The sequence below is a fragment of the Pelophylax lessonae genome, assembly GCF_965119305.1.
Source record: "Pelophylax lessonae genome assembly, chromosome: 2".
Classification (NCBI taxonomy): domain Eukaryota; kingdom Metazoa; phylum Chordata; class Amphibia; order Anura; family Ranidae; genus Pelophylax; species Pelophylax lessonae.
In genome coordinates this window covers 609226533-609298621 of record NC_138769.1, presented here as the reverse complement: position 1 = coordinate 609298621, position 72089 = coordinate 609226533, and the positions used below count along the sequence as shown (strand labels likewise).

Here is a 72089-nt window from a genome sequence, read left to right as displayed (position 1 = left end):
GAAAATGTGCTGATGACAGGACACGAGTGGTTTGCACCCTGTGCAATCAGAGCTTGAAGCGAGGCATGAACCTTCTCAACCTGAGCACAACCTGCATGATCAGGCATCTAAGTGCAAAGCACGAGCTGCAGTGGAGTACACACCTTCAAAACCAAGAAACGTCTCTGGCTCATCCTGCTTCCTCTTCTGCTGCAGTCTCGGCCGCTCCAGCCACATCTGTAGTGATACCGGCACCTGCCACCCCGCAAACAGACGATCTGTCAGCAACACCACCACCTGGGTCACCAACAACCATCTCCACAATGTCCCGTGGAAGCGTTCAGCTTTCCATCTCCCAAACACTTGAGAGGAAGAGGAAGTACCCCCCTACCCACCCGCGATCCCTGGCCCTGAATGCCAGCATTTCAAAATTATTGGCCTTTGAAATGCTGTCATTCCGTCTGGTGGAGACGCACAGTTTTAAAAACCTTATGTCGGTGGCTGTCCCACAGTACGTCGTGCCCAGCCGCCACTACTTTTCCAGGCAAGCCATCCCTTCCCTGCACAACCAAGTGGGGGAAAATATCAGGTGTGCACTGCGCAACGCCATCTGTGCCAAGGTCCACCTAACTACGGATACGTGGACCAGTAAGCACGGTCAGGGGCGTTATATCTCCCTAACGGCACACTGGGTAAATGCAGTGGCGGATGGGCCTGAGGCGGATAGCAATTTGGCGCATGTCCTTCCACCACCGAGGATTGCAGGGCGCTTCAGTTTGCCTCCTGTTCGTAACTCCTCCTACTCCGCTTCCTCATCCTCTACCGCCTCCTCATCCGGACAGCGTAACACCTTCACCACCAACTTCAGCACGGCCAGGGGTAAACGACAGCAGGCAGTTTTACAACTTGCCTGTTTGGGGGACAAACCACACACCGCGCAGGAGTTGTGGAGGAGCATGGAACAGCAGACAAATGAGTGGTTGCTGCCAGCGAGCCTCAAGCCCGGCCTGGTGGTGTGTGATAACGGGCGAAATCTCATAGCAGCTCTGGGCCTAGCCGGTTTGACGCACATCCCTTGCCTGGCGCATGTGCTGAATTTGGTGGTGCAGAGGTTCCTTAAAAACTACCCCGATATGTCAGAGCTGCTGCAGAAAGTGCGGGCCGTTTGTGCGCACTTTCGGCGTTCTCACCCTGCTGCTGCTCGCCTGGCAGCGCTGCAGCGTAACTTCGGCCTTCCCGCTCACCGCCTCATATGTGACGTGCCCACAAGGTGGAACTCCACCTTGCACATGCTGGAAAGACTGTGCGAGCAGCAGCAGGCCATAGTGGAGTTTCAGCTGCAGCACGCACGCGTGAGTCGCTCTGCGGAACAGCACCACTTCACCACCAATAACTGGGCCTCCATGCGAGACCTGTGTGCCTTGTTGCGCTGTTTTGAGTACTCCACCAACATGGCCAGTGGCAATGACGCCGTTCTCAGCTTAACTATCCCACTTCTATGCCTCCTTGAAAAAACAATTCGGGCGATGATGGAAGAGGATGTGGCACAGGATGAGGAGGAGGAGGAGGATGAAGAGGTAACATTTCCAAGGCTTTCAGGGCAGTCATTCGCAAGGGGCTCCGAGGGTGGGTTCCTGCACACGCAAACGCCAGGGACGCAATTGTCCAGCAGGGGCACAGTTCTGGAGGATGAGGAGGATGAGGAGGAGGAGGAGCTGGAGGAGGAGATGGAACCATGTTCACAGCAGGGTGGCACCCAGGCCAGCTCATGGCCATCACTGGTGCGTGGCTGGGGGGATACAGAGGACACGGACGATACACCTCCCACAGAGGACAGCCTTTCGTCGCCTCTGGGCAGCCTGGCACACATGAGCGATTACATGCTGCAGTGTCTCCACAACGACCGCCGAGTTGCCCACATTCTAACTTGTGCTGATTACTGGGTGGCCACGCTGCTGGATCCCCGTTACAAGGACAACGTACCGTCCTTAATTCACTCACTGGAGCGCGATCGCAAGATGCGCGAGTACAAGCGCACGCTGGTAGACGCCATGCTGCTGGCATTCCCATCTGACAGCGGGGCCACAGTGGAAGCACAAGGCAGAGGAGGAGGAGGAGGAGGTCGCCAACGCAACCAGGGCACCGCCAGCACCTCAGAAGGCAGGGTTAGCATGGCCGAAATGTGGAAAAGCTTTGTCAGCACGCCACAACAAACAGCAGCACCAGCAGCTCAGATGGAACGTCTTAGCAGGAGGCAGCATTTTACCAACATGGTGGAGCAGTATGTGTGCACACGCCTACATGTAGTGAATGACGGGTCTGCCCCCTTCAACTTCTGGGTCTCCAAATTGGGCACATGGCCTGAGCTTGCCCTTTACGCCTTGGAGGTGCTGGCGTGCCCTGCAGCCAGTGTATTATCTGAACGGGTATTTAGCACGGCTGGGGGCGTTATAACAGACAAGCGCAGCCGCCTGTCCAGAGACAATGTGGACAAGCTCACGTTCATTAAAATGAACCAGGCATGGATCCCACGGGACTTTTCCGTACCTTATGCAGAATAGCAATGGATACCGACCTTACCCACCCATTGTTCCATTTTTGCTCTTTCTCACTCTTTTGGGGTGTACCCTCATTTAAAATTTTTGAAAAGAAGCAGTGTTGGCTGCCTCGTCCTCCTCCTCAGGGCCAGATTAATGTAGGGGCTATTGGAGCTGCAGCTCCAGGCCCCTACCTTTTATATAGGCCCCGGGTTGGCCATATTCACTGTTACCGCTCTTCTGTCACTTGTAAACACAGAAGTCTGGCTTCTATGCTCGCTTCCCCAGGCAGCACCCTCAGAACCTCCCCACACAGCGTGAAGGCCGGACAAGGAGGGACAGTTGGCGATGCATGGATGTGTTTATGGGCTTCAGAGACAGCATCCCATGTTGAATTAGGCATGCATGGCTGCACCCTTCCTCCTCTGGGTGCATGGCAAGGCACGGCCCTTAAGGCCCTTCAAAATCCTCAGCACCAAGCCCATGATGCTGTTAATCCGGCCCTGGTCCTCCTCCACCGCCGCTTCCACCTACACCGCCCATAGGTGTGCGCAGCCTATTGCATTAAGGTGTGCACCCCAAAGTTGAAATACACATGCATGTGTTTGCCAGCAGGGAGAGTAATGTATCGGGGCCATGTACCTGTAGGCAAGGAGAAATAGAGCAGAGCAGGTCCCAGGGAGATCTTTCCCATCTCCTCACTGGCAATGCTATGTGCCCTAGGTGATTAGGGTGTGCCCAGGCACACCCAGCACACCCTGTGCGCACGCCTATGTCACCGCCACATCCACCACCACCTCAACCTCCCTCCTACTCCATATGGGCCTCGTCCTTCAGAGATGAAGAAGAACATTGTTTTATTTTTCTGTTTTTTTTTTGTTGTTTTAAGTTATTTCCCTATCCACATTTGTTTGCAGAGCACTTGCCATGCTCTTAATTACGTTTTGCTGCCATTTGCAGCACTCTAGCCCTTTCCTTTGGTGTTTTAGAGCCATTTTAGTGCCTTAAAGTTCGGGTCCCCATTGACTTCAATGGGGTTCGGTGTCCGGGAAAAGTTCGGTAAAAGTCCGGGACACGGACCCGGACTTTTTTTTAAAGTTCGGCCGAACCCGTCGAACACGGACATCTAGGTGTTCGCTCAACCCTAGTTAAGAACACTTACATTTAGGTTGTGCAAAATGACAAATACCTTTTTCTCATAAAATAGACAATGCAGCAACCCCCAGCACCTTTTTTCTTAGTAAATGCAATCTCACTGTAAATGTTGTAAATAAAATTGTGTCTTTAAATGTGTAGTGAATTCCTTCAAAAAATTGTATTCAATAATAAACAATATAAGCACAAAATCAGAAATCACATAAGAATGTGACTATGTGCAGACATGTGCCTATCACCCAAATGATGGTGTATAAAAGTGCCAGTGCAACCCTAAATAAATCAATGGCTTCACAACTTAATAATTCTGTGCCATCCAAAATATCAATATAAATAATATACACTGTAATATATTGCACTGATTATGTAAACAATCATAGAAAAAATCATAAAGAAGAAGTGTCCATGTGCAAATTGCAAGAAAAGTATAAAATATATTGCACTGGTGGTAAATAAACTTTATAGCAAAATGGTGTCCATGTGCAAGGTGCAAAATAATCAATGAATCAAAAAGTGCTTCAAATGCATAAAACATGTGAATCTTCAATTTTCATAGGATGTATCACTATGTGAATGGATCTCAATAACCGTTATCCTATAATGAGTGTAATGGCCGCTCACCTCCAAAAACACTCAAAAGAGCGTTGTTATACAGCAGGCTTCTGTTTGTTTTCTGATATTGCTCCACTATTTGTCGCCGCAGCATTGGGGGAATTGGTGATCCTCTGCACATCTTGACTTCTAAAGGGATACTGCCACTCTGAGAGGCTCTTTTTATACCCAATCATGTTGCCAATTGACCAAATAAGTTGCAAATTGGTCCTCCAGCTGTTCCTTATATGTACATTTAACTTTTCCGGTCTCTTATTGCTATCTGTGCCAACTTTTTTGGAATGTGTAGCTCTCATGAAATCCAAAATGAGCCAATATTTGGCATGACATTTCAAAATGTCTCACTTTCAACATTTGATATGTTATCTATGTTATATTGTGAATACAAATATAAGTTTATTAGATTTGTAAATTAGTCAATTCCTTTTTTACTCACAATTTGTACAGTGTTTTTGGATTTGGGTTTGTACATGAGTTTCACTTTTTGAATTGAATTACTGAAAACAATTAACTTTTTTGATGAAATTCAAATTTTTTGAGATACACCTGTATATGATTTATATACATACAGTAGAGTATATGTGTGGCTCTGTTATTCTGGCAATTATATTTATTATACAGGATTTATATGGCACCAATAGTTTGAGCAGTGCTTTACACTGTAGAGGAGGGACAGTACAATTACAATATAGTTCAATACAGAAGGGACAGGAGGGCCCTGCCCGTTGAGCTTACAATCTAAAGGGAGGGGGGATGTTACAAAAGTTAATAGCTGTGGGGGGGGGGGGGTGATCTGATGGAGGTGGCTCAGGTACAGTTCCTAAGTGGATGTGGGGTAGGCTTGCCTAAATATGTGAGTTTCCAGGGATCACCTAAAGGTGGACATGGTAGGGGCTGACCGGAGGGCATACTGGGGCAGGGAGTTCCAGAGGATGGGAGAGGCTCTGGAGAAGTCCTGGAGGCGTGCATGGGAGGAGGTAATGAGGGAGCTAGAGAGCAGGAGGTCTTGGGAGGGGCAGAGAGGACAGTTTGTGTGATATCTGCAGATGAGGTTGGTGATGTACCTGGGGGCGAAGTTGTGGATGGCCTTGTATTTTGTAGTTAGTATTTTGAATTTTATACGGTGGGGTAGGGGAAGCCAGTGAAGGGATTGGGAGAGAGTTGCAGAAGTCATGGATCGGTTTGTAAGGTGTATTAGTCTAGCAGCTGCATGTAGCATGATAGCCTGTGTAAGGGTAGGCCAGTGAGGAGAGAGTTGCAGTAGTCGAGGCGGAGTGAATAAGTTGTTTTGTGGTGTCGTTGGTCAGAAAGGGGCGAATAAATAGTATATACAATATTTGTCTATAAGTTGACATTGCCTATGTAGCTATTTGAGCTATTGAACTATCCATAATTCCTGGATTGTTTGACAGCCTGCAATATGCATGAAGGTGACCACTCTCATCAATTGGCCTGAACAGACTATTTAATATGTGTTCACTCTTCTCCCCTCTGTGGCCATTCTCCTCATCTTCTTTACATGCTTACTCCTCTCTCTCTCTGGTCTATCTCTTTTACTCTCAGCCATGCCCACTCTCTCCTTGCTCTCTGATCTATTGCTACATGTTTGACTCAGGGGTTATTCTGAACCAAGCAAGTTTGGTTGTAAGATCCACAGAATTCCCTTGTCTCATTCTGCTTCTGAGTGTGCTATCAGGAACATTCTCAAATTATCATCTGATTAAAGGAGTGTAAAGTCAGAGGGTTTTTTATCTTATTGCATTCTAACACTTACCTGAGGTCCCTCTCTGTCCAGCGATGTCCACGGGTGTCTCAGCGATCCAAGATTCGTTTCTCTTTGTAGGGATTGGTATGGATCACTAGCTAATCCCCCACGTCTGTGTATGGACCAGGTAAAGTTAATGGTGCCACATCACTTCAAGGGACTCGTGGAAAACTTTCAAAATCCCCCTCATAGCAAGGACATAAATGGGGACAACCTCATGGTGTAGTATATAATAACTTTATTCAATAAAAAGATGTAGAGACTTACAGTAAGGTAAGGGTAAGCGAGTATGTACCGCAATAGCGGTAATTCCGATGCTTCCGGTCACAGCCGTAGACCGGAAGTGACGTCACCCGGCTCCTCCCGACACGTTGCCTCACTACATGTGACTTTATCAAGGGATAAGCTGCAGGGTGACGATCTCCGGGATAAATAGCAAGACGGTTGCCAAGGGAACCATCATTGCAGCGACAACATACATGGTTAAATGTTACATTGCTGGTACAATAGCTGAATCAAATGTGCTTAAATTAACCACATAGATAAAAACATATATATTGGGCAGCATTTTGTTATGGACTACTACAATGTTGAATAGTACACTAAATTGACAGCCTTAAGTTCCACTGGAATATTCTAATTTCGAATTATAAAAGTAAAGGACGTAGTTTAAAATACAGACATAAGCACAGGCATATATATCGGTATGACAAATGATAAGCTGAAAATGTGAATCATAAAAGAATCGGATAAGGCTAAAATGTCCAATGGAGTATAACTATGCCAAAGATATTTATGTCATGAGCACAAGCATATAAGTGATGTCTAAGTGAGATGCAAAACATTATAAATGAATCGGATACAGCATCCAAATCCAAATTAATATATCCAATTTTTTGTGCAAATTACATGAATAATAATGGACAGGCAAAATATATTAACAAGCTAATAGATCACTGGGAAAAATACATATAAAATAAATAAATATAAATCTTATAGCCATAACAAAAATATATATTTAAAAATATAAAATTACAAAGGTCATGTGTATGCCTCTAAATAATAGACACTAAAATCTAAAATAGAAATGTATATAAAAATGGGTATAAAAGTGTAGTAAAGATCTATTATCTACTATACCCATTTTATATCAGATAAAATGGGTGTATTAGATAATAGATAATGAGCTGGCATTACACTCATTATAGGATAAAGGTTATTGGCATCCATTCACATGGTGACACATCCTATGAAAATTAAAGATTCACGCGTTTTATGCATTTGAAGCACTTTTTGATTCATCTATTATTTTGCACCTTGCACATGGACACCATTTTGCTATAAAGTTTATTTACCACTAGTGCAATATATTTTATGCTTTTCTTGCACTTTGCTCATGTACACTTCTTCTTTATAATTTTTTTCTATGATTGTTTACATAATCAGTGCAATATATTACAGTGTATATTATTTATATTGATATTTTGGATGGCACAGAATTATTAATGGGTGGGTGTATAGATGCGCTAAACCCGAATAGTAAAAGCAGCACCTGAATTCCTGAACCTTTGGAATAAAAAATAAACTGATATGTGGAGGTGAGCTAATAAAAAAGTGATCAAATACATAAACTATATAGTGACACAAAAATTAATCATAGATTGCTAAAAAGCAAAAAAAAAAAAAAAAGTGATAAAAGAAATAAAGCGCTGAGTGAGGTGAAAAAAGTCCAAAGTGAAAAGCCTCTCGGAATGAGAAATCTTTAAGGTAAGTCCATAGGATTTCAGACTGCAATTAGGTTAAAGGTAATTCACTTATTTTATTTAACCCCGCAGACCGAGCAGTGTGACTCCCTTGGGCGGAGGGCTGTATCGTTGCGCTGCTCGGTCCGCACTGCAGGTGGCCGAGCAATCTATATAACAATCTGTCTGTCTAGCGAAGTTTTTATCATCCAAATGTAAGTGCAACCGTTTATGTTTTAAATAAATGTTTAAAACGTAATGCACTATTGGCTGCTCTGTTTCCTATTTGCATTCCATCTGGTTTTCCTGGTGCTATTGCGGAGAGTCGGTGGCTGACGCTGGAAACTACTGCTGGATCCCGGCGTGGTGCAGGAGTGGCATTTTTGTCCTCTGTTTGAAGCGATACTTGCTGTATTGATGAACATCCCACAATTTGGCTATCAAAGCTATGTTTCTATGAGCCCATTGATACTCTGTATCTGGTAAGCAGCTACCTTATTGTGTGCACACAGGGGATCTGCATGCAGCACTCGAGGGGTTAAATAAGTGAATTACCTTTACCCTGATTGCAGTCTGAAATCCTATGGACTTACCTGAAGATTTCTCATTCCAAGAGGCTTTTCACTTTGGACTTTTTTCACCTCACTCAGCACTAGGGATGATCGAACTTTTGAAAAGTTTGGTTCGACCAGAACACCCGAACTTCCCAAAAGTTCGGCCCGGATTTCAGAACCCCATTGAAATCAATGGTACCCGAACTTCGGTAATCAAAAAACACAATTTTGAAGCCCTAAAACCCAATAAATGCCCCTAAAAAGTGCCTAGGGTTCTGGGTCATGCCCCAGGGACTATTAATCACACAAAAAAAAGTTCTTAAAAATTGTCATTTTTGATAGAGAGACAATTATTGAAAAAAAAAAAAGAGATCTTTGGATTTAGTGTCTGGGGGGTCTAAAATGTGTACCTGTGAAGTTTCAGCTCAGTAGCATGTCCAGAACCATAAAAAAAAGATCATTTGTATTAGATCACTTATAGAACAGGGATGTGGCTTTGCTATTTTCACACCTTGCCGGTTTTGTAGCAAGCGTTTTTTTGGGCATTTTTTGGGGGTTATTGGAGGCAGGCATAACATAAGAACTTCTGTGTAGGGGCATATATACACACACACTTATATGTATATATATCCATACACATATATAGGTGTGAAAGTAGCAGAACACTATACTTGCCCTAATGAAATAATTAACACCAATATGGTTACGCTCCTATCACACCTATATATGTGTATGTGTAAAATACATATAAGTGTGTGTGTATATATATACCCCTATACAGAAGTTCAGATGTTTTGCCTGCCTCCAAAGAACCCAAAAAAAGGCCAAAAAAACGCCAGCGCCAAAAAAAACCCGCCAGGTGTGTTTTTGCAGCAGGCGTTTTTTTGGGCATTTTTTTGGGGTCTTTGGAGGCAGGCAAAACATCTGAACTTCTGTATAGGGGTATATATACACACACAGTTATATGTATTTTACACATACACATATATAGGTGTGATAGGAGCGTAACCATATTGGTGTTAATTATTTCATTAGCGCAAGTATAGTGTTCTGCTACTTTCACACCTATATATGTGTATGGGTATATATACATATAAGTGTGTGTGTATATATATACCCTTATACAGAAGTTCAGATGTTTTGCCTGCCTCCAAAAAAATGCCCAAAAAAACGCCTGCGCCAAAAAAAAAAAAAATGCCCAGGTGTGTTATTGCAGGGGTTTTTTTGGGCATTTTTTTGGGTTCTGCAAAAAGTTCTAAATTCGGCCGAACCTCGAACAGTCAATGTTCGGGTCAAACCGATGGTTGACACGAACCGTTCGTTCATCCCTACTCAGCACTTTATTTCTTTTATCACTCTGGTTTAAATGAAAATAAGTTGTTTTTACAACAATTTTCTCATATGTGCATATATCTTTTTTTTTTTTTTCTTTTTAGCAATCTATGATTAATTTTTGTGTCACTATATAGTTTATGTATTTGATCACTTTTTTTTTATTAGCGCACCTCCACATATCAGTTTACAGAATTATTAAGTTGTGGGTTGCACTAGCACTTTTATACACCAACTTTTGGGTGATTGTCTACACATTCTTATGTGATTTATGATTTTGTGCTTATATTGTTTATTATTGAATACAATTTTTTGAAGGAATTCACTACACATTTAAACACAATTTTATTTACAACATTTACAGTGAGATTTACTAAGAAAGTAGCGCCGATTTCCTTTTTGTTCTTATTATATCTAGTATGTGGTGACACTACAAAATTGGCTGCTCTTTCTGCATCTCATTAGTTTCCCACACTGCTTTACTTTGATATTTTTTATTTCATATATTTTCCAACACATCTTATACCTCATTTGATAGCGCATTGGCTCTCTTTGTATCTATATAACCCCCAAGACCTGCCCTTACTTCAAGAGCCCCTTTTCCTCTTGGTGCCTCTCTCATCTCAGGTTAGGTTAGGTCAGGTTATCCAGTTTATAGCATGGTAATGCCATACAGAAAATCCTGTCTTTTGCTTAATGCTGTTACTGCTTGTATAATTGCAGTGTGAGCTGGAATTTAGTTTCAACTTGTTAGTGTGTCTAAATCTGCTAGTACATCCTAGGGCTCATGAACACTGTAGCTAAAAAGAAATACCTTTACAGGCATTTGAGCTTTTATTTCAGCTTGAAGAAGCTTGTGCTTTTTGTGCTCCTTTGCACGTTTTTGTTGAGCTTCTTTGAGCATAACACACATTTCACAAACCTTCCCCTCTGCTGATTTTTCCTATTTTTTCATGCTTTTTTGCGCACATAGGCATCTTTTCTGCTCGAAAGTTCCTCTCAAAAATGTGAGTTTGGTGTGGGGGGGGGGGGGGTTCTGTCTGTAAGAGCATATGCCTGTAATATCCAGAAAAAAGCCTGGTACATGGACACATTGGCTAACACAGAGGGGAGTTTCCAGGCAAAGAAATGAGAGCTCAAAAAAGCTCAAAAGCCTTTAGGAGCAGCTTCTTGGAGCTTCTTTAAGATGCAGTGTGCATGAGACCCTACACTCATCCCAGATTAACTGTGCTCCTGTGCTCCTTCATCCAGAGTGGGGGCACACTAATAGAGGAGATAATTTACTGGCCAGATCATCAGGTGAAAACAGAGGTGGAAAAAAAAGCCTAAAAAAAGTAAACAAATGCAACCACCACATCTAAGGATTGGTAAGCTGCAATATATTACATATTTGGTTTGGGAATTAATACCACATTAAGGTGAGATTTTGCAAGAACCACTTTCACTTTTTTTCTATTCTTCCTTGTCCAAGAGGATATATGGGAGATTACATTTGTAAGAGTTTATAATACTGTCATGCTGAAGGCTTTGATTGGTACACATTGAGGCCCCTACGGTAGGTAAGCTGCTCTCTGGTATGTTTGACTGTGAGACTTCATTTATGCCTGTTCTTGGATGGGGACCTGGGTTGTAGAAGGGATATTTGGGGTTGTTTTTTTTTTTTTTTTCTTCTTCTGTCTTTCTCTGGCATGTTTCCCAACAGGGTTTCTATCGTGTAATCAGATAGAAAGTTATTTTGGTTGGAAGTATTTTCTATACAATGCATTATATATTTCCATAATTTATTTTTTTAGAGTGAAACATTATTCATACATATGCAGATAATGGCATAGATCTAGATCCTGAAGAAGCGAATACATTAACCACTCTACAACCGCTCACAGTAATAGTACTGCGGCAGAGTGGTTCGTTATCGTCCAGCGACGTAGTATTAACGTCGTTGGACACTCCCCCTTCTGGGCGGCGCTTGCGCGCCGCCGGAGGCTCGCTCCCGCTGTTTTCATTCACAGCGGGAGTCGGGCCAGGGGAGGAGCAGCGGCGATCGCCGCTGCTCTTACCCGATCGTCGGGGATCGAGTCTGGAGATCCGCCCGCTGTGTGTAAACACAGCGGGCGGATCTCCATAGTGACAGGGAGTGACAGATCGGACTGTTCAGCATAGCTGGACATCCGATCTGTCCATGACTCACACAGTCACCTCCCCCCCTACACGTCAGTAAGCACCAGGCATACATTAACCCCTCCCTCTCCAATAAAATTAACCCCTTCCCTGCCAGTGTCATTTTTACAGTAACAGTGCATATTTATAGCACTGATTACTGCAGTAATGTCACTGGTACCCCCAAAAGTGTCAAAAATGTCAGTCAAGGGTCCGATCTGTCCGCCGCAATGTCGCAGTCCCGCAAAAAAAATCGCAGATCGCCGCCATTACGCGTTAAAAAAAACACCAAAAATGACAGAAATCTTTCCCTTTGTTAGTAAACGCAATAACTTTTGCGCAAACCAATAAAAATATGCTTATTGCGATTTTTTTTACCAAACATATGTAGCATAAAACAAATTGGCCAAAAATTTTTAAAAAAATTGGTTTTTACATCTTTTTTGGGGGGAATTTCATATAAAAAAATGTTAAAAATATTGTTATTTTTTCAAAATAAACGCTATTTTTTGTTTATAGCGCAAAAAGTAAAAATCGCACAGGTGATCAAATACCACCAAAAGAAAGCTCTGTTTGTGGGAAAAAAAGGACGTAAATTTCGTTTGGGTACGGCGTCGCACGACCGCGCAATTGTCAGTTGAAGTCGCACAGCGCCGAATCGCAAAAAGTGGCCTGGACGGAAGACAGCAAAATCCTCCGGTGGTAAAGTGGTTAAGAAACACGTTGATCAAAGACACTGACAGCACACAAACTGTATACCCTGTGGGATGACTTGATTTATGATTTTTGGGTAAAAAAAACATATTGTTTGATTGTCACTTTATACCTGTGTGGACTTCATTTTAACATTTGTAAAAAATTGTTTTTTTTATTCTTTATACAAGTGTTATCTCTATTTGGTACAAATAGTTTAAAATAGTACAAAAGTCCATAAAATGTATCCCCACCATCACCTTTTTCTATGTGCTGGACCAAGGTGATATGTGGTTTAAATTTGAAAAAGAGATGATACCAATAGAGTACAAGATATATATTTGTGATCCCGCCCTTTACATTTTCGATAGAAGAAGTGTATGTACTAATCTAATTAAATGTTACCACAACAGGTGTAACATTTATATGGTTTTTCGTCAGTAGCATAGATATCTTCTAGGACTTCTATGTGTTTTATTTTACTCAATCAGTATAAACACATGTAGCCTTGCCTCTTCTTGTGCAGTCACTTAAGCTGTTGTGTCAGTAAGTACAACAAAATTGATGGGCGTTCACAATCATTTAATGATATGTAAATAGTTTATTTAGGACAATCTAGAAGAGCAGAGATAATTTTATTTACAATGCATAATAACAATATGGGTCACTAAGCAAGCATAACAGAGTAATACAATGGCAATACAGGGGAATTCTCAAGAGCCTGCAAATACAACAATAATTGCATTTTTATTGAAGTATATGTTTGCCATTGGTATCTAGACAGCAATCATAACAGTTACTTCAGCAATGGTGCCCATGGCTAGAGTGGTGCTTCATTTTGGAAGTATGGCTGACAGAGCTGAATCCTCCCTTGTGGTGGTGATGTTGATGATGTACACCATGGTGGCCTCCTGAGTGATGCTTTCCTCCAGTGCTGGAGTGCACAACAGCTTCAGAGAAATATGAACAGATAAATGGATATGCAGACAATAGTCATATAATGCAATTTTTATACCTTGGTTGACTTATATTGGAGAAATGATCTCCTAACCCAGACTTTGAGTGGGGCAGAATTCTGATACTACGTGAAAGGGTTTGATGCAGATTGCTTCAGGTATGACAGCGCTCCTCTATATAGGCCAATTAATGGCATTCTATAGCATGGATTTTAATTATTCACTTGCCTCTGATATGTCTTCAAGACCCTGATTAACTTTTTCAGTAGCAGTTTGTGTCTCTCACATAAGGCTATAAAGATTAGAGCTGCGATAAATATGGAAACTTCTAGCCCAGGTCCGCTTTGGATTTCAAAGACAACCAAACAGTTCACCCTTGAAACCACCAACATGGTTCATAGTGAGTTGCCCTGATTTATTCAGTGTGGTTGAAAGTGATTTAAATTGCCTGGAGATTGCCATTTGATGGCCAGCATTAGAATGTTTCAAAAAAAGCTGATGGAAACATACCAACATTTTTGTAAATATTGTGCACATTGTTTTTCTGGTTAGCTTTTACAAACTGAAGTCTTTGTAAATTAGGCCTTAGCTGGACTGATGTTTGCTGCTGGAGTACAAGTTTCTGTATACTGCCAACATCAAGTAGCCTTATTGTGGACAAAGTCAGTATGCAAAGAGACAGCCTACCTAAGGCCTGTGGCAGGGCTTCCATACCGCAAGCTCAACCTCCACAGTTAGGACTTAGAATAGGTGTTAAAGTGAAATGTCTAGCACCAATTCAGCAATCTATTCTTGTTTTCTAGGTGACAGTTTCAATCTTATTTGATGCTTTTAATGGGATTATCCCTTGGGGATGTCTCTAGCGGGACATTCCTCCCCCACTGTGGTTTTCAAGCATTTGGATTTTTGTGATTTCTGATATTACTTAAATGTTCTGCAATAAAGATTTTAAATACTACCTCACTTTATAGACATATCACAGATATTTACCATTTTCCGATACTACATCTGCTTATTGTCCACTCTTTAGAATGTATTGTTTGTTCTATAGCAGTTTAATCACTACTTGAAATAGTAATTTTGAGTGGAACTGGCACACACTGGCTTACAACATTAACATCATTGTAGAAACTACAGTAAAGGGCAATTAGTATATTTTACTTACATATATTCACATGGCCTTCACCAGTCAATCTGAAAAGAAAGCAAGAGTAATAACTGTTTTTTTTTTTTTTTTTTTTTTATTCAAGCTAATGATTTATTCACATCTGCTACCGTACTAGCAACTCTCTTCCACTCAACACATGTTTGCACAAATTACACTACTATAATTTTAGTTCCCTTGTACCTGGGGGAGCTTCTTTAAAAAGTAACTTGCTTTGCAGAGTCTAACTTCCCTTGCAAAGTGAACAACCTGTATGCTTTAGTAAATCACCCCCATTTTGTCTTGTTTAAAAAGTATTAAAGTACTCTTAGCCAATGTTTTATTGGTGCTAACAACTATCAAAGTATTTTCCTGGCTATTAGAATAATGGAGTCCTTGCACATTAAGGAAGCCCTTTGTTAATATTGAGTCTCCCCTTTAGGGTCTTAGGTGGGTGGGCCAGGTGGGGGGGTATTAAACTACCTGTTAGTGGGCGCACATGCTCTTTGGACTTCTGGCTCCTGCATGAGAAGATCACTGCACTAGCTACGTATGGACACATAGCAATTGTTTTCTATTTTAAGGCTAAAGGTTAAAGGAGGTGATACTGCTTGGCTTATTCTCCTTCTTTCTGACAATTCCTCCATGGCTGCTAATAATTCTTCTTGTTCCCTTAGGCATGATATTATGCCTGTAGAACCCTGCAGGTCCCATAGAACAAGACCGCCCACCTACCACGGTCTCAGTCACAGCCCTAGTCCTGAACACAGCAATCATGCACACAGAAGGCTTAGCACTCCTGGGATCCCCAGCACTCAGGCTCCTCCCTCCCTGGATATAGCTACTAATCCAAATCTTCCTACCTTCCTATTCACTCTGTCAGTGCATCTTCTCAGCCTCAGCATGTGTCTCACACTGTTCGTACCTGTCCACCTTTAACTTATGGATTTTTCTGAGAATGATCTATGTTGCTTGGGTAGATTGGAATCTTCCCATTATTTGTTGTATTTATGACCCCACCTTCTTTTTCAGTCATAGATTCTCAGCTGATTTTGACTTGGATCAATGGTCCTTATCCATTGGGCTGGTCAGCATGCTGGAAGTCACAATTATGGTAGGAACCTAAGTATTCCTTATGAGGTATCCGGGATATGCTGGCAGGGCATTAGGGGCATGCATTGGCATCAGATTTTTATCTGAATGTTTCCTATTACAGAGATATCTTTCCGGATTAGTTCTCCATGATGGTAGTAAGGACCTGGGACAGTTACGGGTTGTTGATTATATTAAAATGAAGAAGACTCAAAGAAGAACTAGACCAATATTTTCTAGTAAATGAAACCCTTGAGGTGTCCCTAGCCACAACTTGGGAGGCTCATAAAGCATATATAAGAGGCATATTTATCTCAGTATGCTTTAGGAATAAAAGAAAATAACTGCCCATATAAATAGATTAATAGCACAGATTCATGAGTTGGAGCAGAAACATATAGAGAACCTAGATGCCGAGACACAAAAAGTTCTAGTGTTAAAAAGAGATAAATTAAGAGAACTACTTGAAGAAGAAGACGACGCTAGACGATGCTTTAATAGGTTGGCAAAAAAAGATATAAGTGGGGAAATAAACCCAGAAAAATATCTCACAAGATTTTTAAAAAGTAAATAATCAAACAACTATATAGAAAAAATGAAGAATAGCAAACGAGAATGTGTGTATTCAGCTACAGAAATCGCTAGTGTATGTAAAAAATATTATAAAACTTTATATAATTCACTTCAAAAGGGAATACCTAAAGTGGAACAGCGTAGGGACAGCTATTCACATGTCTATGTAGTGTTCTTAGAGATTCTGCCTTATAAAAAAAGTAATAGAAAAACATATTTTCCTTTGTGTAGTCACAAACAAAACAGTCAAACACTCACCTATGCTCCTCTCCCTCCAGCATCTTCTTATACGTGGCAATCTCAATATCCAAAGCCAGTTTGACATTCATCAGTTCCTGGTATTCTCTTAGTTGGCGAGCCATGTCCTGCTTGACCTTCTGTAGGGCAGCCTCTAATTCAGCTAACTTATGTTTGGCATCTTTGATAGAGGCTTCACCTTGTTCCTCAACTCCATTAATGGCAGCTTCCAGTGTAGCTCGCTAATATTGTTATAAATATATTTCATTAATGTATTCTTATAATGTATTATTTTAATGCATACATATTGCCACTAACCTGCCGTCTAATAGCATCTAAACTGACAAGGTTTTCAAGATCTGGGTGTAGCCATTCCTACATAGCAAACCATAACTTAGCAGATCTGAATTATAAGAAAATGATTAAAACCCTGAACTACTACTATAAACCAAGTGGAATTTTCTTCCACTGCCTGTGTCAGAAATGATGGAACGCATGGGATTTTATTGACTCCTAAAAAAGACTAGGCCCAGGTAACAGCATTAAGCTAGGGGTCCTGTACAGCAAACTTTTTTACCTTGCATATTATCAGTTTTTGTAAAGGGGAAAATGAGTATTTATAGGATGTATGTATACAATTGTACCTGAGATTTAGCACACTCAATATCCCCTTTAAGCCTCTGAATTGTCTGAGTAAGCTCAGCGATCTCATTTCTACTGTTCTGTAGATCGTTTCCATTCCTTCCAGCTGCCAAGCGAAGCTCGTCAAACTACAGGATAATGGCAGAAGCAAAAACAAATCACATTGGTAAGGATACATGTCAATAAACAGACAGATACATCCAACTATAGCATAATGATACAGCCGAAAAAAAATGCATGGCATGCAAACAACTTACTTACTTCCAATAAAATATACACATGGATTTTCTATTGTACTGTAGGTCCCATCTACTCAGCAAACATATAATAAAACCGTAGAGATAAAGATACATAGCACGTTACATATGAAAGTTGTTCATCCAAACGAATGCATCAGGACAGATGACCCTTGACTGTCCGGTCAAAATTAAAGCTGAACTCCAACCTTACCTTAAGAATTTAGAATTGTTAGACACCTTAGAATTATGCAGTTTACAGGCTCTTCTCTTATCCTGAAATTGTTTATTCTGATTTCACTGCACACTTTGAGCTTGTTGCAGTGTGCATTAGAAATTGCAGCAAGTCATATAGAGCCTGCCTCGTTTCCTGAAGGACATTCAACATTATCTCGCCCATTCCTCACATGAATGTCACTTAGCACTTATATTGTGTGTTTTTTTTCACTCAAGGATTGTAGGGTGTTGGTCTTCAGGCCTATCCTAAAGTCTAGGAGGAGGATGTGTGGCCCTTGGGTTCTGTCCTTCCCTGCTTTGAGGGGGGTCTCTTTTTGGGAGCACCCCTCACCTAGTACTTGTTGTTCGGCTTCAGCTGATCACAAGAAGAGGGGTCCACTGGTCTTTTTGGCTAGGTGGATCTGAGTGTGTCTTGCCACACACCAGGAGTTTTGCACTCTGGGAGGTCAGGGAAGGGTCCTTCTTTTTTGATCATATGATGCACCCTAGTGCACTCTAATGTGTGTGTTCACATGCAGTTTTTTTGTATATTTTGGTGGGGTTTTTTGCGCATCGCTGTAAGGGCTCATAAAAAGAGATTCTTCCCCAGCCATACTATCCCTGGTCCAATCTTTTCATAGATTCGATTTGAGTTCCTTGAATCAAGGAGGCTCAGCATAATCAGTGGGCATTACTACAGGCTGTCTGCAAATGCAGCCTGCCTAGGAACACCCACTTCTCCAGAGTGGCATCTACCCATAAAAGTATTTTAATATTTGCATAACTCCCCCCACTGTTTGTAACAGGGTTGATGAGAGGAGAAGCGAGGAGGAGTATTGAGGCAAGCAGCTGTGATATTTTTTAGGAAGCTATATACAAGATCCTGGGAAAAGTGAGAAACCAAGGCAGATTATACTTCAGTTTTAAAGTGTACTATGTCATTGAAAGTTGTGCGAGTGTTACTGAGGGAACCTTTCAGTAGTAATAAACTTACCCTTGACTGGTACATGGCCTCAGCCTCAGCTCTGCTTCTGTTAGCAATCTCTTCATATTGAGCTCTGACCTCAGCAATGATACTATCCAGGTCAAGGTCTCGGCTGTTGTCCATTGACACAACCACTGAAGTGTCTGAGATCTGAGCTTGGAGCTGACTAATCTCCTGTAAAATAGCACACATATATAGGATTTATATAGCCAACAGTGCTTTACAAAATGGAGGGAGACATTGTAGTTACAATACAATTTAATACAAGAAGGAACAGAGAGACCTGCACTTAACAATGTACAAATACACATCTAGAGCACAGTTAAAAAACATTATTGACGGAATTGTTTTATACAAAGAATGGATTAATCATTTGTTGCTTTTGACAGGTATTCCTTGTACATTTGTTTTAAAAGGAAACCATCACTTTTTTAGTATAATCTTTAATTGGACAACAGTGCTCAAGTAGGGAATAGCTTCCTTAGCAAAAAAACACTTAAAAAATAGTGGAGGAACCTACCGCATCATACAGAGTCCTCAGGAAGTTGGTCTCATCAGTGAGGGAATCGACCTTTGCCTGCAGCTCAGCTTTATTCATAAATGCTGAATCTACATCCTAAAGTAAAGAAAATCTGCTAGTAGGGTATGGGCACACAGAAAGAAAAATATAATGATAACAGGCCCTATATTGATCATTTACTCCTCCATGTCTACAGTGTTGAAAGGCAAAAAACAGCAGGATAAAGACTACAATATGATTTTTTTTTAAATGACAAAGAACACCTAAATTGGACATTACAGCAACAATGCAATTTCTGCTTGCTATATTACCCCCCCCCCCCCCCTGTAATCACAAGATTTGGTTTAAGGGAAGAAAATGTAATGCTAATGTTCATGTATACATCCAAATATAAGAAAAACATTTTACTTCAGTTTCATTCTTGAAAAATATATTAAAGACCAAGCACAAGGCTAAATTTTAAGACACTCTTCTTCACATAACTCATGCTTGACATATAGAAGGAATGATGAACAATGCAGAAATCAATAGCAAACAATGCTAAATGACCTGACTAAAGGAAACTAAAATCTGATTGATTGCTGTAAGTGTCTGCATTTTTACTATTGGCGTTTTATATTCTAAAAGAAAATCAAATCTACTAGTTGCCACTAAGAAAATACAAGCTCAATGAGGATAAAACTTAGACTCCACCACTGCAAAGCGCCAATCCTAGCCCACAAACCACCAAAGCTGATGTTACATAGCAGTGCATTTGCAATTACAGACTACCACTTACTCTCTTCAGGGCAACAAACTCATTCTCTGCTGCTGTGCGCCTGTTAAGTTCTTCTTCATATCTGTGATAAAAAAAAAGAAAATATATGTATGTTATTCCTGATTGCAGCAAAAAAAAAAAAAAAAAAGACTAAACTTCCATGGTCCATCCAAGGTCACTTTATATAAGACAAATTGTTAAACAACAATGCCAGCCAATAACAAAGCAAATTTTCCAGCACTTTACATAATGCTAATGCCAATTTAGACAGGATCCAAATAACCTTCCAGCATGTCTTTGGAGTGTGGGAGGAAACTGCAGTACCTGGAGGAAACCCACGCAGGCACATGGAGAACATGTAAACCCCAGGCAGGTCGTGATTGGGACCGGCGACCCTAGTGCTGCTAGTCAGAAGTGCTAACCAAAAAAAAAAGCAAAAACAAAAAAAAACTGTGGGGTTGTGGATCTTCTATTGGAATCTTATAGTGGTTTCTGCCACCATCCCTGGAAATTGGTTGTCGTTTTTGATGCCTCAGGTCAGGTTAGGGATTTTAAGGGCAGGAGTAAATGGTATAGATGATAGTAGGTAAAAATAATAATTTATTTAGCAATATAATATATACAAAACTTGAAGAGTGAATGGGTAAAGGCCCATTGGGTGATGGTGATGGTGACATCGGACCCCTGGACCAAACCACCAAGTCCAGAAACATATAGTTCCTGTAGCATCTGGAGAAACATTGGGAAGGCACAACCACAGGAAGTGGATATTTAACATAATCGGTGATATATCCTTGACAAAGGCCACAGTCGGCCGAAACGCGTCGGATTACTGATCGGACACCTCCTCTGAACCAATCCCTGTCACTGATACAAGGAACAGCAGAGCAGGAATGTCCAAAACAAACCGAAAGTCACCTATATTTCACGTGTAAACTCACTCTTTACCTCTCTCTATCACCATCACCCAATGGGCCTTTACCCATTCACTCTTCAAGTTTTGTATATATTATATTGCTAAATAAATTATTATTTTTACCTACTATCATCTATACCCTTTACTCCTGCCCTTAAAATCCCTAACCTGACCTGAGGCATCAAAAACTACAACCAAAACAAAAAAAAAACAGCTCTTGCTGCAATACTCACTTTCAGTCATGTACTCTCTACTATAGAAGGTCCTCTTCTTCAGTAAATAATGACCCTCTACTTGGTTGAATGAGGGCCAGCTTATTAAACACACTTCCTATGAGCACAAGCTGTTATGGACACATACCCTGGGATGCATCATCATGTTGGCCAGGGCTCACAATACGGCAGTAGAGAATCTTACATGAGTAATGTTTAGGACCAGCTAAAAAAGAGGTTTAAAAGGGAACCTGAGAATTGTTTTTAGAATCATACTTACCTAGGTTGATGCAACATTGGTCTGATGCTGCATCTGTCCCCCGCTGGCTCTAAGGCTGGGAACTGATCAAACACCGCCTCAACACAAGATTTTTTATGCCTGAAGAATCAGCAAATATGATACTTCTTGGAGTATTGGATGACTATGTACCCTGTCACACACTGTGGTTCCTTCCTGTAGAAAGGAACCACAGTGAGCAGTAGGAAACAAGGCAACCCACACATTTCAAAAATTCCTTGTATGTGCAGAGCCGGTTGCTAAGCAAAGAAGTAAAGATTGTGCTACAGTATCAGATTTTAGCAGCTGTTTGTAAAGTATAGTTTGTGTGCATAGTAGGGCACCACTCTGTTACAAAGCAGCATCCCAAATATACAGGATTTCTCAGGTTTAATGGAACCCCCCTTTTTTAAAAGATATTCAAATGCATTTTTAGCAAAAAAAAAAAAAGAAAGATGTATGTACCTTCTCCTTATTTCATCCAATGATCCCTCCATGCTGTTCCTCTCTGCGTCCAAACGAGCTCTCTCACATTCCAGATTTTCCAGCTGTCTCCTGAGATTGCTGATAAATACCTCAAACAGAGGTTCAATCTGACACCTGGCTGTCTTCTGCTCTTGCAGTAAAGACCACTTGGTCTCCAGCATCTTGTTCTGCTGTTCTAGGAATCTCACCTAAAGCAAACAGGTAATTTCTGATCAGCAGTAAATCTTAAAGTATAATGGCAAAACTTTTTTTTTTTTTTCGGGATAGAGTGGAGAGGGATTAGGACACCTGCTATATGTCTCATATTTACCATTTTCACCAAAAGTGAAGATTCCAAATAATTGTCCCATAATATTAAATAAGGATAATCCTCCAACAGAAACACTAGCTCTGGTGACAACCAGGGATTTCCTCACTCTGGAGGGATTTCCTCTCACTTCCAGGCTAGGCTGTGGGGCAGGAAAGGAAGGGAAATTTCCCCAGTGGGACACAGATGGCAAAAAAAAAAAAAACCTGACAGTGGTTTTAACCATCCCTTACTCTATCCAAAAAAATTAGCATTTAGTTCTACTTTACTTGTCTTAAGACGTTATAATGTTTTAAAACATTTTCTAGTGCCACTGGCGTGAATAGATTTCGTTGAAACTGTGCCTCCAGCAGTCAATTCTAAAATAAAAATATAAGATTATCGGCCTATACAAAATATCAAAATGAAAAATCAGAATGCCATTAAATAAGCTTTATTCAGGAGTTAAAACTATAAAAATGCTTGCCAAAAATGTAATTAGGAACACAATCAGGGTATAAATGTTTGCTCTCTAAATAATGTTTCTATAAAATGTAATGAAATACTTCTAATACATATAATTAGTTCCTGTGCAAAATACAAAACCACTACATTTGAACATTTTCAATAAAAAAGGACCTCACCTTATCAATGAAAGAGGCAAATTGATTGTTGAGACCTTTGATCTGATTCTTCTCCTCTGTCCTCACTCTCTGAATACTTGGGTCAATTTCCAAGTTGAGAGGAGCCAGTAGACCTTCATTTATAGTAACAGGGTTGATCCCTCCAGAACAGGATGAACCACCAAATCCATGACCAAGAGAACCAACACCAAATCCAGATTTATGTCCATGACCGCCTTTACCTAGATGAATGCTTCCTACTGATATCTTATGTCCTTTTGACCCCACATTATGTAGACTTGCACTGGTAAAGTGAGGATGGGTCTTGTGACCATGTTCATAATGTTTAGAAGAGTGTGATAAGAAGCTGTGTGATCTAGAATGTTTGGGTAAAGCAACAGAACAGGAACTGAAGTGCTTGTGTCCAGAAGAAGCCATGATGGAGTGATGGGACATGATGGATCCTCTTACCGAGGTGATGTTTGGATTATTCCAGTTGCTTTTCAACTTGGAAGATGTGTTAAACTGTCATTTTATCTGGCTCGTTTTATACCTTAAGCTGCAGTTATGAATTACGTCACTAACTATTATAGTCTGGTTTGGAAGCAAATTTATGTCTTGTTTTATAAGAATAAAACTTAAGCACACCTCAGTAATCAAAGCTAGATGTATCATTGAGTGGCTTCCATTGCTAACATCAAGTGAAATAAAACCATGTCAATCAATCTAAAATGTTCCTATTTGAAAGTTTACATACAGTATATATTTAATATAAAATAATATATCATTTAACAGTGTATCAAAATAGTTTTTCATAGAAATGCTTATTGGAAAATGACTTAAAAGTAACTCATCTTCAGAAAAAATTTTTTCATTATTGGAACATAATTGTATGCACCAAATTATGCAGATAAATAGCTTAAAGTATAACTAAAGGCAACACTTTTTTTTTTTTTAGTTATGGATGAAGTGGAGAGGGAATAGAAAACCTGCTTGTTATTTTGCGTTCTGTGCCCCGTTTCACCCTCTCTATTGGTCATGTTTACCATTATCATTAAAATCAACATCAAATTAAAGTAAGAGAACTTCTCTAAATGTTGGGTTGTCCCCATAAAAGTAAAAGATAGGAAATGTTCCAATGGGTACACTAGTTCTGGTGACCTGGGGGGTCCCCAAGGAATTCCCTTTATTTACAGGGATTTCCTCTCACTTCCTTTTTGGCTTTGGGTCAGGAAGTGAATGGAAATCTATGCAATGGGACACAGATAGCAAAAAAAGATTTGACAGGGGTTATAACCCTCCCTTGCTCTATTCAAAATGAAAAAAGTTTTGCCCATAGTTCTACTTTAAGCTCTTAATTCTGACCTTCGCAAGCACCATGGATGCCTGCTGAACTTCCTATGGCTGTACTTATCTTCCAAAAATGCAGACCATTCCAATCAGGCCTGTTGGGTAGCCAGGGTGACTTAACAGGTTTCTCAGGCACCAGAAAGATATTTCTGTAAGTGAAAGATCAGTAGTAATAGGCCAAACTGCCCTGGATTCGATTCGGCAAGGGTTCTGTGAACTTCATAGGAGCTTGGATGCCAAACCCAACTGAAATCAATGGGAGCCAAATCTGTCAAATTAAAAATGCCCATTTTCTGGGCTAATAGGCAAAAGGGTGTCAAAAATAGCATGGGGGTGGGTACTGCCTTGGGGAACATGTATCAATGCAAAAAAATCCAGTGACTTTTCAAATGCCTAAAGTGGAACATTAAATGTCTAATTCCTTTAGGTAACATGCCTGGGGGTGTCCTAATTCTGCCTGTGAAGTGGCAAATCTCTACGATGTACAGAAATGTCTGCAGCAGAAAGAAAAAGAGTTTTCAAATTGGTGGCAAAGGACAAGGGCTTTGTGCCTGGTGATTATGGGGGTTTGCACGGTGGGGGAATAATTGGAATCTAGAAACCTCCTTTTGTCATAAGGGGGCCCCCAGATACTGGTCTTCCCTACTCATTCACAAAAAAAGCTGTAACCTAGAAACAAAGACATTGAAACATTTGACAAGTCTTTTAATAAATAATAAAAATTCCCAAAAAGTCCTTTATTGTACGTTTATCGTCAATCACTACCACAACCCAAAAAAAAAAAAAACAAGGATCCCAGCACACGTGACTGATCCCAACGGTGATAATAGCTGATTTCACTGCTATTCATACCCTTTTGCTTTGCCCACTGGTTCCACTGGTTCCTAGAGATGCCAATCAGCAAGCGTTTAACTAGTGTGCCCTAGAAGCCATCACAGCCATGCCTACTAATGACATGGCTGTAATTGGCCAGTGCAGCATGTGACCCAGACTCTATATAAGCTGGAGTCACACATCACTCTGCTAATACTATACTAGGGAGAGGTTCCTGACTGCTGCTGCTGAGGGAGAGATAGGAGTAGAGTCAGGCTGGAGATTGCTTTTAGGGAAAGCATAGGAACAATCTGCTTTAATCATACAGCGATCTACATTGATTTGATTGTGTGGGGGTGCAAGACACATTCTTTTTGCCCGGAGGGAGAGATAGGAGATTACTGTAGGTTCAGGCTGGAGATTGCTTTTAGGGAAAGCATAGATAGGAACAATCTGCTTTAATCATACAGCGATCTACATTGATTTGATTGTGTGGGGGTGCAGTGCACAATCTTTTTGCCCGGAGGGAGAGATAGGAGATTACTGTAGGGTCAGGCTGGAGATTGTTTTGAGGGAAAGCATAGACAGCGATCTACATTGATTGTATTGTGTGGGGGTGCAGTGCACAATCTTTTTGCCCTGACCTGAGCCCAGTGAGGAGGAGAAAGGAGAAAAAAAAAACTTTTATCAGTCTGTTAGGCGTGTGGTGCTGCACATTTAATGCAAGCTTTGACATACAGTCTTTAGACAGACACTGCTTTTCTTTTTTTTTTTTTTTCTGCTCTTCAAAAAGCACCAATGTAAGGGGAAAATATTTATTTTTCAGTATTCAGGGAAAAATAAATATTTTTCAGTTTTTCATTCAAATGTTTTTTTTTTAATTTAATAGCGGAATAGAACAACAACAGTATCCAACCTGTTAGGCGTGCGGTGTGTAGCGGGCATTTACTGCAAGCTGAGTGCATATGTGTCTGCTTAATCTGCATTTTAAAAAGAAAAAAACTTTTTACCTTCATATTTTACTGTGAGCGTTTAGACAGACACTGCATTTCAAATTTGCTATTCAACAAGCACCAATTAAAGGGACAATTATTTATCAGATTTTCATTCATACGTTACAGTGAGATACACCCATTGCATACTGCTGTATTGCGCATTGCAATTAAAAAAAATTTAGGGGCAAAAAAAGTTGTTTGCGGCCCTGTCCGCATATGTTTCAGTGAGATACACCCATTGCACACTGTTGTATTGCACTTTGCAATAAAAAACCCATTTCGGGGCAAAAAAAGTTGTTTGCGGCCCTGTCTGCATATGTTACAGTAAGATACACCCAGTGCATACTGTTGTATTGTGCATTGCAATAAAAAAAAACTTTTAGGGGCAAAAAAAGTTGATTGCGGCCCTGTCCGAATATGTTACAGTGAGATACACCCATTACATACTGTTGTATTGCGCTTTGCAGTAAAAAAACCCATTTAGGGGCAAAAAAAGTTGTTTGCGGCCCTGTCCGCATATGTTACAGTGAGATACACCCATTGCATACTGTTGTATTGCACTTTGCAATAAAAAAACCCATTTAGGGGCAAAAAAAGGTTAATTGCGGCCCTGTCTGCATATGTTACAGTGAGATACACCCATTGCATACTGTTGTGTTGCGCATTGCAATAAAAACACATTTAGGGGAAAAAAAAGTTAATTGCGGCCCTGTCTGCATATGTTACAGTGAGATACACCCAGTGCATACTGTTGTATTGTGCATTGCAATAAAAAAACATTTAGGGGCAAAAAAAGTTGATTGCGGCCCTGTCCGCATATGTTACAGTGAGATACACCCATTGCATACTGTTGTGTTGCGCATTGCAATAAAAACACATTTAGGGGGAAAAAAAGTTAGTTGCGGCCCTGTCTGCATATGTTACAGTGAGATACACCCATTGCATACTGTTGTATTGCGCATTGCAATAAAAAAACCCATTTAGGGGCAGAAAAAGTTGATTGCTGCACTGTCTGCATATGTTACAGTGAGATAAACCCATTGCATACTGTTGTGTTGCGCATTGCAATAAAAACCCATTTAGGGGAAAAAAAGGTTAATTGCGGCCCTGTCTGCATATGTTACAGTGAGATACACCCATTGCATACTGTTGTATTGCGCATTGCAATTAAAAAAAAACATTTTGGGGCAAAAAAAGTTGTTTGCGGCCCTGTCTGCATATGTTACAGTGAGATACACCCATTGCATACTGTTGTGTTGCGCATTGCAATAAAAACCCATTTAGGGGAAAAAAAGGTTAATTGCGGCCGTGTCTGCATATGTTACAGAGAGATACACCCATTGCATACTGTTGTATTCCGCTTTGCAATACAAACCCATTTAGGGGAAAAAAATAAATTGCGGCCCAGTCTGTATATTTTACTGTGAGATACACCCTTTCTATACTGTTGTTCTATTCCGCTATTCAGTAAACACCCATTTAGGGAAAAAATATTACATAGCGGCCTAGTCCGCATATTTTACTGTGAGATACACACTTTGGATACTGTTGTTCTATTCTGCTATTCAATAAACACCCATTGTTTGCGGCCCTGTCCGCATATGTTACAGTGAGATACACCCATTGCACACTGTTGTATTGCGCATTGCAATAAAAAAAAACATTTAGGGGTAAAAAAAGTTGTTTTCGGCCCTATCCGCATATGTTACAGTGAGATACACCCATTGCATACTGTTGTATTATGAATTGCAATAAAAAAAAACATTTAGGGGTAAAAAAAAGTTGATTGCGGCCCTGTCTGCATATGTAAGAGTGAGATACACCCATTGCATACTGTTGTGTTGCGCATTGCAATAAAAACCCATTTAGGGGAAAAAAAGGTTAATTGCGGCCCTGTCTGCATATGTTACAGTGAGATACACCCATGGCATACTGCTGTATTGCGCATTGCAATAAAAACCCATTTAGGAGAAAAAAAAGTTAATTGCGGCCCTGTCTGCATATGTTACAGTGAGATACACCCATTGCATACTGTTGTATTGTGCATTGCAATAAAAAAAACATTTAGGGGCAAAAAAAAGTTGTTTGCGGCCCTGTCTGAATATGTTACAGTGAGATACACCCATTGCATAGTGTTGTGTTGTGCATTGCAATAAAAACCCATTTAGGGGGAAAAAAGGTTAATTGCGGCCCTGTCTGCATATGTTACAGTGAGATACATCCATTGCATACTGTTGTATTGCGCATTGCAATAAAAAAAACATTTAGGGGCAAAAAAAGTTGATTGTGGCCCTGTCTGCATATGTTACAGTGAGATACACCCATTGCATACTGTTGTATTGCGCATTGCATTAAAAAAAACATTTAGGGGCAAAAAAAGTTGTTTGCGGCCCTGTCTCCATATGTTACAGTGCGATACACCCATTGCATACTGTTGTGTTGCGCATTGCAATAAAAACCCATTTAGGGGAAAAAAAGGTTAATTGTGGCCCTGTCTGCATATGTTACAGTGAGATACACCCATTGCATACTGTTGTATTCTGCTTTGCAATACAAACCCATTTAGGGGGAAAAAATAAATTGCGGCCCAGTCTGCATATTTTACTGTGAGATACACCCTTTCTATACTGTTGTTCTATTCCGCTATTCAGTAAACACCCATTTAGGGAAAAATATTACATTGCGGCCTAGTCTGCATATTTTACTGTGAGATACACCCTTTGGATACTGTTGTTCTATTCCGCTATTCAATAAGCACCCATTTAGGGAAAAAATATTACATTTCAGCCTAGTCTGCATATGTTACAGCGCAACAAGGCACACCGGTCTTGCATGGAGGCCCAGTTACTGGTGGTGAAGTGGTGCTGTTCCGCAGAGCGACTCATGCGTGCGTGCTGCAGCTGAAACTCCAGTATGGCCTGCTGCGGCTCGCACAGTCTGGCCAGCATGTGCAAGGTTGAGTTCCACCTTGTGGGCACGTCACATATGAGGTGGTGAGGGAAGGCCGAAGTTACGCTGCAGCGCTGACAGGCGAGCAACAGCAGGGTGAAAACGCCGAAAGTGCGCTCAGACGGCCCGCACTTTCTGCAGCAGCTCTGACATATCTGGGTAATTTCTAAGGAACCTCTGCACCACCAAATTCAGCACATGCGCCAGGCAAGGGATGTGTGTCAAACTGGCTTGGCCCAGAGCTGCTACGAGATTTCGCCCATTATCGCACACCACCAGGCCGGGCTTGAGGCTCACTGGCACCAACCACTCATCGGTCTGCTGTTGAATACCCCTCCACAACTCCTGCGGCGTGTGCGGTTTTTCCCCCAAACAGGCAAGTTTTAAAACTGCCTGCTGTCGTTTGCCCCTGGCTGTGCTAAAGTTGGTGGTAAAGGTGTTACGCTGACTGGATGAGGAGGCCGTAGAGGATGAGGAAGCGGAGTAGGAGGAGTTAAGAACGGGAGGCAAACTGAAGCGCACTGAAATCCTCGGTGGTGGAAGGACATGCGCCAAACTGCTATCTGCCTCTGGCCCAGCCACCACTGCATTTACCCAGTGTGCTGTTAGGGAGATATAATGTCCCTGACCGTGCTTACTTGTCCACGTATCCGTAGTTAGGTGGACCTTGCCACAGATGGCGTTGCGCAGTGCATACCTGATTTTGTCACCCAGTTGGTTGTGCAGGGAAGGGATAGCTTGCCTGGAAAAGTAGTGGCGGCTGGGCACAACGTACTGTGGGACAGCCACCGCCATAAGGCTTTTAAAACTCTGCGTCGGACGGAATTACAGCATTTCAAAAGCCAGGCATTCAGGGCCAGGGATCGTGGGTGGGTAGGGGGGAACTTCCTCTTCTGCTCCAGTGTTTGGGAGATAGAAAGCTGAACGCTTCCACGGGACATTGTGGAGATGGTTGTTGGTGACCCAGGTGGTGGTGTTGCTGGCAGATCCTTTGTTTGCGGGGTGGCAGGTGCCGGTCTCACTACAGAGGTGGATGAAGAGGCCGAGACTGCAGCAGCAGAAGAGGAAGCAGGAGGAGCCAGAGACCTTTCTTGGGTTTGGAGGTGTCTACTCCACTGCAGCTCGTGCTTTGTACTTAGATGCCTGGTCATGCAGGTTGTGCTCAGGTTGAGAAGGTTTATGCCTCGCTTCAGGCTCTGATTGCACAGCGTGCAAACCGCTCATGTCCTGTCATCATCACATTGTCAGAAGAACTGCCACGCTAGGGAACTTCTTTGGTGGCTTTGGTGTGCTCGATCCCTTGCTGCGTTGGGCAGTAGCAGGCGTAGTGTCTAGGGCATGGCCGCTTTTGCACCCTGCTCCCTCTTCTGCTGTGCTGGTGGCTCTGTGCGACCACCGCCTCTTCCTCCAAACGACTCAGGTCACCTGCATGGTGTTCATTCCATGTGGGGTCGAGGACCTCATTGTCCTCCACATCATCTTCCGCGCAGTCTTCACCCCTGCAACCCTTGTCGGTCTCCACAATTCGGAATTCCGCAGCAGTTGGCACCTGTGTTTCATCATCATCCGAGACGTGCTGGGATGGTCCTCCCATGTACTCATCTGGAGACATAAGTGGTTGGGAATCGGTGCACTCAATCTCTTCCACTTCTGGGGCAGGGCTAGGTGGATGGCCCTGGGAAACCATGCTAACAGAGTCATCAAAAAAAAAAGAAGAAGAGACTGCTGCATGACTTGGGGCTCAGACTGCTTGGCTGATTTGCAAGGGGGTGAGGTGAAAGATTAATGGACATCGGCTGGAGGTGCCAACTCTGACCTTTCAGCAGAAGACTGGGTGGGAGACAATGTGAAGGAACTGGAGGCACTGTCAGCAACCCAATCTACTATCGCCTGTACTTGTTCTGGCCTCAACATTTGTAGAGGCGCATTAGGCCCTGCCAAATACTGCTGTAAGATTCTGCTGCCTACTAGCAGTTGAGAAAGGTGTTTCACTTGTGCGTGTAGCTGGCATAGATTGACCACGTCCTCTCCTTGCAACAGCAGCTCCACCAGCAGCACCACGACCCAGCACTAACATGGTGGAGCAGTATGTGTGCACACGCCTAGACGTGCTGAATGATGGGTCTGCCCCCTTCAACTTCTGGGTCTCCAAATTTGGCACATGGCCTGAGCTTGCCCTTTATGCCTTGGAGGTGCTGGCCTGCCCTGCAGCCAGTGAATTATCTGAACGTGTATTTAGCACGGCTGGGGGCGTTATCACAGACAAGCGCAGCCGCCTGTCCAGAGCCAATGTAGACAAGCTCACGTTCATTAAAATGAACCAGGCATGGATTCCACAGGACTTAGAATAGATTGATAGAATAGACTTGCAGAATAGATATGTATACCGGCCTTACCCAGCCATTGTTGTATTTTTGATCTTTCTCACTCTTTTGGGGTGTACCCTATTTTAAAAAGAAATAAAATTAAAAACAAAAACCAGTGTTGGCTACCTCGTCCTTCTCCACCGCCACATCCACCGCCACCTCAACCTCCTACTCCATATGGGCCTCGTCCTCCTCCTCCACCGCCACCGCTGCTTCCACCTACACGGCCATATTCATTGCCACCTCAACCTCCTACTTCATATGGGCCTCATCCTCCTCCTACATTATTCAAGATGATTATTTTTTATTTTTCTGTTTTTTCTGTTATTTTAAGTTATTTCCCTATCCACATTTGTTTTCAGAGCACTTGCCATGCTCTTAAGATGAGTTTGCTGCCATTTTCAGCTCTCTATTTTTTAGTTACTGGGCATGGAGGAGGAAGGAAAGACTGGGCTGTCATTTAGAATCTGTATACATGCCCACATGTGTGATAGTAATACCATGTGACCTGAATAGCTCAGCTAAAACCAGGCAGTGTTCTATCTAGCAATAGAGACCAAACCGAGCATATGCAGCGGAACTACACTTACTGGGCTTATCGGGACATGTCCAAAGTGAACTTGCGGGAGGGGGAGGATCTGTGCATAAGGGATCAAACAGCCTTTTTACACAATGCAGAGCATTAATCACTTAAAGCGGAGTTCCGGGCACAAAAAAGATTTTTTTTTTGTGCCCCTCCGCTAGGTATGCCGCACCTGAAAAGGAATTGGATAGTTATTTTTTTTTTTTTTGTTTACTCACCTTTTTATTGAAGATCGTAAATACTCACCTATGACAGCTTCCTCCTCCAGCGCCGAGGCTCACCCCGTCACTTCCTGCCTCGCGATGATTCCTGGGAGCTAAACGTCATAGCTCCCAGGAATCAATGCGCCGCACCGGCCCCGCTCGTCATTTCCGGGCGACGCCGCATTCCCCTGCTAAACAGCTTCTGGGCATGCCCAGAAGCTGTTTAGGAATGCGGCGCCGCACCGGAAGTGACGAGAGGGGCCGGTGCAGTGCATTCTGGGACACGAAGACGCGGAAGAAGACAGAGAAGAGGACCGCGCCGGCTTCAGCTGCCCACAACCGAGATGGAAACGCTGTGGAAGAAAATTTCTAAGTAAGTATTTCTTCTAAAAGGTAAGTGCGAACCAGGACAGATCAGAGGCTAGCCATTGTGGAATGTGCTAGCCCTGACTGTCCCGGGGGTATGTTCAGGAAAAAAACGTTTCTCTGCCCGGAACTCCGCTTTAAGTTACACAGTGAGTATAACAAGCATGCTATTCTGCACCTACAGACAGATTTTACTTCTGTGGGTTTAGTAGGCCTGATCCTTCAGGCCTAAAGGATCAGACCTATTTGTGACACTTGTTACCAGTTTAAATCAGTATTTTTTGCTAAAAAATTACTTAGAACCCCCAAACATTATATTTTTGTTACCAGAGACCCTAGGGAATAAAATGGAGATTGTTGCAATACTTTATGTCACACTGTATTTATGCAGCGGTCGGACAAACACAATTTTTTTTTTAAAAAATACACCTTTTGAATACAAAAATAAAAAAACAGTAGCTCAATTTTTTTCTATAATGTGAAAGATAATGTTACATGGAGCAAATTGATACCTAACATGTCATGCTTTAAAATTGTGGATGCTCGTGGAATTGCGACAAACTTTAGTACTTAAAAATCTCCATAGGCGTCGCTTTAAAAATTTCTTCAGGTTACCAGTTTAGAGTTACAGAGAAGATCTAGTATTAGAATTTTTTCTCTCATTCTAATGATCGCGGTGATACCTCACATGTGTGGTTTGAACACCGTTTACATATGTGGGCACAACTTGCATATACGCTCGCTTATGTGCCAAGCTTGGAGGGACGGAGGAGCTTTAAACATTTTTTTTCTTATGTATTCTACTTTTTATTATTTATTTTCATGCTGCCCCCTTAAAAACATTTTTTTGATCACTTTTATTCCTTATACAAGGAATGTAAACATCCCTTATAATAGAAATAAGCAGGACAGGGCCAATTTAATGTGAGATCTGGGGTCCAAAATACCGCAGATCTCACATTTACACTTAAAAGCAATACAAAAAAAAAATTGGCTTTTTAAGGCAGTTGGGCATAAGTGACTTTGGTCCTCCAAGGGCATAGAGTAGAGTGGGGGCCATCTTGCCCTCACCCTGTGCCCAACCGCACAGGGGATCGGATCATTTTCCTCGCTACTTACTTCCTGTGGTGAATCAGCCACTGGGACCACCTTAATGTTAAAGAGGACCGCCTGTTGTGTAAAATATACTGGGGTTATGGAAGCTATCTGCTGCCATAACCCCGATATCTGACGTCAAAGTAGAGACGTTAATACGGTGGGCGGTCTGGAAGTAATCTACTTATATCTTGTTTTCCCTGGTTCTTCCCTTTGAACCCTTTGCTATGCATATGTGTAACTACTGTGCAGTCACTTCATTTGCAGCACAATAAAATCAAAAAGCTCTCCTTTACCTTAACACTTAACAGGTTTGTATAACATTTATGGCGAACATACGTGAATCAAATTTCAGCTAGTACCTGCTGAACCAACCAAGATTCAATTCATCTGAGGACAGGCTGGTTGTACCAACGTTGATCCCCCATTCGACCTGTGTACAACCAGCCTTTTGGTTTTGTACATGTAATTATTGAACTACTAATGCTTAACTCCGATCTGACCCTAACACTTAACTCCTGAATATAAGTTAACACTATTATAACCACTAAAATAAGTCCTAACACTAATCACTATTTTATTGCATACAAAACTCATCCTGTACTGGGGTCTCTACACCCACTCAACAAAAGTCCTGCATGGAAATCATGCGTTGCTCTGATCCTCACTTCAGAAGAAACTGCTCTGTGTTAAAAACATATTGAATTAAACAAATTAACTGCATTTATAAAACTTTCATTTTCACATCGGCAAATTCTGAAATTCTTTTTTTTGCATCCCATACGTCTTGGTCCCTTTTCAAACTATTTTTGTTTAATAACATTTTAAAATAGCATAAATAATAATCCTTAAAGGCTTTCAAGTCATAAAGTGCTTCTGTGATTCTTTAGTTATTGTTTGCTTTAATCATAGGTGGAGGATATAGAAAAGGCATTTATTAAAGTCTTAAATGAATGAAGTATTGGACTCATCATAAGCATAAAAGTCTAGACAGCACACGCATCACTGATTCAATTGAGATTTACCTTCATAAAATGTAAATTACGTGACACAAAATATAAAGCATTAAACACTGTAACATGGGCAAAATGATCCACTAATTTGCTGGCAGAGTGGTGGCAAAGTAAACTAAATAACTTGAATATATCTAAATGGGTCTGCATAAATGGTGGAAAAATCTCTAATGTCTTTGTTCTGGTAATGTTGAATTTCTGATCTACTATTGGATTTGCCCAGTTATTTTACTTCATGCATTCACATTGACATTAATAATTTTATATATACAGATTATACTGTATATACACTACCATTCAAAAGTTTGGGGTCACCAAGGAAATTTCATGTTTTCCATGAAAACTCACACTTTTATTCATCAAATGATTTGCAAAATGAATAGAAAATATAGTCAAGACATTGACGAGGTTAGAAATAATGATTTTATTTGAAATAATAATTTTGTCTTTCAAACTTTGCTTTCATCAAATAATTCTCCATTTGCAGCAATTACAGCCTTGCAGACCTTTGGCATTCTAGCTGTCAATATGTAGAGGTAATTTGAAGGAATTTCACCCCACGGTTCCTGAAGCACCTCCCACAAGTTGGATTTGCTTGATGGGCACTTCTTACGTACCATACGGTCAAGCTGCTCCCACAACAGCTCAATAGGGTTGAGATCTGGTGACTGCACTGGCCACTCCATTACAGACAGAATACCAGCTGACTGCTTCTTCCATAAATAGTTCTTGCATAGTTTGGAGGTGTGCTTTGCGTCATTTTCCTGTTGTAGGAGGAAATTGGCTCCAATCAAGCGCTGTCCACAGGGTATGGCATGGCATTGCAAAATGGAGGGATAGCCTTCCTTATTCAAAATCCCTTTTACCTTATACAAATCTCCCACTTTACCAGCACCAAATCAGCCCCAGGCCATCACATTACTTCCACCATGCTTGACAGATGGCATAAAACACTCCTCCAGCATCTGTTCACTTGTTCTGCATCTCACAAATGTTCTTCTGTGTGATCCAAACACCTCAAACTTAGATTTGTGTGTCCATAATATTTTTTTTTCCAATTTTCCTCTGTCCAAGGTCTGTGTTCTTTTATCCATCTTAATCTTTTTCTTTTATTGGCCAGTCTCAGATATGGCTTTTTCTTTGCCACTCTGCCTAGAAGGCCAGCATCCTGGAGTCGCCTCTTCACTGTGGACGTTGAGACTGGCATTTTGCAGGTACCATTTAATGAAGCTGCCAGTTGAGGACCTGTGAAGTGTCTATTTCTCAAACTAGAGACTCTAATGTATTTGTCCTCTTACTTAGTTGTGCACCGAGGCCTCCCACTTCTCTTTCTATTCTGGTTAGAGCCAGTTTGTGCTGTTCTCTGAAGGGAGTAGTACACACAGTTGTAGGAAATGTTCAGTGTCTGAGCAATTTCTCGCATGGAATAGCCTTCATTTATCAGAACAAGAATAGACTGTTGAGTTTCAGAAGAAAGTTCTCTTTTTCTGGCCATTTTGAGAGTATAATAAAACCTACAAATGCTGATGCTCCAGATACTCAACTAGTCAGCAAAACAGTTTTCAGCTGTGCTAACATAATTGCACAAGGGCATTGTAATAATCAGCATTTTAACACGATCAGATAGCACAATGTACTATTAGAACACAGGAGTGATGGTTGCTGGAAATGGGCCTCTGTACACCTATGTAGATATTCCATTAAAAATCAGCTGTTTCCAGCTAGAATAGTCATTTACCACATTAACAATGTCTAGTCTGTATTTCTGAATAATTTAATGTTATCTTCATTGAAAAAAACAGTGCTTTTCTTTCAAAAATATAAAATAAAAAATAAAAAAATACATATACACACTGCTCAAAAAAATTAAAGGAACACTTTTTAATTGCAGTATAGTATCAAGTCCATTAAACTCCTGGGATATTGGTCTAGTCAGCTAAGTAGCAGAGGGGGTTGTTAATCAGTTTTAGCTACTTTTGTGTTAATTAAATTAACAACAGGTGCACTATATGGGTAACAACAAGATAACCTCCACAACAGGAATGGTTTTACAGGTGGAACCACTGACATTTTTTTTCCTACTCATCTTTTCTGACTGTTTTTCAGTAGTTATGCATTTGGCTAGGGTCAGTGTCACTACTGGTAGTATGAGGCTATACCAGGACCCTATAGAGGTTGCACAGGCAGTCCAACTCCTCCAGGATGGCACATCAATGCATGCCATTGGCAGAAGATTTGCTGTGTCTCCCAGCACAGTCTCAAGAGCATGGAGGAGATTTCAGGAGACAGGCAATTATTCTAGGAGAGCAGAACAGGGCCATAGAAGGTCCTTAATGCATCAGCATGACCGGTATCTGCTCCTTTGTGCAAAGTGGAACAGGATGAGCACTGCCAGAGCCCTACAAAATGACCTTCAGCAGACCACTAGTGTGAATGTCTCTGACCAAACAATCAGAAACAGACTTCATGAGGGTGGCCTGAGGGCCTGACGTCCTCTAGTGGGCCCTGTGCTCACTGCCAGGCACTGTGGAGCTCGATTGGCATTTGCCATTGAACACCAGAATTGGCAGGTCAGCCACTGGCGCTCTGTGCTTTTCACAGAAGAGAACAGGTTCACCCTGAGCAAATGTGAAAGACGTGAAAGGGTCTGGAGAAGCCGTGGAGAATGTTATGCTGACTGTAACATCGTTCAACATGACCGGTTTGGTGGTGGGTCAGTGATGGTCTGTGGAGGCATATCCATGGAGAGACACTCAGATTTCTACAGGTTAGACAATGGCACCCTGACTGCTATTAGGTATCGGGATGAAATGCTTGGACCATTGTCAGACCCTATGCTAGTGCAGTGGGTCCTAGGTTCCTCCTGGCATATGACAATGACCGGCCTCATGTGGCGAGAGTATGCAGTCAGTTCCTGGAGGATGAAGCAATTGATACCATTGAATGGCCCCCACGCTCTCCTGACCTAAATCCAAAAGAACACCTCTGGGACATTATGTGTTGGTCCATTCGATGCCGCCAGGTTTACACCTCAGTCTGTTTAGGAGCTCAGTGATGCCCTAGTCCAGATCTGGGAGGAAATACCCCAGGACATAATCCATCATCTAATTTGGAGCATGCTACTACTGAGTACCATTTTGAGTTGCTGCAATGAAATTTCAACAAAATAGACTAGCCTGCCGCATCATTTTTTCACAATGATTTTTGGGGTGTCTTTGAATTCAGTCCTCTGTAGGTTGATAATTTTCATTTCCTTCAAACGATGAGGCATACTTTAGTTCCGAACACATTACCAAGTCCATGTCAGTACTGATATCCAGCATGAGATTTTTCTCAGTTGAGATCTGATGTGTTTTCAAAGTGTTCCTTTAATTTGTTTGAGCAGTGTATACAGTGCCTTGCGAAAGTATTCAGCCCCCTTGAACTTTGCGACCTTTTGCCACATTTCAGGCTTCAAACATAAAGATATAAAACTGTAATTTTTTGTGAAGAATCAACAACAAGTGGGACACAATCATGAAGTGGAACAAAATTTATTGAAAATTTCAAACTTTGTTAACAAATAAAAAACTGAAAAATTGGGCGTGCAAAATTATTTAGCCCCTTTACTTTCAGTGCAGCAAACTCTCTCCAGAAGTTCAGTGAGGATCTCTGAATGATCCAATGTTGACCTAAATGACTAATGATGATAAATAGAATCCACCTGTGTGTAATCAAGTCTCCGTATAAATGCACCTGCACTGTGATTGTCTCAGAGGTCCGTTTAAAGCGCACAGAGCATCATGAAGAACAAAGAACACACCAGGCAGGTCCGAGATACTGTTGTGGAGAAGTTTAAAGCCGGATTTGGATACAAAAATATTTCCCAAGCTTTAAACATCCCAAGGAGCACTGTGCAAGCGATAATATTGAAATGGAAGGAGTATCAGACCACTGCAAATCTACGAAGACCTTGCCATCCCTCTAAACTTTCAGCTCATACAAGGAGAAGACTGATCAGAGATACAGCCAAGAGGCCCATGATCACTCTGGATGAACTGCAGAGATCTACAGCTGAGGTGGGAGACTCTGTCCATAGGACAACAATCAGTCGTATACTGCACAAATCTGGCCTTTTTTGAAGAGTGGCAAGAAGAAAGCCATTTCTTAAACATATCCATAAAAAGTGTCGTTTAAAGTTTTCCACAAGCCACCTGGGAGACACACCAAACATGTGGAAGAAGGTGCTCTGGTCAGATGAAACCAAAATCGAACTTTTTGGCAACAATGCAAAACGTTATGTTTGGCGTAAAAGCAACACAGTTCATCAACCTGAACACACCATCCCCACTGTCAAACAGCATCATGGTTTGGGCCTGCTTTTCTTCAGCACGGACAGGGAAGATTGTTAAAATTGATGGGAAGATGGATGGAGCCAAATACAGGACCATTCTGGAAGAAAACCTGATGGAGTCTGCAAAAGACCTGAGACTGGGACGGAGATTTGTCTTCCAACGAGACAATGATCCAAAACATAAAGCAAAATCTACAATGGAATGGTTCACAAATAAACATATCCAGGTGTTAGAATGGCCAAGTCAAAGTCCAGACCTGAATCCAATCGAGAATCTGTGGAAAGAACTGAAAACTGCTGTTCACAAACGCTCTCCATCCAACCTCACTGAGCTCGAGCTGTTTTGCAAGGAGGAATGGGCAAAAATTTCAGTCTCTCCATGTGCAAAACTGATAGAGACATACCCCAAGTGAATTACAGCTGTAATCACAGAAAAAGGTGGCGCTACAAAGTATTAACTTAAGAGGGCTGAATAATTTTGCACGCCTAATTTTTCAGTTTTTTATTTGTTAAAAAAGTTTGAAATATCCAATAAATTTCATTCCACTTCATGATTGTGTCCCACTTGTTGTTGATTCTTCACAAAAAATTACAGTTTTATATCTTTATGTTTGAAGCCTGAAATGTGGCAAAAGGTCGAAAAGTCCAAGGCGGCCGAATACTTTCGCAAGGCACTGTATATAGTGCTGTCTTCGCAGTATGCGGATAATGCAGGATGCAGTTCCTTTTCCTTTGTGTGTGCTTCTGAAATCATTCCTTCTTTACAATATACTCAGAGGCATAACTATGGGGGTTGTAATCATGGCCTGGCCCCATGCTTCAGGGGGCCCATGTGGCTCACCTGTCATATTTGTATACACCTGGTTGAGAGGGATGGCATATAGAGCAATCAATGCCCTGCATTTTCCCCCTGAAGCTGCTGAATGCCTGCATGAGGAAGAGGAGGTGAAGTGGGCATTCAGGGAGAAAAATACAGGGCATCAATTCTTCTATATGCCACCCCAACTCTCATCCAGCCTGGTGCTAGTTGTTTCCAGCAACCATCTGTTGCTAGGACTGCTGGCTCCACCTCTCAATAGGCATAGGTGGGAGCCAGAGACACAGCAAGAATGGAATTCTGAGAGCAAGTGAGTGCTGCTGATCTATCCATCCCCACTCAGCACTGCCACTGATCCCATCAACCCCCCAGCACTGTCAATGATCACCTCCCTCCCCCAGCACTGCCACTGATCACATCTTATCACCAACACTGCAACACATCCCCTTCCCCTTCCCCGACCCCCCCCCCCCCCACCAGCACTGCCATCGCTCCACTCATCACTCACCCCCCCCCCCTCCTGGGACGTAGGTAATAGATGAACCCGGAAGTGCAGCCAGCTGTCTGTTCAGAGGAAACAATACTAATGTTTGCCGTTTTTGGTCTACTTTAATGTGTTACATTATTTTGCTTAACCTCCCTGGCGGTATGATTATGTCAGGAATTACATACCAAAAGCGGTACAATTGTTTTCATGGAAATTTGGCGTTATGTATTATAGGCCTACAATTCTTAGTAATTACTGACTTAAACCTGACCAAAACAAGAGTCTAGTAGACATCCCAGATGTGATAAATTTGAAACACAAACGCATGAATTATAATCGAATCAATAATATTATTTTATTATTTAATATATAATATATATAATAAAATTATATTATTGATTAGATTATAATTCATGCATTATATATAATATATATAGATATATGTGTGTGTGTGTGTATATATATATATATATATATATATATATAATATATAACGCATGAATTATAATTGAATCAATAATATAATTTTATATATATATATATGTGTGTGTGCATATATATATACACACATATATATATATATATATATATATATATATATATATATATATATATATATATATATATATATATATATATATGCATATATATATATATATATATATAAAATATAAAATGTGTTTTGTGCAACGTTTTTTTTTTTTGAATTTCCATCCCTAGTTCCGCTCCCATGCAGCATTGCTGCTGCAGGGAACGGAACTAGGAAGTGATCACACCGACGGAGGGACGGAGGAGCGGCGGGACTCTCGGCTGGCGATCTCAGCAATGAGAGATCATCGCTGGATCGCCAGGAGAAGGTAAGAGAACACCGCTGTGCTCTCTGCAATCCACCCCGAGCGTGACTCGGGGTTACCGCTCCTGATATGAAAAATCAACCCCGAGTCACGCTCGGGATTACCGCTAAGGTGGTTAATAAATACTTTAAACTATTACACTATACAGAGTCTTCTGTTCCCCTATGTCGCTCTGCCTGATTTGGAGACGATAGGATTTCCCATACTACATCTTGAACTTACTTCATGACTGCCAGTGGTTTACTTAATGCTGTCACCTTACAGCAGTAAGGTAAGGGTGTAGTGCACCCAGAAGAGTGACTCTATTTCTGCTCAACCATCTGGTGCTGGAGCTTATTTTCACTCACTTTTTACACTTTTGAGTGTTCACTGTTTTTTGTGTGTACTTATCACAGTATTCACTATGATGGACTTTTTATGAAAGGAACTTATTTATTGTTCACCATCGATTTTTATCACTTATCTTCAGTGCACATCAATTTCTATTATTTATTTGCACATATGTATTGTGATTATGCACTATTTCATTGTTGGAATCTTTACTTATAGCATTTAAATGATACACATCTTTATTTTAATATTTTTATGGTATATTTTGAAGATATTATCACTTTGATCAGCGGAGATTCATATCTTTATTTTTTATTGTTCCTGGGGAGTGCTTACTTACTGTTTGGGGGGTGCTTGTACTGAAGGAAGGCAGAGATCCTTCCTTTTTCACAGTTCTGCCTGTGCCCCGAACAATCGGCGGTTCCCAGGGGACATCTCTTCCACTGGACCCGTTGATTGACTCCTGCCGTGTCCAATCACAGCGGGAGCAGGGGCCGCTGGCAGCGCGCATGCCCGCCCCAGACCCAGAAGTGCAGAATCACGTACCTGTACTTGATTCTGCACAGAGCGGCCACCCTGCTGCAGTAAATGTAACTAGGGCGGTCCGCATCAGGTTAAGGATGACCCAACAGTATTATACTAGAGACCATAATGAATACTTAAGTATTTTAAAAAATACTTTTTTTATTAACAAAGACATTAAATAAAAACATTACATATCATTATAAAAGCCAGAAGGTGTAATGGCAAGAATCCACTAGAAAATTTCAACGCGTTTCATGGTCTTATGCCGCCTCTTCAAGACATCAGATTTCTTCATGGAATAAAATTCCATATACTGGTGAGTCTCATCTATTAAGCATAAAAATAGAAAGAGTACATCATAAAACTGCTTATGTATAGGGTGATACAAACAGAACACTCAAAATATATATTTTTACAACTGTAAAAAATAGCAGTCCACCTGTTCCACAAGAGGAAGGGACTGACCAAAAAAACAAACAAAACAAATACATTTACAAAAACATCCAAAGGTGGCGGAGAGACACAGGAAGGCCAAGAGGAATACCAACCAGAGAACAAGCCCAGAGCAGCATCAAAGACAGTAGTTAATTGACTCCAGGTATACTAAGGAGCTGAAAGTAATAATCAAATCCTTCAGCTGTCTGAAGCATACAGTGACAATCAAGTTATTCAGGGACAAACATACAGAGTGAAGGGCAAACGGGAAAAGAATCTACCACCACCACTCCTACTATATTTGAGCAAACTAAATGGCTTACCCAAAGCTGCCTTTCATTTCGCCTTCAGTCTCAGATACCTTACACTAGTATAACATTCAACATAAAATGCCTTATGTCACTGTAAGCTGTGAAATGGTTTTATGCTGAAATAAAATACCAGATTATAACTCACCCAATAAAAATACGTATGATAGTATTTCAGTCTCAGGTACCTTACATCAGTATAACCTTCAACTTCATATACCTTATATCACTGTAAGCTGTAAAATGGTGTTGAGCTGAAATAAAGTAATAACTTTTAAAGTGATTTTAAAGTTTTGTTTTAAAAAAATAAAAATAACTAGCATGTTATACTTACCTGCCCTGTGCAGTTGGTTTTGGACAGGACAACCCGGATCCTCCTCTTCTCAGGTCCCTCTTTCCTGCTCCTTGCTCCTCCCTCCTATTGAGTTCCCCCACAGAAAGCAGCTTCCTATGGGGGCACCTGAGCCGAGCTGCAGCTCCGAGGGTCCATTCAAACATGGAGCTGCCATTCGGCCCCACCCCCTCTTTCTCCTGATTGGCTAACTGGCTTTGATTGACAGCCGTGGGAGCCAATGGCGCCACGGCTGTGTATCAGCCAATCAGGAGGGAGACCAAGTTGACTCGTGGACATCGCTGTATAAGGAAGGGGCTCAGGTAAGTAGTAGGGGGTGCCTAATGCATAAAAAACCTTCTGCCTTTACAACTCCTTTCATACATGAAAAAATTGGTCGCACACCACCAGGAAGCTTAGTGAAGAAGGAGTTCTTTATTCTTACATGCACAGGTACAAGGTACAGCAGGATGGATATAGTAGATGCGTTTCACACAAATATAACGCGATTGTTCACTTAGCGAACAAGCACGTTGAATTAATGTGAAGCGCATCTACCATATGCATCTTGCTGTACCTTGTACTTGTGCATGTACGAATAAAAAACTTTTTCTTCACTAAGCTTCCTGGTTGTATGCGACCAATTTCTTCATGTAAACTGTTTGCGGTGGCGAGCAGAGGTTCAGCACCCACTTTGGATCATAGACACAGACTCACCTGAACAGTGTTACTTCTCTTCACACTCTTCAGCTCCTTTAACTCACCCAATAAAAAAATGTGTATGATAGAGCTGCAATCAGGTGTATATACTGCAAATCCAAGTCATAGGGTGTCATATATCTTCCACTTTAAGCTGCTATTCATCAGGGGAACAGCATATTCCATACATCCTCTAATCCTATCACAGGAGTATTTTATTAGCACTGGAACCCAAGCAAAAGAAAACTATTTATATTCGGGATCTTCTAGGCTATAGATATTATATATTTATTTATATTTGTATGTCCAGCTGTACTCATTTAAAGTCCCATATTTTCTTCCTTTTTTGCTATATACAATTAGGGATGGAGACAGCTGGACAATTTTCCAACGTTATGATGTGGCAGATCTATTCCCCATATTTTGCTCCATTAGACTTTTTTGGGTGGAAGACACCCGCTGTATAGGTCTGCCACCTCTGTTCTTTATACACAAGTATTTTTCTGCTAATGTGTATATATAGTTTACAAAAACAAAAATATGTTTTACTACTGTCACCTATTTCTCATTACTTTTATATTACGCCCTTTTATTATTAGTTACTTAAAACATTTTTTTCTTTTCATTTTTGATTTAATATATACCCCAACTCAGATTTGGAGGTCATGGTTCCAGCCCGGATTTCCTGGTTCCGGGGCTGCGATGGTACTTTTAGCCTCCACTTCCTCTGGTCTGTCTCTGTATCCACATCCAGGCTGGGGGCGGGGCTGTGCTCCTACCATCGGCGCCATGCACAGTGGGCGAGCTATGCTGCGTCTATCTGACGCCGCGTTGCCATGGTCACTGATATCCATCTGCCTCGGAGGTGGCTCTTTCTGACCAACATCCGGTCCTTTGACCGGATGTGGGAGGTCTATCTTCCGCCCCTATATATCCAACGCCGACATGACGTTGGCGTGGATCACATCCATACTTTGGGACTTGCAGGCTGGTCATGAGTTTATTTCCCATCTTTTCACTGGACTTTGGTGATCTCTTTGTAGACCTTTTCGCGGTAATTGAGTTTACTACTTGCTAACACAACTGTCATCTTTACTGCATGAATTGTTTCTGCTGTTTCGGCATGACTTACTGTATTCTTTGGACACTTATGTGCTTTACTAGAGTCCTTATACTCACTATGGGCTTCTACTTCTAATCCCCTTCACACTGGTTTTCGGTGATTCCTTGTATATTTTTTGTTGAATTCTGTTTTACTATTTATCAATATATTTGTTCCGCGGTTTTGGTACGACCCACTTTATCTTCAGTACACTTATGTATATCACTGTGGTTTTTCCACTCACTTTGGGCTTCACCTCATTTTTCCTTCACACCAGATTCTGGCGATTCTTATCTTATATCCTATTTGGATTCACCTGGTTCACTACATTTTTACATAACGATTATACTCACGGCATGAATTCTTCCCAGGATATGTGCCTCACTGTGGTCTTATAATCGACCTAATTTCTTACTTATATCTCCTTTTATTTTCCATACTGGCATTATATCACACCTCCTCACCTAATATTACTCTCCTTGTCCTTATTTGTCCCCCGGTGGAGATAACCACCCCCTCTTACTGAATAACTCCCTGATATATGTATACCTTTGGAATCTATCTTGGTGTCTCACCCTCTTCTTTTCACAACAAGAGATTGTTCTGCATCTGGCAAATATTCCTTTCTCTATGAACATCAGTTTCTTCTCTGATATTAATAAATAAATATAGTGTAATATAGTACATATTATATATATGATTTCAGATTTCATTGACTTTGGAGTACCTACTATATCATTCCTTGATGAGAAAAATTATATGTCAACTCAATGTCTTCCTATCTCCACTGTGGGCTTATACCTCCCTGCTGCTTTTTCCCATTCCATTGGATGTTGTCCATGCCCCGGGTCAGGCATCTCCCGGCTCGACCCTGCACCTAAAATTGGATTGTTTGGAGGTATGACACCACTTAAGGTAGTGTTCACTCCATACTTTTTTATATATATTTATTTATTTCCGCCCCCCCCCCCTTTTTTTTTCCTCCTTATACAAATTTTCTGGTATAATATATATCCATTTTTTCAGATACACAATCAATATACAATTTTTATGCTCCTGATGAGTGGACGTAGATCCACGAAATGCGTCGAGCCTACAAGTATTCGAATCATAAATATTTATGCAAGCCTCCTTTATCTCAAGAACATGTATCTATGAAGAATCTAGTCGTATATTTAATTTGCTCTTTATATATTACTGTCTTGGATTCAAGATCAATATATTTATCCCCAGTTATATACTTTGTGTACATGATTTAATATGTGTATTTATATATGTTATATTTGTATTATAAATGTTAAAATGGATTATTGAATGTGTCAACGTCCTATGGGTGTCAACGTCCCATTTTCTGGGTTATATTTCATTTTGTATATCAAATTATATATGTTGAGAGATTGAGCACCCATGGAATTTTTGTTGTCACAATAAATGTGCTATTTATTAATATGAATTTTAGATATGCTATTATTACATTTATCCGTTTGTACACCTATTATATAGATGTCCTTACTGAGACTCACATCGGTCATGCCTTTTATTATCAATCCTATATCTATTATCCTATCGCCGATGGGTTCCTTGGATTTGGGCTCTTCTACGCATCTAGGCTGTGAAAAAGTCTCACACATGTGGCATCGCCATACTCAGGAAGCATAGCAGAATGTGCTTTGGGGTGTAATTCTAAGTATGCCTTTGCTGTGTGTGAGACATAACTTGTTAAATTGATACCTTTGTGAAAAAACATGTACTAAATACATTGGACTGTCTACTTTTCAAAAAGGGGTCATTTGGGGTATTTGTACACTTCTGTCATTTTGGGGTCTCAATAAATGAGTCAGTACATCAGGACTGATCGATTTTCATATAAAGTATATATACCATAGTTTTTCAAAATCTTTTACAAATAAATATCTGAAAACTGTGGTGTGCATTTGTATTCAGCCCCCCTAAGTCAATACTTTGTAGAACCACCTTTTGCTGCAATTACAAAAGTATTTGGTGCATGTCTCTACTAGCTTTGCACATCTAGAGAGTGGAATTTTTGCCCATTCTTCTTTGCAAATTAGCCCAAGCTAAGTCAGATTGCATGGATTGTGTCTGTGAACAGCAATTTTTAAGTCTTGCCACAGATTCTCAATTGGATTTAGGTCTTGACTTTGACTGGGCCATTCTAACACTTGAATATGCTTTGATCTAAACCATTCCACTTTAACTCTGACTGTATGTTTAGGGTCATTGTCCTGCTAAAAGGTGAACCTCTGCCCTAGTCTTAAGTCTTTTGTAAAGTCTAACAGGTTTTCTTCTAAGATTGCCCTGTAATCGGCTCCATCCATCTTCCCATCAACTCTGACCAGCTTCCCTGTCCCTGCTAAAGAAAAGCATCCCACAACATAATACTGCCACCACCATGTTTCATGGTGGGGATGGCGTGTTCAGAGTGATGTGCAGTGGTAGTTTTCCACCATACTTAATGTTTTATTTTTAGGCCAAAAATTTTAGTCACATTTAACCAGCGCACCTTCTTCCACATGTTTGCTGTCCCCCCACATGGCTACTCATAAACTGAAATCGGGACTTCTTATGGCTTTCTTTCAACAATGGTTTTCTTCTTGCCACACAGCTATGTGCTTCCAACTGATGACACCTTACTACACACCATCCTGATAACAACTAGTTTTCAGGGAATTCAATACTTGAATCCAACCTAAGCACATTCATTATAGTCTTGGAGTCTCAGGGATGGAGTCTTATAGGTCTCAGTGACATCTGATTTCCGCACTTGTGGCTGTTTTACCACAAAAAAATTAAAATTCTAAAATTACAACTCCCGCTATTGTTTTCCTATGAACAAACCTCATATAAGCTGACAAAAATTGGGTGGACAAGCAGAAACTTCAGATTTTGTTTTTAAGAGGGTACATGTAATGTCTACGTGCAATGCCCTGTGATTGACTTTAAGTGACACCTCCTATACCCCTGATGAAGGAGAGTTTTTGCTCTCTGAAACGCATTGGGTGGAGGAAGTTACAACTTCATCATCGCATCCTTCACAGTTGGTGTATTTGTAGTCCATCGTAATATGCATACATTGTGTCCTGTGAACATTGTCATGTATTTTTTGTATTTTAAAATTTTTGTATTATAAAAAATATACTTTTTTTTATAACCATTTTTTCATTTGTATGATCAAACCTAAAAGTGTCTAAAAAGTCCCAATATTCAGGGGAAACAATTTTGTATAGTTCATGAGGGATGTGGCACAGGCAGAGTCTAATCACTAGTATTTTGATGTTTAATATTACTTTAAAGCATCTTCCCATTTACACAGTATGGCTACATTTTTTTAAAAGTATTTCTTACCTTTTAGAGGTTTCTCCGGAGAATGTGCCATGATCGACTGCAAGGTTTTTTGAACAATGTTAGAGTGAGCCTGTCCCAAGTCAGTCCTCATTACCATACAACCTAAGAAGCCTAGCCTCTACATTTTTAACCCTTTTTTAGTGTTCAAATTTAGTTACAATTGCTATTAGAGATCTGCCAGCACAGTAAAGAAAGATTTAGATATTGTAAACCCAGAAGCCCAGACCTCTCATAAACCAAAAAAACTAAGCAGGATTTTTTTCTTGCTTGAGGGTCCAGAGTAGAGCATGTAAAAAAAAGAAGTTGCAATTTTTAAATATGTTTTTTAAAGTATATACTATGTGAATAGGGACATGTAACAAATATAATGTAGGTTTTATCCAAATGTGGCTTCAAATTTGTAAATACATTTTAAGAGGCTTATGGGGTTGATTTCAGCTTGTTCAATTAAGCTTTGACAAAAAAAAAAAAAAAACCTGGAAGCTGTTTCTTTGAAGAGCTGCACCTGATTTTCAACTCTCCAGTTTTAGTAAATCAATCCCTAATGTTGTTTTATTTTAATGCTTTGGTAAATCTTTTATATATGATTTAAGTATTTATTACTAGTAAAAAAAGGTAATAGAATGTGTTGATAGTGGGAAAACTGTATACATTTCATTGAAACCATTTCCAAAACAACAGACATAATTTAGTGAAAAGTAGAATTTTATTGACATACACCCATACTTGAAAATTACTTATACAGTTGTACAGCATAGGTAACATACACATAAAAATCAATATGAATGAATTAGAATGTATGGACAAGAACTTGGAAGTCTTTGGAGAAGGAAATATAATTAAGATATACCAATAAATTCCTAACTGAAAATAATTTCTTGCCTTTGCTGTAGTGGTATTCTTAAGCTGTAAGGTCTTGACCATTGTACATCAACTATCTGTATTTCAGAAGGAGAAGTAGAGTATAAAGAAATGAGCAAAAACAGTTTATTTCATGTCTACCTGGACTAATCACCACTAGCCTGTCATCATCTGAAAATACACAAACCTTTCTTTAGACAGGATGTTTTCCAGGGTTTATAAAAGATATACAGTTCCTGCATAATTCCCTTGTTTTCACAGATATTATATGTTACCGTTAAACACAATACAGACTTATCAATATTCAGTACATCAACAGTCTTCTTATTCTTTTGTTATACAATGCTTACTTTTAAACAATCTATGTTGTATAACCAAGATATATACATATAAACTATGTATATATGCCTATTTATCACATAGCAAATCCCATTACCGCAATGGTTTGCCACCCTATACATCATGTCCCAATTTGTTAGGAACCTCTGCCATAAAATCCCTCATAGAAGACTGACTGATATTTTTGTAAATTGGATATATTCTCTGTATTGGATTTCTCTTTATGTAGGTAACTATTGATTACACTGCAGGAAGGCAAATCTCTCAAGAGGCTGGAAAGGTAAAGGTTGAAGACACTGATTATGTATTTCCCTTGAGTTTTAAGCTTTTTGTGATCTTGTAGGTTACTACACAGCATGACTCACATAGGGATAACAAACTGAAATACCCCAAATGAAACACAGATATACCACATGGTCCCTTGTGGCTTGGAGTTCCACTGCCTAGCTGTAATTGCATGAAGCAGAAGTGTATTGCATGTCTAGCATTTAGTAGATACTTACTATTTGATGACCCCCAGAATATGTTTGGCAGACCCATGGTAGCTCATGCAGCAAACCAGTAGTATTCTGGGGGTCACCTGTTACCATTTAACTGCCCAATAGACAGCCCACCTCTGCATCATGGTTGTACTATGTTTGGCAGTTAAAAAGAGCTACTCCTTAAGCATTCACATGTCAGAAATGGAAATTCATAAATATTTATATATTTTTTATATATTTATTATACCTTTACGTTTTGAGCTTTCACAACATGTATGTGTTGATCAACTAAATATGTAGTGGTTGTTCAATTACCAAATGGATGATAGCAAATAAAGTGAACCTTTCACTTTAAAAACTCAATCATGTGAAAGCGAAATTAAAATAAGGATTTTTGCTAACACATTCTATTCTAACTTCTAAACTAAGTTCACTGAGCTTTATATTTATCTGCAGTTCTGTTGCTCTGATTATTATCCATATTAATAAAAAGTTTTCATTTTCTTGCTGTAGACCGATAAGTAATTAAAGGAATAGGCTGCATTGTCTTTACTATTCATTTTCTACATGATCCTTAGGTTTGCATTGTGGTAAGATTTTAATACATAAGCATAACTATTAGTGGCAAAAGAGACTAGAGGTTTCATTGTATATGCAACAATAAATATATATGAGGCTTACAGGACCATTAAACATAAAAAGTTGGCTTACATAAAAGTATGTAGAGCTATAAGTAAATGTTTAAAGTCTAAATGAACCATTGTGTAAGAATGTGTTGGATTTTGTTATTTTTTGTGATTGAGGGTATAGTACAGCTTTGTGCTATTGGCCATTTCAGGCTAGGGAGAGGCTGACTGCTCTGTCCTTCAGTGGGATAACTGAGCAGAATTCCAGTGGTACCAGAAAACATTTACCCCACAATCATAGCTTTATCTCTATTGTTCAGTTTGCATATGTTTCTGAGTTTGTTTAAATATGAAACATATGTTTTCAATTATGTTTTAATATAAGCCTACTTTATTTTAGGTTTATTGGTCCTTTAAGCATGCTTGGTACACACAAGTTGCATCCTTTAGCAGTGGTGCCCATGGCTAGAGTGGTGCTTCATTTTAGAGATATGGCTGCCTGAGCTGAATCCTCCCTTGTGATGATGGTTATGGTGTCCTCCATGGTGTCCTCCATGGTGTCCTCCATGGTGTCCCCCCGAATGATGTTTTCCTCCAGTGCTGGAGTGAAGAACAGCTAGAAAAAAAAGTAGATAGCCTTTTAGAATTTCTCTTAAAAGCTTTCTAGGCAAGCATTTTGCTTTCAATAGAATATTGTGAGCATAATATCCAAATCTATCATTAATATGGCACCATTTACCAGATTTTGTAGAAATAAAAATTTGGCAATAAATCCCAGCTCTAAACCTATTAAACTAAGTAATAATTCAGTTTTCTTACACATTTATGAATACAAAACATGTCTAATACATTGTAACTAAACACTGATTTAATTATATGCAGCTTTTGTCCATTTCTATGGGTCCATGTGATTATGTGTGCATTAAATTAACTTCTTCATATAATGCTGTGTATAGTTTAAACCCTTAAAAATAATGAATATTGACTTATTAGGTTACTTACAAACATTAACATGGCCGTCAGAACCCAATCTGGAAAAAAAATAAAATAAACAGCGTTAGCATCTAAAGTAATTTAATAATAGTAAAACAAAGATAAAATTAAAATACAATGATACATTTCTAAAATGTGTTTCTATTATTTCATAAATGAAATGCAAATATGTATCAAGTGCTTCATGATTTATTTGTATTCTTGCTATGTGTAGTTTTTCACTTTTCCATTGCTTTACACTACTAGAATTTTAGAAGAGTCCCATTCTAAGAAATATCACACTTACCTGTGCTCCTCTCCCTCCAGCATCTTTTTATAAGTGGCAATCTCAATATCCAGAGCCAGTTTGACATTCATCAGCTCCTGGTATTCTCTCAGTTGGCGAGCCATGTCCTGCTTGGCCTTCTGTAAAGCAGCCTCCAGCTCAGCCAGCTTATTTTTGGCATCCCTGACAGCAGCTTCACCGCGTTCTTCAGCCTCACTGATGGCAGCTTCAAGTGCAGCACGCTGGGGGAAGAGATGATAGTACTTTTCTAAGTTTTTTTTGTAAAAACGTATAGAACTTACTTCACATAGACTGATGAAGTTGTCTCTCAGCTCTCTCCTCTTGTTATTACTTGTACATTACAGGACATCTGTTTGACTTTTAGTACTGCCCTCCATCTAATCTGGTACAGGGGCAAAAGCTAATTTTAAGTCAAATACAGGTGTCAAAATAAAAAATATGTTTAATTTTTTTAATATTATTATAAATACATATTTGTGTTTGTTTGTGCTTTTTTATATCTGCCTGGAGCTCAGCTTTAACCCATGGAAAATATACTAAATCACCAGTAAGCCATAATAAAGTGACAATATACCAAAAGTACAGTAAACTTTATATGATATAACAAAATATAAGGGAGACACCTGTTTTTAAAATAACATTATATACCTGAGACTTGGCACACTCAATTTCTCCTTTAAGTCTCTGAATTGTTCGATTGAGTTCAGCAATCTCATTTTTACTGTTCTGCAGATCATTGCCGTTCCTTCCTGCTGCCATTCTCAGGTCTTCAAACTGATTGCAAAAGAGTAAATAATGAAAAAAATCAGGCTAATTTGATGTTGATTTATATAGAAAAGAACAGATAAAATGCCAGACTCACCCGTGATTGGTACATGGCTTCGGCCTCAGCTCTGCTCCTGTTTGCAACCTCCTCATACTGAGCTCTGACTTCAGCAATGATACTGTCCATGTCCAGATCTCGGCTGTTATCCATGGAAACCACTACTGAAGTATCTGATATCTGAGCCTGGAGCTGACCAATCTCCTGCAACAATAATACTATATTACTTTGATAAATTCAGGCTTATTAAATGAAAGCAACAATGATCTTCAAACTACAGTAGCTAAAATTTATCAGTAAAGTTTCAGTTTACTATATTTAGATTAGATCTTATCTTATTAAAGTGAACCTTTGACATTTCTGGCTTTTCTAGTTCTTTTTATTAAGATGCTAAGCATATAGGTTCTATTGGGATGCAATTCATATTATATATTTTTGATAATTAACCCACAGCACCTGCCCAACTCCAGGCCTATGTATTCACATCAGTTCTCCTCTGAGCTACAGAGGGAACCACCATTCCTCAAGTGCCAAAAGCAAGCAGAGGCTCTCCTTATGAGGACTGAGCCATTCCCTGTAATGATGAATTACACTCTTGTGTAAGCATGTATGTGCTTCTGCTATCATACAACATCCACCCATCGTAATTTCAATATTCTGTTTGGCAACAGCTAGCCCAATTAGGTTCAAGCAGAACTCCAGACAATTACATAAGGTTTCCTCAGTTATGAGGATCAATTACATAGACTACAGTTATTCACTCTGGAGAAAAGGCTTTTAAGAGGGGATATGACTACAATAGACAACTATATCAAAGTGACTTCACTAACTGTTAAAAATTGTTTACTCTACGATCCATGCAGATGACAAATGGCCCACATTGAGGTTAGAAGAAAACACGTTTGATCTTAGATTGAGGTAAGAGTTCTAGCTGAGAGGGTCAGTAACTAAAAAAAAAAAAACTTTTAGATGTCTTCCTAAGGAAGCAGAACATACAGGGTTAAACTGGATGGACCAGTGTTTTTTTTTTTCAACTTTATTAACTGTAAAAATATGTTGTAAAATACAATGTATGTAACCTATATCAGATATTTATTGCTGCCTGTGTTTTTCCTGGCGATTACTCCTCACACTTGGAAATATGACAGGATTAAGGAGCGACCCCACACATCCGAATTGTCAAGGGGGACAGATTAGTGGCAGATTGGCCTTTAACAACTGTTCCAGTGACAATATCTAAGTTTTCGATTTTGCATTAGTCAAAACAGTAAATGGGGCAGGAAGTAAGCATAAATCTCCCAAAAATGTACACAGATAGCAATAAAATCTGATACCAAAAAAAAAAAATAGATAGCAATACTATACTGAAAGAGGTCCTACCACCACCTGATAAAAAATGAGTTCTCACTTACTTAATGTGAGTATGTGTGCAACATCAAGGCTGCAGAAGAATAAATTCAAAATTCAAGTTAAATAAAAAGGTTTTGTATTGTAAAATGAAATAATGTAAGTGGGATATTTTACCAGGTGGTCAAGTAGTAAATTATGTGTAAATATGAATATAGAAAAAAATATTGTTTGTTTTACCGCATCATAAAGAGTCCTGAGGAAGTTGATCTCATCAGTCAGGGAGTCTGCCTTTGCCTGCAGCTCAGCTTTGTTCATGAAAGCAGCATCAACATCCTACAATAAAAATGTCAAACAATGATCTCCTTCTGAAGAAATACAGGCTTCTAGCTTATGAATGCTTCTAGTTTTGTATGTTCCCAAGATTACCAAGAGTGAATATTTATCACTTACTCTCTTCAGAGATACAAATTCATTCTCTGCTGCTGTTCTTCTGTTGACCTCATCTTCATACCTGCAGTGAAATCAAAGTTGGTAAGATTATATTGAGCTATAATTAATCTGTATTTTGCATAGAGGATAGTATGCATGCACAAAATGTGTAGCAAGTTGTTATTTAAATCAACACCTTTCAGAGGAAGATGCTAACAGTCAAGATGGTGCTCAGCAGCCATGTCTTAATGTAATTTAAGTATAATAAAACTCTCCAAGTTGGACATGGACTAGTCAGCTGACAGTGTTGGCATCTATCTATGTGCATAATGGGGCTAGTTTGTTGCTAGTATGTGCCAATTAGTTATTAAATAATATACAGAAATCCAAGTTTACTACCTTGCTAGGACAGTTAAAATGATCAGACCTTAAAAGGGTGTCTGTTTGAAAATGATATGTGTAGTAAAGTAAGTTTGGGTAGTCCTTAGGAAATATTTAAATTGTTACTTAAATTCAATTAAAATTATATCATGTTGCCTTATGATGTAATGTGATGTTTAAACTTTTAGAAGATAGAATATGTATTTTGGTAACTTTTAGCATTGATAGATTTAAATTTTACTCTGTGACGCACCTTCTCTTCAGTTCTTCTACAGTTCCTTCCATGCTGTTCCTCTCAGCCTCCAGGCGAGTCCTCTCACATTCCAGACTCTCCAGTTGCCTTCTGAGATTGCTGATAAAAGCCTCAAAAAGAGGTTCAATCTGACACCTGGCTGTCTTCTGCTCTTGCAGAAGAGCCCATTTGGTCTCCAACATCTTGTTCTGTTGTTCAAGGAATCTTACCTAAATCAAAGAAAACAAACAGTAATTTGTAACCTTTGTTTCCTACATTAGAAACACATTTAATCTTAAATTGACATGGCAATTGGCAAGAATGGTGTTATCAGCATGTTTTCTAACCCTAATATAGTTCTGCGGATGTGCCCTTTCAGATCATCAGTTCAGTAGACAACTCTCATTCAAAGCTCAGTAAATAGTTTATTGATAGACATTGAGTGAAACACAAAATCATTAGGATTAGAGAAAAAATTTTTTTACCTTGTCAATAAAGGAGGCAAACTTATCGTTGAGACCTTTAATTTGGTTTTTCTCTTCAGTCCTTACTCTTTGAATACTTGGGTCGATCTCCAAATTAAGAGGAGCCAATAGGCCCTGGTTAACAGTTACGGGGGTGATTCCTCCAGATTGTCCTCCAAATCCATGACCAAGCCCAACAATACCAAATCCAGATCCATGACCATGTCCGTGACCACTTTTTCCTGAATGATAACTGCTAACTGATATTTTATGTCCTTTTGATCCAATATTATGGGCACTTGCACTGGTAAAGGAATGGTGGATATTGTGGCCATGTCCAGAATGCTTAGGAGAATGTGATAGGATGCTGTGGGAAGAATGTTTAGGTAAGGCCACAGAGCAGGAGCTGAAGTGCTTGTGTCCAGAGGAAGCCATGATGGGATGATGAGACATAATGTATCTTCGCACTGAGGATGTAAAGTGCAGTCTGTTTAGAGCTTTGAGATTCCAAGGATGTGTCTTTGAACAGATGCCTGGTCCTTTTTATACTTAAAGTGGGTGTAGTCAAACAATCATAGCCTGTTATTACATCTTATGATTCCAGCTAGGTAGCATCAGATCCTCCTTGTTTCATGAGAAATAAAACAGTCGTGGCGTATGTTATAGCGTACGTTTACTGTTAATATAAAAACATCAGTAGAAGCAATAAGCAATGTCAAAACAAATATAAAGCCCATTTAAACATGTCTTTATCAAGAATAGCATTACTAGGGCAGGGTGTTTTAAATATATTAATGCTAGATGTGTAAAAACTTTTAATTAGATGAAGGTAAAACTATCCATTTTCTAGCCAATTTAGGGCAAAGCAACAGGTTCTATTTAAAAAAAGCCCTCGCGAGCAGTTTAACTAACTTAATTCTGCTCCCCTACTGCTCTAATATATATCAGTAGCTGAGAAATATACCTGTTATTTCCAGGAATGTAAGGGCAGGGGACTCACTCAAAGTGACTTCACTAGATCATGGGGCATTCCTAACCATGTGTAAGCTACAGTTCCAGCAACTCATAGCTTACACAAGACTTCTCGTTTGCTCACTACAGGTTATCGGAGTGATGGGAGAGCAAAAGTTAAGTATTTTTTGCTGGGGAGGACTAAATTAAAGCTGAACTCCGGGCAAAAAAAGTTTTTTCATGTAGCGTGGCCCTATCCTCACTGCACAGGTCGACTGCTTGTTTTGTCTAGGGGATTAGAGAAAAGAGATATACCTACCCAATCCTTCAATTCTCCTCGCACAAGGTCAGTCCCTGTGGCTCCTTCCCCCTGAGCTCTAGTGGTGGACTGTTCCTGACATCATCATGCCCATGGATCTGCTCTGGATGTGAGGACATCAGGAAAAGTCCACCGATGGATTGTGGGAGAGGCCCATTTGCCGTTGTAGCAGAAGATCCCCTAGACAAAAATGAGCAGTTGACCCAAGTACTGCGGGCACAGCCCCACTACAAGGGAAAACATTTTTTTACCCGGAACTGGGCTTTAAAGTCAATCTCTTTGCTCTCTGTGGCCCCCCTCCTCTCCGGGATTTTGTATTATTCCCTTTGTTTTATTCCCTTGGATATGTATGCAGGTTTTAGGTTTAGAAGATTTGATGAGGCTGAGTGCACCGCTTGTAGAATTAATTATTCTAATTGCTATTTGGCCTTCCTAATTTGAGAGTCAAACAAGAGGGTGAACTGCTTTCCTATAAGTGGTGCTACATTTGGCTGTGATTTTGCTTAATATGATCAGATGGCTGATGAAAATCTTTTCTGTGTATACTGTATGTCTCAAATCCCTTTGCACCAAATCTTATTTACTGCATTGCTCTTGCTCTGACATTACATGCATGGTGTGATAATCGTTTACATATGTGTGCGGGACCTACGTATCCATTTGCATTTGCGCATGAGCAAGGGGTGACAGGGGCCCTTAATATTTTATTTTATTTAAAACTTTTTTTTTTTTAAATTCAACTTTATTGCTTTTACAAGGGATGAGCAACATCCCTTGTAATAGCACAGGCCATGACATGTCATGTTTGTGGAGAGACCTGGAGTCTGTTAGACCCCAGATCTCTCCTCTGAGATTGGCTTGATCAGATATCGTACAAGCCAGTAACGGCTTGTACACAACAAACCAAAACCAGAAGTGACGAAATCCTCAGCACTTCCAGTTTCTTTCATCACAGAGGGGAGGCGGGTACAGATGTACATTCTTTCCCTTAGCACACTGAGCGGAAATTACCCTGGGCACCCTAAGGCAGTGGCAGGAGGGGGGGGGGGGCCTCCTTCTGTGCCTTGCAGAAGTTATCACTTGTACAGAAAAACCAATCGCTTGCTGAAATTTTTGGTACTGGGATGATAGCTGCAGCCATCATCCCAGTACAGCTACTTCAACTCTAGGAAGTATGGGTAAGTTGAAAAAAGTTCATTTATTTAAGGTTCACACATGATTTGATATGTTTTTACCTTGTTTGCTGCCTTAAAGGGATTGTAAAGGCAGAAGGTTTTTTTTTTTTTTATCTTAATGCATTCTATGCATTTGGATAAAAAAGCCTTCTGTGTTCAGAAGCCCCCCCCCCCTCAACCCCCTAATACTTACCTTAGCCCATCTTTATCCAGCGATGTTGCAGGAGTTTCTCAGCTGCCTGGAACTCCCCTCCTCATTGGCTGAGAGAGCAGCGTGGCGTGATTGGCTCCCGTTGCTGTAAATCAAAGTCAGTCAGCCAATCAGGAGAGAGAGGGGAAGGACAGGGTCATGGCTCTGTGTCTGAATGGAGAAGGAGGATGATTCTGGCTTCTCTGTGCAAAAGCAACTGCACATAGCAGGTAAGTATAACATGTTTGATATATATATATATATATATATATATATATATATATTTTTTTTTTTTTTTTAAACAAGACTTTAGGTTATTTCACTGGCAGGACAGCATTAATGATGTCTTCAGCATACATTTTTATAATACCCCCTTAATCCTTTTTTTTTTTTTAAGGATTCCCTTAATTTGTGGGGATTTCATCTCACTTCCTGTTTTGGCAACAGGGCAGGTAACTCTCCCCAATGGGACACAGATGGCAAACCCCCCCCTAGAAAACTGACAGGGGTAATACCCCTTCATTACTCTATCCAAAATGAAAAATAAAGATTTGCTTTTAGTTACACTTTAAATCAACTTTTCTCATTTTTCTCAACTTTTTCAACACAGAGGAACCCTTAAATGAATATTTGAGTCCCAAGCAACCCCTGCTAAAAAATACTACATCTACAAATCATCATACATTAGTGAGATGGTTAGTGGGAAAGAATGTTCCTTACACTTGTGTTCACTGGGAAGAATTACCCCCTTACAGATAGCTAAAAAAGTCAATGGTGTCTGAGGGAACTTATCTGAAAGGCAGAAATTGTTCATTGCTCAAGAAATCCCTAGCAACCTCTGGGGGAACCCTAATTGAGAAACCCCACATTTTTTGCTGTGCTTTTGGCAAAGTTATTGCTATATCTTTGGACAGGTCTGTTTTGCTTTGTTAGAGTATAGTTATTGTCCATCTCTAATGTTCTTAAAAGTGTCACTCTGGTATCCATCTGGCAAACCTTCAAACTGATGACATCCCTCTCGCAACAGCTCATGTTCCACACCTTTGTAAGAATATTGTAAGAATACTTGTCTATTCCTATTCTGATTCTGTCTATTTAAGCCAAAGATATCTCTAAAAATAATTGTGAAAAAGTAAAGTATCCCCACTACATATGACATATGTTCTAAAAAGGGATTAGACCATTGTGATATGCATGTACATTGTATTTTGTTTAGAGTGAGTGGGATTTTTTTTGGGAGTAAATTGTGTATATGCTTGTATGCAGGGCCGGACTGGCCTACCGGGATATCAGGAAAAATCCCGGTAGGCTGCCTGCCTTGGGGCCGCTGTGGGCGGCTGCAGCAGTGCCCATTACCGATCCTGGGCGAGTGGCCGGGTACACAGCCCAGCAGGTGTGCCGTGATCTGTGACAGAGGGGAGGGGCGTCAAAGTCCTCTTCTCCCTCTTCCTCTCCTTGTGTACGATGCTTGAGTCAGAAAAGTAAGAAAGTCCCGCCTCCTAGACCTGGTCCTGTGATAGGCGGAACACTGATCCAATGCTGTGAAAATGAATCAGTGTGACGTGTATCATAGGAGTCAGTCTAGGAGGCGGGGCTTTGTTACAGTGGCACTGCAGCCCGGGCAAATCAAATCCAAGCTCCCTGACCCTGCAAGAAATTGCTGATGTGTGTGATCCAGGCACTGGTAGGCTGCATTTGGTGGGCACAGATTTGGCTGCATTTGGATTTGGTGGGCACAGATTTGGCTGCATTTGGTGGGCACAGATTTGGCTGCATTTGGTGGGCACGGATTCGGCTGCATTTGGTGGGCACAGACTAGGCTGCATTTGGTGGGCACAGGTTAGGCTACATTTGGTGGGCACTGGTTAGGCTGCATTTGGTGGGCACGGATTTGGCTGCATCTGGTGGGCACGGATTTGGCTGCATTTAGTGGGCACGGATTAGGCTGCATTTGGTGGGCATGGATTAGGCTGCATTTGGATTTGGTGGGCACAGATTAGGCTGCATTTGGAGGGCACAGGTTAGGCTGCATTTGGTGGGCTCTGATTAGGCTACACTTGGTGGGCACTGATTAGACTACATTTGGTGGGCACAGATTAGGCTGCATTTGGTGGGCACAGATTAGGCTGCATTTGGAGGGCACAGATTAGGCTGCATTTGGTGGGCACGGATTAGGCTGCATTTGGTGGGCACAGATTAGGCTGCATTTGGTGGGCACAGATTAGGCTGCATTTGGTGGGCACTGATTAGGCTGCTTTTGGTGGGCACTGTTTAGGCTGCATTTGGTAGGCACTGGTGAGGCTGCATTGATCTCTTGTATCATGTTTTCAGTCTCTGACCATCTCTTGTATGATGTCTGCTGCCTCTGACCATCTCTTATATCATGTCTGCAGTCTATTACCATCTCTTGTTTCATGTCTGCTGCCTCTGACCATCTCTTGTATCCTATCTGCAGTCTCTGATCATCTCTTGTATCATGTCTCCAGCCTCTGACCATCTCTTGTATCATGTCTGCAGTCTCTGACCATCTCTTGTATCATATCTGTAGTCTCTGACCATCTCTTGTATTATGTCTGCAGTCTCTGACCATCTCTTGTATCATGTCTGCTGCCTCTGACCATCTCTTGTATCATGTCCGCAGTCTCTGACCATCTCTTGTATCATGTCTGCAGTCTCTGATCATCTCTTGTATCATGTCTGCTGTCTCTGACCATCTCTTGTATCATGTCTGCTGCCTCTGACCATCTCTTGTATCATGTCTGCAGTCTCTGACCATCTCTTGTTTCATGTCTGCTGCCTCTGACCATCTCTTGTATCATGTCTGCTGCCTCTGACCATCTCTTGTATCATGTCCGCAGTCTCTGACCATCTCTTGTATCATGTCTGCGGTCTCTGACCATCTCTTGTATCATGTCTGCTGCCTCTGACCATCTCTTGTATCATGTCTCCTGCCTCTGACCATCTCTTGTATCATGTCTGCTGCCTCTGACCATCTCTTGTATCATGTCTGCTGCCTCTGACCATCTCTTGTATCATGTCTGCAGTCTCTGATCATCTCTTGTATCATGTCTGCTGTCTCTGACCATCTCTTGTATCATGTCTGCTGCCTCTGATCATCTCTTGTATCATGTCCGCAGTCTCTGACCATCTCTTGTATCATGTCCGCAGTCTCTGACCATCTCTTGTATCATGTCTGCAGTCTCTGACCATCTCTTGTATCATGTCTGCTGCCTCTGACCATCTCTTGTATCCTGTCTGCAGCCTCTGACCATTTCTTGTATCATGTCTGCTGCCTCTGACCATCTCTTGTATCATGTCTGCTGCCTCTTACCATCTCTTGTATCGTGTCTGCTGCCTCTGACCATTTCTTGTATCATGCCTGCTGCCTCTGAGCATCTCTTGTATCATGTCTGCTGCCTCTGACCATTTCTTGTATCATGTCTGCTGCCTCTGACCATCTCTTGTATCATGTCTGCTGCCTCTGACCATTTCTCGTATCATGTCTGCTGCCACTGATCATCTCATGTATCATGTTCTCAGTCTCTAACCATCTTTTGTATCATGTCTGCAGCCTCTGACTATCTCTTGTCTTTTATAATGTCTGCAGTCTCTGATGGGGGGAGTCTGGAGAGGAGTCAAGAGTTGGAGAGCCGCTGGGATGGGGGTCATAGGAGAAGTCAAAGGTATGTGGACTGTGGAGAGGAGACTATAGCATAAAACCAGAGCCACCAAGCTGGAGCCAACTGAGTGGGGGGGGGGGGATCAGTGATGTAAGGGGGGAGTGAATACAATAATGTAAGAGGGCATTGATATAAAGGCCCCACTTATATCAGTAACCCCCCCAACACACACACACATTCCCAGAGTTCCTGGGGTCCCCCTTGATTGCTCCACTTTCACCACTTTTAACCAAAATTTTCTCTTATATTTATATATAAAAAATGAAGCCCAATGTGCTTTCATATCTGTCTTATCTATATATAATACACTCTCCAAATGTGGTTTAAAATGCATGGTTTTCCCTTTTATGAACAAGAAAATAATGACGTTATGCTGTTGGGGTGGTATAATAATTTTATGGGGCTGGTATGAAATTATTTCCAGGGCTGAATTTTATTCCCAGTCCGGCCCTGCTTGTATATATATATATATACACAAAAAAAGTCTCTAAAAATCTGACGAAATGACAGGAGAAAAGATATATTTTGTTACATGTAGTGGTGTGGATTTATTAAAGGCATATAGACTGAACACTTTGCAAGTGCAGTTGTTCCAGAGCTTAGTAAATGAAGGGATTAAGGCAATTATGTGCAAGCAAATTTTCTGGAATATGATTGGGTTTTCTTTGTAAAGTGAAGCCTTACCTCATTTAATAAGCTCTAGCAACTTGCAAAGTGCACAGTCTATTTGCCTTAAAGTTGAACTATAGGCAATACTTTTTCTTTTTTACTTTAGAATCCCAGTCAGTTGTTGTTTTTTTTGCCATCTGTGTCTCATTAAGGAGATGTACCTTTACTTTCTGTTCCATAGCCAAAACAGCAGGTGAAGTTAGAAGCTGATTGGCTACCATGCATAGCTGCACCAGATTCTGAGTGCTCCAGTTTTAGAAAATCTCCATCAATGTTCTAATTACAATTGAGTTGAAATTGACTTAAGGGTTTTAATTCAAGTACCACACAGAAGAGATCATTATTCCTAATAAAAATAATAATCATAATTAACATTGGTATCGATGGTATAAGCAACTTGTATGTCCTTTATGAGCCTGTGTGTCTGTACCTTGTTTTTACCTTGTGTTCCTGTACAAGTTTGTATGTGTAAAGAAATGTTAAAAGGTATCTGATTTTAAAAAAAAGTTTTTGTGAACATCAAAAAGACATGCTTTGCCCTGCTATGTAGTTTGCAGGCAAATTCTCCAATGCAATTTGGTGTTCTTGCAGAGTGATTTTTAGTCTTACTTGATACAACTGGACAAGATAATTGTCAAAATCCATAGTAAGCCAGGGGATTTTATATTACCTGCTAAATAAAGCACAAAAAAATAGGAAAAAAGTATAAAATGCCAAATAAAGTGATACTAAACACACACCGTTTAATTTACATTATCCTTCTATTTCTATATGTCAATGATGGCACTGTAATTATTTTGATTTAAAAAACTAACTACCTTTTTCCTAATCGATATACAACTGTCACATTACCCAGCTCTTTCCTAGCCTGTCTGCAGGGAAACATAAGCAGGGTGAGCTTATAGTCCTCTGCAACTAATCACATGTTTAAAATTCATTTAAAAAAACAGCCATTGGAATACAGAGTAAAATAAATAAATCATATCAATTAACTGTTTCAAATTGTCATACAAATATATAATTGAAATACAGTCTTTATTATTTTTGGCAATACCATGGTGTGGGTGGATTTCTGCCACTCGCAGACTGTGTCACGCCCCTCCAGCCTTCGTCTTAGAATAAGAGGGAGGTGAAGCCCTCATCAATCTACATGTAATATCCTGCCCTTGCTGTGTTTAGCTGGTTAGTGGGCATTGAGAGGGAAGAGGGGGGAGTGGGCTGTCATTTACCACTGTGAACACAACAACAGGTATGACTCTATGGTCACATGGGCTGCTCAGATGTGATAGGGAGGAAATGCTCAGCAAAGAAATTCACATAAAACTGAGCATGTGCAGAGTTGCCACCACAGCTGCAAAATCCCTAGCTTAATTGTGGACTTGGACATAAGGTTAAGATAGAGAGTAGCAGGATCAACCACGTTTTTTTTTTTTTTTTGCAGATTACAGAAAACAAATCTCATAGTGACTGAGAGAGTATGAACAGCATTTAATACACCATTTATTGATAGTTTTATGATGTAGGTTTGGTGACACTTTAATTAAAAACAGATTTTAAATAGTGCTTAGCAAAAACACATTTCTATTAGGTTCATGCTGCATAGACCACTTTGTCATCTTGAGCTAAATAAATTAAATTCCACATTAAAGCTTATTATGTCACAGACACATTTTAATGTCAACAAATATAATAGTGAACTAACTCTACCAAAACTTCCAGAAAAGGCCCCATCTTTCATGTCAGCAACTGAGTATTATCTGATTTCAAAAGGAGAACCAGTCCTAAAGTGGTACATATACTCACTGAAGTGACTGTCATCAGGTGATACACAGAGATGAATCCAATCCACCTACCTAAGTTGTAGCTGTTTTTCTACAGTGTTCTCTTCTCTACAGTCTCCTAAAGCACACATTTTACACAGAATGTCTGAGCTTCAGAAGGCAGGGGGTGGGCATATGATGTCACACACTGAACAGCAAAGCACAGGGAGCTGTGCTTAGTCTGATGCCTAAGAGGAGAGAATGGACACCCCACCTCTACATACATGCAAAGCTAAGGTTGTTAATCTGTGGTGTTGGTATAATCTGTCAGAAGTGACAGATAGCAGAGGGAACAGATAGTAAACCACGCTATGTGGTTTGGATTGAGGCTTATACACACTATAGAGGGCGATGCTTTGTTTGTTTTTCATTGCATGTGTTTACAATCACTTTATTTAACACTTACAGTATCTCACAAAATTGAGTACACCCCTCACATTTTTGTAAATATTTTATTATATCTTTTCACATGACAATGCTGAAGAAATTACACTTTGCTACAATGTAAAGTAGTGAGTGTACAGCCTGTTTAACAGTGTGAATTTGCTGTCTCCTCACAATAACTCAACACGCAGCCATTAATGTCAAAACTGCTGGCAACAAAATTGAGTGCACCCCTAAGTCAAAATGTCCAAATTGGGCCCAATTAGCCATTTTCCCTACCCGGTCATGCCCACGTGTCATGTGACTTGTTAGTGTCTCAGGTATGAATGGGGAGCAGGTGTGTTAAATTTGGTGTTATCGTTCTCATTCTCTCATACTGGTCACTGGAAGTTCAACATGGCACCTCATGTCAAAGAGCTCTCTGAGGATCTATAAAAAAGAATTGTTGCTCTAATAAAGATGGCCTAGGCTATATGAAGATTGTCAAGACCCTGAAACTGAGCTGCAGCACGGTGGCCAAGACCATACAGCAGTTTAATAGGACAGGTTCCACTCAGAACAGGCCTCACCCTGGTCGACCAAAGAAGTTGAATGCACGTGCTCAGCATCATATCCAAAGGTTATTTTGGGGAAATAGACATATGAGTGAAGCCAGCATTGCTGCAGAGGTTAAAGGGGTTGGGGGGTTGTCTGTCAGTGCTCAGACCATATGCCGCACACTAAATCAATTTGGTCTGCATGGCTGTCATCCCAGAAGGAAGATCTTTTAAAAATGATGCTCAAGAAAGCCCGCAAACAGTTTGCTGAAGACAAGCAGACTAAGGACATGGATTACTGGAACCATGTCCTCTGGTCTGATGAAACCAAGATAAACTTATTTGGTTCAGATGGTGTTATGCGTGTGTGGCAGCATCCAGGTGAGGAGTACAAAGACAAGTGTGTCTTGCCTACAGTCAAGCATGGTGGTGGGAGTGTCATGGTCTGGGGCTGCAGGAATACTGCTGGCACTGGGGAGCTACAGTTCATGGAGGGAACCATGAATGTCAACATGTACTGTGACATGCTGAAGCAAAGCATGATCCCCTCCCTTCGGACGCTGGACCGCAGGGCAGTATTCCAACATGATACCAACATGACCCCAAACACACCTCCAAGACGACCACTGCCTTGCTAAAGAAGCTGAGGGTAAAGGTGATGGACTGGCCAAGCATGTCTCCAGACCTAAACCCTATTGAGCATCTGTGGGGCATGCTCAAACAGAAGGTGGAGGAGCGCAAGGTCTCTAACATCCACCAGCTCCGTGATGTCGTCATGGAGGTGTGGAAGAGGACTCCAGTGGCAACCTGTGAAGCTCTGATGAACTCCACGCCCAAGAGGGTTAAGGCAGTGCTGGAAAATAATGGTGGCCACACAAAATATTGACACTTTGGGCCCAATTTGGCCATTTTGACTTAGATGTGTACTAATTTTTGTTGCCATCGGTTTAGACATTAATAGCTGTGTGTTGAGTTATTTTGAGGGGACAGAAAATGTACACTGTTATACAAACTGTACACTCACTACTTTACATTGTAGCAAAGTGTCATTTCTTCAGTGTTGTCACATGAAAAGGTATAATAAAATATTTACAAAAATGTGAGGGGTGTACTCACTTTTGTGAGATACTGTAAATAATATTTTAACACCTAAAACTTTTTGATGAATCTGCTGCAAAAATCACATTAACCACTTGATAAATGTTACATCCCAAGCACATACTTTTGCATGTGCAAACATTCACTAGTTATTTATAAAATACATTTTAGGGAATCAAGTTTAACTGAAAAAAGCTGTTATTATGTGAAAAAAATATTGAAATAGGGCACAAAACTAATTTCACTCTTTACTAACTTTAGCTAATTCACTGCTATTTTCCCATGTTCTTGTGGAAAATGGCTACTCTCGTACCCAACACTTTAATGTGACTGGAAGAAGAGGTGCGCCAACCTATACCCAGATGCATTGGGGTATCTCTTTTTATAGTGGTGATACAATTAGGTAAACCTGTTACTTCTCTCTGCATTACAATCCTATTTCTAATAAAATTTATTTTCTTTAAAAATCTTGGCTTTTTATACATTTTAAAGTTTATACATTCTATGCATAGTAGCCTAACAGTCCCTGCATCAATTTTACAATTTATTTGAAAATAAATTACTTTAAAATTACATTATGCTATTTATTTGTAATGGTTTATTTGTATTGGTTCCTGTTATTGTCATCTGGTTGTCACACTTTGTCCTGGACATTTCTTTTTGTATGTGGTTTGGCTTCAGACACCCGTTGTTTGTTGCCAACTACTTATCGGTATAATGTCCACCCCAGTGATGTGTTTATCCAAGCTGCTTGTTATGCCGTCTGGCTGAAAGAATAAGTCAAAGCTATTGTGGGACTTCACTATGTCTTTCTGACTTTCTTGCCTGGATAAGGACGTTATCATGGGCATTACTGATATCCTTGGTTGGATCTGAATTATATAGATTGAAGTTTTTCTCCATTAGGCACTATAGCCATTAGGTGATAATGGGCAGACTAGTTTAGTAGACACAAGGTACTTCTTGTTGTGACTAGTGAGCATTAGTGTTGAGCGAACACAGACTGTATTATTCGTGTTCGTACCGAATAATTGGATTTTTGTTACCCGAACACGAACACGGACACTTTACTGTATATTCGGGTAAAAATCCGTGTTCGGTCGTTTTATTTCCGGGTTTTGCATGCTTTGGCGCTCTTTTCATGGCGGGCTTTCAACAGCCAATCAACAATCGTTTAACTGGTGTGCCTTAAGCCATCCCAGCCATGCCTGAAAATGTCTCAGTAGCTGTGATTGGCCGTCTGAAGCATGTGACCAAGTCTTTATAAGTTCGAGGCAGCCGCAGCGGCGTCATTATGCTGCTTAGATCAGGGACAGAGCACACATCAACGTGCTGGCTGCTGATTAGGGAAAGATAGGCAGGAAAAAACCATTTGTGTCCGGAAAGAATTGAGGGACAGGTCGGAGTGTTTAGGCAGGGCGAGTTGTAGGCATTTTAGGGATAGAGTCTGCTGAATTATAGGGTCAGTGTGTTCTACAAACTACAATCGATATTGCTGTGTGGGGTGGGGTCTGCACTTAGTTCTCCTGATCTACGATCTCTTCTCAATCCTGTTAGGGACAGAGTCTGCTGAATTTTAGGGAAAGTGTGTTCTACAAACTACAATCGATATTGCTGTGTGGTGTGGGATAGGAGATAGGCAGGTGTCAGTGATCCACATCCATTTTTCTGTGTGTGGGCTGCAGTGAACACAATCTTTTTGGGGTGCAGTGAACACAATCCTTTTGGAGTGCAGTGAACAAAATCTTTGGGGGGTACAGTGAACACAATCTTTGTGGGGTGCAGTGAACAAAACCTTTGTGGGGGTACAGTGAACACAATCTTTGTGGGGTGCAGTGAAGACAATCCTTGTGGGGTGCAGTGAAGACAATCCTTGTGGGGTGCAGTGAACAAAATCTTTGGGGGGTACAGTGAACACAATCTTTGTGGGGTGCAGAGAAGACAATCCTTGTGGGGTGCAGTGAACAAAATCTTTGGGGGGGTACAGTGAACACAATCTTTTTGGGGTGCAGTGAACAAAACCTTTGTGGGGTGCAGTGAACACAATCTTTGTGGGGTGCAGTGAAGACAATCCTTGTGGGGTGCAGTGAAGACAATCCTTGTGGGGTGCAGTGAAAAAAATCTTTGGGGGGTACAGTGAACACAATCTTTGTGGGGTGCAGTGAACAAAACCTTTGTGGGGTACAGTGAACACAATCTTTGTGGGGTGCAGTGAACAAAACCTTTGTGGGGTACAGTGAACACAATCTTTGTGGGGTGCAGTGAAGACAATCCTTTTGGAGTGCAGTGAACACAATCTTTGTGGGGTACAGTGAACACAATCTTTGTGGGGTGCAGTGAACAAAACCTTTGTGGGGTACAGTGAACACAATCTTTGTGGGGTGCAGTGAACACAATCTTTGTGGGGTGCAGTGAACAAAACCTTTGTGGGGTGCAGTGAACACAACCTTTGTGGGGTACAGTGAACACAATCTTTGTGGGGTGCAGTGAACAAAACCTTTGTGGGGTACAGTGAACACAATCTTTGTGGGGTACAGTGAACACAATCTTTGTGGGGTGCAGTGAACAAAAACCTTTGTGGGGTACAGTGAACACAATCTTTGTGGGGTGCAGTGAACAAAACCTTTGTGGGGTACAGTGAACACAATCTTTGTGGGGTGCAGTGAAGACAATCCTTTTGGAGTGCAGTGAACAAAATCTTTGTGGGGTACAGTGAACACAATCTTTGTGGGGTGCAGTGAACAAAATCTTTGTGGGGTACAGTGAACACAATCTTTGTGGGGTGCAGTGAAGACAATCCTTGTGGGGTGCAGTGAAGACAATCCTTGTGGGGTGCAGTGAACAAAATCTTTGGGGGGTACAGTGAACACAATCTTTGTGGGGTGCAGTGAACAAAACCTTTGTGGGGTACAGTGAACACAATCTTTGTGGGGTGCAGTGAACAAAACCTTTGTGGGGTACATTGAACACAATCTTTGTGGGGTGCAGTGAAGACAATCCTTTTGGAGTGCAGTGAACACAATCTTTGTGGGGTACAGTGAACACAATCTTTGTGGGGTGCAGTGAACAAAACCTTTGTGGGGTACAGTGAACACAATCTTTGTGGGGTGCAGTGAACACAATCTTTGTGGGGTGCAGTGAACAAAACCTTTGTGGGGTGCAGTGAACACAACCTTTGTGGGGTACAGTGAACACAATCTTTGTGGGGTGCAGTGAACAAAACCTTTGTGGGGTACAGTGAACACAATCTTTGTGGGGTACAGTGAACACAATCTTTGTGGGGTGCAGTGAACAAAACCTTTGTGGGGTACAGTGAACACAATCTTTGTGGGGTGCAGTGAACAAAACCTTTGTGGGGTACAGTGAACACAATCTTTGTGGGGTGCAGTGAAGACAATCCTTGTGGGGTGCAGTGGAGACAATCCTTGTGGGGTGCAGTGAACAAAATCTTTGGGGGGTACAGTGAACACAATCTTTGTGGGGTGCAGTGAACAAAACTTTTGTGGGGTATAGTGAACACAATCTTTGTGGGGTGCAGTGAACAAAACCTTTGTGGGGTACAGTGAAGACAATCTTTGTGGGGTGCAGTGAAGACAATCCTTTTGGAGTGCAGTGAACACAATCTTTGTGGGGTACAGTGAACACAATCTTTGTGGGGTGCAGTGAACAAAACCTTTGTGGGGTACAGTGAACACAATCTTTGTGGGGTGCAGTGAACACAATCTTTGTGGGGTGCAGTGAACAAAACCTTTGTGGGGTACAGTGAACACAATCTTTGTGGGGTGCAGAGAAGACAATCCTTTTGGGGTGCAGTGAACACAATCTTTGTGGGGTACAGTGAACACAATCTTTGTGGGGTGCAGTGAACAAAACCTTTGTGGGGTACAGTGAACACAATCTTTGTGGGGTGCAGTGAACAAAACCTTTGTGGGGTACAGTGAACACAATCTTTGTGGGGTACAGTGAACACAATCTTTGTGGGGTACAGTGAACACAATCTCATACTTCTGAAGCTTTGAGGGTGCTGCCTGTTCTATACTCCTCCTCCTCCTCCTCCTCATCCATCCTTTTAGGTGTACAAACAATAGTAATTGGGGCCTAGTGTGCTTCTGTACGTGTGAAAAACATACACTTTTTTTGATCATATTTCCTATTCCGTTATTCAATAAAAACCTTTGGGGCTCAATTAAATTGCGGAATAGTCTGTGTCGGTACGTGTGAGATCCACCTTTCCAAGTTTTTGGGGTTCATCTCATACTTCTGAAGCTTTGAGGGTGCTGCCTGTTCTATACTCCTCCTCCTCCTCTTCCTCATCCATCCTTTTAGGTGTACAAACAATAGTAATTGGGGCCTAGTGTGCTTCTGTACGTGTGAAAAACATACACTTTTTTTTGATCATATTTCCTATTCCGCTATTCAATAAAAACCTTTGGGACTCAATTAAATTGCGGAATAGTCTGTGTCGGTACGTGTGAGATCCACCTTTCCAATTTTTTGGGGTTCATCTCATACTTCTGAAGCTTTGAGGGTGCTGCCTGTTCTATACTCCTCCTCCTCCTCTTCCTCATCCATCCTTTTAGGTGTACAAACAATAGTAATTGGGGCCTAGTGTGCTTCTGTACGTGTGAAAAACATACACTTTTTTTTGATCATATTTCCTATTCCGCTATTCAATAAAAACCTTTGGGGCTCAATTAAATTGCGGAATAGTCTGTGTCGGTACGTGTGAGATCCACCTTTCCAAGTTTTTGGGGTTCATCTCATACTTCTGAAGCTTTGAGAGTGCTGCCTGTTCTATACTCCTCCTCCTCCTCTTCCTCATCCATCCTTTTAGGTGTACAAACAATAGTAATTGGGGCCTAGTGTGCTTCTGTACGTGTGAAAAACATACACTTTTTTTTGATCATATTTCCTATTCCGCTATTCAATAAAAACCTTTGGGGCTCAATTAAATTGCGGAATAGTCTGTGTCGGTACGTGTGAGATCCACCTTTCCAAGTTTTTGGGGTTCATCTCATACTTCTGAAGCTTTGAGGGTGCTGCCTGTTCTATACTCCTCCTCCTCCTCTTCCTCATCCATCCTTTTAGGTGTACAAACAATAGTAATTGGGGCCTAGTGTGCTTCTGTACGTGTGAAAAACATACACTTTTTTTTGATCATATTTCCTGTTCCGCTATTCAATAAAAACCTTTGGGGCTCAATTAAATTGCGGAATAGTCTGTGTCGGTACGTGTGAGATCCACCTTTCCAAGTTTTTGGGGTTCATCTCATACTTCTGAAGCTTTGAGGGTGCTGCCTGTTCTATACTCCTCCTCCTCCTCCTCCTCATCCATCCTTTTAGGTGTACAAACAATAGTAATTGGGGCCTAGTGTGCTTCTGTACGTGTGAAAAACATACACTTTTTTTTGATCATATTTAGGGTTGAGCGGACACCTAGATGTCCGTGTTCGACGGGTTCGGCCGAACTTTAAAAAAAAGTCCGGGTCCGTGTCCCGGACTTTTACCGAACTTTTCCCGGACACCGAACCCCATTGAAGTCAATGGGGACCCGAACTTTAAGGCACTAAAATGGCTCTAAAACACCAAAGGAAAGGGCTAGAGTGCTGCAAATGGCAGCAAAACGTAATTAAGAGCATGGCAAGTGCTCTGCAAACAAATGTGGATAGGGAAATAACTTAAAACAGCAAAAAAAAACAGAAAAATAAAACAATGTTCTTCTTCATCTCTGAAGGACGAGGCCCATATGGAGTAGGAGGGAGGTTGAGGTGGTGGTGGATGTGGCGGTGACATAGGCGTGCGCACAGGGTGTGCTGGGTGTGCCTGGGCACACCCTAATCACCTAGGGCACATAGCATTGCCAGTGAGGAGATGGGAAAGATCTCCCTGGGACCTGCTCTGCTCTATTTCTCCTTGCCTACAGGTACATGGCCCCGATACATTACTCTCCCTGCTGGCAAACACATGCATGTGTATTTCAACTTTGGGGTGCACACCTTAA

General features: G+C 40.8%; 2 protein-coding genes across 2 annotated transcripts; both read right to left on the bottom strand.

Annotated features, from left to right (window-relative positions):
• Positions 1-13327: 13327 nt before the first annotated feature.
• Positions 13328-23140, bottom strand: LOC309545296 (keratin, type II cytoskeletal cochleal-like; the record flags this gene model as incomplete). Its single annotated transcript, XM_082244439.1, has 9 exons — positions 13328-13476; positions 14648-14676; positions 16550-16770; positions 17173-17298; positions 18617-18781; positions 19128-19223; positions 19906-19966; positions 21755-21963; positions 22706-23140. The coding sequence occupies 9 exons, from the start codon at positions 23138-23140 to the stop codon at positions 13328-13330; spliced, it is 1491 nt and encodes a 496-aa protein (XP_082100565.1).
• A 27615-nt stretch (positions 23141-50755) lies between these two features.
• LOC309545297 (keratin, type II cytoskeletal cochleal-like) lies at positions 50756-55720 on the bottom strand (the record flags this gene model as incomplete). The annotated part of the gene is made up of 9 exons (XM_082244440.1): positions 50756-50925; positions 51312-51340; positions 51589-51809; positions 52237-52362; positions 52451-52615; positions 53999-54094; positions 54212-54272; positions 54825-55033; positions 55289-55720. The coding sequence occupies 9 exons, from the start codon at positions 55718-55720 to the stop codon at positions 50756-50758; spliced, it is 1509 nt and encodes a 502-aa protein (XP_082100566.1).
• Between the last annotated feature and the right edge of the window lie 16369 nt (positions 55721-72089).